At 50.2% G+C, this 68,367-nt stretch overlaps 6 protein-coding genes across 6 annotated transcripts in view; 2 read left to right on the top strand and 4 right to left on the bottom strand.

Moving 5' to 3' along the window:
* The window catches only part of prpf38b (pre-mRNA processing factor 38B), a 4,031-nt gene extending 1,433 nt beyond the window's left edge, over positions 1 to 2,598 (top strand). Inside the window, exons 5-6 of the mRNA XM_068749054.1 lie at positions 967 to 1,202; positions 1,325 to 2,598. Coding sequence (XP_068605155.1) covers positions 967 to 1,202; positions 1,325 to 1,979 — 891 coding nt within the window. The 3' untranslated portion in view covers positions 1,980 to 2,598. The remainder of the gene's footprint in view (positions 1 to 966; positions 1,203 to 1,324) is intronic.
* A 22,042-nt stretch (positions 2,599 to 24,640) lies between these two features.
* Positions 24,641 to 31,358, bottom strand: LOC137904710 (protein AKNAD1-like). The gene is made up of 15 exons (XM_068748914.1): positions 31,144 to 31,358; positions 29,706 to 30,789; positions 29,384 to 29,492; positions 28,808 to 28,956; positions 28,676 to 28,735; positions 28,451 to 28,584; positions 28,147 to 28,339; positions 27,740 to 27,903; positions 27,150 to 27,300; positions 26,968 to 27,062; positions 26,434 to 26,616; positions 26,186 to 26,253; positions 25,567 to 25,672; positions 24,910 to 25,078; positions 24,641 to 24,811 (listed from the first exon to the last, which is right to left on the bottom strand). Exons 1-15 carry the CDS (start codon positions 31,356 to 31,358, stop codon positions 24,641 to 24,643), a joined length of 3,051 nt encoding a protein of 1,016 aa, XP_068605015.1.
* A 3,716-nt stretch (positions 31,359 to 35,074) lies between these two features.
* On the top strand, positions 35,075 to 40,173 carry gpsm2 (G protein signaling modulator 2). The gene is made up of 14 exons (XM_068748382.1): positions 35,075 to 35,139; positions 36,751 to 36,972; positions 37,066 to 37,201; positions 37,285 to 37,424; positions 37,507 to 37,630; positions 37,712 to 37,827; positions 37,952 to 38,107; positions 38,176 to 38,284; positions 38,407 to 38,536; positions 38,615 to 38,691; positions 38,789 to 38,968; positions 39,038 to 39,197; positions 39,280 to 39,470; positions 39,574 to 40,173. The coding sequence occupies exons 1-14, from the start codon at positions 35,075 to 35,077 to the stop codon at positions 39,736 to 39,738; spliced, it is 1,971 nt and encodes a 656-aa protein (XP_068604483.1). The 3' UTR covers positions 39,739 to 40,173.
* Positions 40,174 to 41,281: 1,108 nt separating this feature from the next.
* On the bottom strand, positions 41,282 to 46,073 carry wdr47a (WD repeat domain 47a). Its single transcript, XM_068748911.1, is given in 15 exon segments — positions 41,282 to 41,424; positions 41,543 to 41,761; positions 41,876 to 42,007; positions 42,087 to 42,257; positions 42,353 to 42,522; positions 42,607 to 42,762; positions 42,997 to 43,254; positions 43,637 to 43,818; positions 44,057 to 44,174; positions 44,270 to 44,787; positions 44,877 to 45,053; positions 45,126 to 45,257; positions 45,550 to 45,634; positions 45,740 to 45,823; positions 45,916 to 46,073. Coding segments are annotated over 15 exon segments (2,703 nt in total).
* A 2,924-nt stretch (positions 46,074 to 48,997) lies between these two features.
* On the bottom strand, positions 48,998 to 63,944 carry camsap2b (calmodulin regulated spectrin-associated protein family, member 2b). Its single transcript, XM_068748546.1, has 22 exons — positions 63,800 to 63,944; positions 60,878 to 61,137; positions 57,344 to 57,523; positions 57,116 to 57,202; positions 56,659 to 56,800; positions 55,713 to 55,852; positions 54,624 to 54,714; positions 54,393 to 54,494; positions 53,988 to 54,060; positions 53,604 to 53,888; positions 52,820 to 53,534; positions 52,575 to 52,721; positions 52,274 to 52,505; positions 51,991 to 52,186; positions 51,241 to 51,916; positions 50,735 to 50,877; positions 50,438 to 50,646; positions 50,266 to 50,365; positions 50,033 to 50,098; positions 49,626 to 49,741; positions 49,417 to 49,535; positions 48,998 to 49,297 (listed from the first exon to the last, which is right to left on the bottom strand). The coding sequence occupies exons 1-22, from the start codon at positions 63,942 to 63,944 to the stop codon at positions 48,998 to 49,000; spliced, it is 4,524 nt and encodes a 1,507-aa protein (XP_068604647.1).
* A 1,470-nt stretch (positions 63,945 to 65,414) lies between these two features.
* Positions 65,415 to 67,187, bottom strand: ticam1 (TIR domain containing adaptor molecule 1). Its single transcript, XM_068749031.1, has one exon. The coding sequence runs from the start codon at positions 67,185 to 67,187 to the stop codon at positions 65,415 to 65,417; it is 1,773 nt and encodes a 590-aa protein (XP_068605132.1).
* Between the last annotated feature and the right edge of the window lie 1,180 nt (positions 67,188 to 68,367).

Here is a 68,367-nt window from a genome sequence, read left to right as displayed (position 1 = left end):
GTTAAAAAGCTGTCCACCTTTCCCCCACCCTGTGATGCTCATAGCTGATTTTTCACCTTTGCCTTCATTTGGCTTAATTATCCAGATTTTTTTTTTGTCCTCTAAACCCGATTAGCTCGGTTACTTGTTCACGGCTCTGCTGCTGAATTGTTGAATCGGGGTAAGTACCGTACACGATGCTGGGTAAAACCTTTCGGTCATTGTAGTGTAATGGCATGTTCTTTGTTTTAGAGAGTCTTTTATCAGGACTTGTTGCACAAAACTATATTTGGGATTCGAAAATTTGAGCATTTATGGGGTTAACGCCGACACAGACGCATGCTAAAATACATGTGATCTGATTTCCACATGTATAACTTAAAATATAATTTGATCCCAGGCTGTGCAACCAGGCCTCCTTTTGATTTTCTGTTGCATTATATTTGAATTGACCTTATGAAATCCTTCCCAACTGGTTAATGCCCCTGTTTTTTTCTTTAGATGCCCATTGTGCAGCAGGTGAATTGGATATTGTATCTCACCACTGTTGGGTTGTGTGTGTGAGTGCAAAGCAGCTGTTCTCTACCTTTTTGTTTTTATAAATTTAACATCTGTTCAAACTGTGCTTACACTGTGGGTGGATATTCTTACTCCCACCTCCCTCCGGTGGGGGCGGGGCATTGACGATAACGCTGTCTTTGTTACTCACATTGTAAATACAGACAGATTAGATGAGACCAAACGTATTTTGTAATATTTAAAGTGACGTTTCCTCGACTTGGACAGTCATCGTAAAAGTCAGACACATTTTATTACCATCAGAGATTAAGCTAGATGAACAGAGGTGAATGTTCAGTACTTGGTCATCACATTTTTGCTTTGAAATTTGAGGCAAGACTTAAGAAAATAAAAAAAAAATGTGTGCGGCCTGCCCGTCTGTACTCATTGTTGTTTTTCTACGGCAACTTCTGCATTGTTTGATTCTAGGAGCTCGACGTGAAGGCGGGCGGTGGCTGCGTGATGACCGTCGGAGAGATGCTTCGCTCCTTCCTGACCAAATTGGAATGGTTCTCCACACTGTTCCCTCGTATTCCGGTGCCTGTGCAGAAAAACATTGACCAGCAGATGAAGGCTCGGCCTCGGAAGGTCGCGGTGATGGAGACGCAGGAGGAGGAAGGTTCATGCGGAGAGGCGGGGAGGCAAGGGGACCGACGGTGCTCCAGGTATTTGTTCTCGACTGATCTCTGGTCTTTGGGGACAGATCCGGTTCTAAAAGGAATACCTTTCCTGGGTAAAGTTATTGCTTTAAGTTATTTGCTTGAAGCTAATCGTGACTTCTTCCAAGGACACCCAGACGGACACCGAGCCCCCGGAGGTCACCCAAACGGTCGAGGAGCAGGAGTCACCACGGCGAGAAAGACCGGCATGGCCCCAGCTTTGACCGAGAGCTAGAGAGGGAGCGCGACCGCCAGAGGAAGGAGAGGGATGGCAGGGATCGGGACAGGGATAGGGAGAGACCGGACAGAGGGGACAGGGAAAGACGACGGTCCCGCAGCCCGATTAGGAACCACGACCGGCGAGAGCATAAAAGAAGTCTCAGCGGCAGCCGAGACCGAAAGAGCGAACGTAGGGACAAAGAGAGAGAAGGCGGGGACGACAAGAACAAGAAGAAGGACAGGGAGCACCACAAAGATAGAGGAGCAGAAAGGGAGCGGTCCAGGGATAAAAAGAGCAGGGGAGAGTCTAACGACAGGAGGCATAAAGAGGACAGGGAAAGGCACAGGGAGGAGAGGAAGGCCAAAAGGCCGAGCCGAAGCCAAAGCAGGGAGAGGAGGCGCAAAAGCGGCGGCGAGGAGAAGAGCAGGAAAGGAGAGCGCAGCCACAGCAGAGATGGAGAGAGGAGCTCTCATAAAGAGAGGAGCCATCATCATCATCAGCGGGAGTCTAGCAACGACCACGGTAAACACAGTGAACGCAGGAGGAGTCAGAGCGCTGAGTAAATGTGTTTCCCCCCCGTTCCTCGGCTAGTCCGTCACTTGTGCTGAAGACACCTGAAGTCCGCGCCTTCGGCCAGTGTAACGTTGCTCTGTGTTTGTCTTTTTTTCCACGCCCTGTTATAGACAGATTGTTAGTGTTCGCTTCAAGTTGCAGAAGTGAAAATTGCATTTTAATTTGTTCCGGTTCTTTCTGTTTCCGCCGCAGCGCAGTTGTGTTTGTACATAATGTTTCTTAGGCTGTCTACACACAATCGGTTCAGAACTGCCCGTCTGCTCAGCTCAGAGCGCGTCGTACGTTCTGCTATTCATTCCAAAAATATTTTTATTATGCGTAAAGGCTCAATCATGTATTGTTGTTCTTTTGTTTTTTTCAATTTTGAGCAATATTACTGGGATACACGTGAGATTTTCGTCACATTTCAGCTAATAAATCTGCTGTATTAGATCCGATTTGACGTTCCAATGACTGATCCGCAGTTACGCGAGCTGACACGAAGCATTCTGTCCATGATTGCGTGTAGACGGGCAGAGACCGGTTTAATGTCTGAAGGACAGGCTGAAAAGGGTGACTCCTGTCACACTGCTCTGATGCATTTTGTTTTCTAATAAAAAAAACCTTTTACAGACGATGAATTATTCTTGTTTTGAGAGAGAAGGCTGTTCTAATATCACACAGACGCAGATTCCATTAGAAACGGAGGATGTAGCACATCATGGAAACGAGACGGCGTGAGCAATATCAGTCATAGTTTTATTAGAATCCAAATTTAAATAGAAATGTCAAGACAATTCTCTGGACACACTTCCTGATATATTAACTTTATTCTAACTAATGTAGAATTTACGTTAGCGAATAAAAGTGAAAACACAGGAGAACAGAAGGCCCAGAAAATGAAACGTTACCTCAACCACAAGATGCAGCTTAATGTGAGAGGATATAAAAACAAGGCAGCATCTACCCCAGTGTTAAACCATCAAATATTGTGCAAGTCAAAGTCAGCAGAAATGGAAAGGCTGGACAAACCCACGTCGTTCAGGTCTAAGATTGTGTGTTGTGAGTCATTGAGAAAACCCAGAAAGGGACCTGTTAATTATGGGATTGCTGTGACTACTGTTGCTTCGCATTCAGGTCTAAGATTGTGTGTTATGAGTCATTGAGAAAATCTTTACCAAGGCTGCCCCTTTTTGGACCAAACCCAGAAAGGAACCCCTTAATTATGGGATTCTTGTGAGTGCTGTTGCTTCGCTTTCTCCAGCCGCATTCACGGCTCTGATCTCCAGGGTGGTGAAAGCGATGCCCAACAGCTCGCAGCTCAGAAGGGGAGTGTTGCAGACTTCGGCAGAGCCTTCGTGCACCGTGTATGTGGTGGCGAACGCGGACGACTGCCATGTCACTGTGGCAGAGGAGTTGTTGTACAGCGCTCCCGTTGGTGGGCAAGGAGCTAGGAGAGGAGGAAAGGTGTTACTTCAAACATCTGGAACCGTCTGCAGGAAATGTCTGTTTTGTTCATGCGGTGCAGTAAAATGTGTGACATCAGTTTTTATTAACTATGATGTCATAGTTGGCTTCAAACTTCATCCAGGGAGTGGTCGCACAAACACGCTGGACCAAAGCGTCAGAAAGCCGATACCACACCCACTTGAATTAAGGGGCGTGGTTAGAACTAAGTAATTAGCATTTTAAGCCTCAGACACAAATTGCATGACCGTAGGGCTGAAATGGAGAAGCGAAGGTGTCTCAGGCAAGAATCTTCAAAGACGTAATTTCTGGAACTTCATATTTAAAACCTTTAATGACTTTTTAATATTGGACCTTTAACTTTCCTTCACCGCAACCCCGTAATGGACAAAGTGGTCATGAATGAACTTTCCTTCAAAAACACCTCTGTGACCACGGATTAAGGTTTGATCACTGCAGAGAGACGGCAGATATAATTAACGATTGACGTTTATGTATTAAATCTATTTTATTTACATTACATGCGGATTTACACCATCCTCATTGTGATCTGGATCATCATCAAAAGGTTCTAAATTGTTCTGGCTATCTTTATACACCAACCATGAAGAGTAAAAGTGAATCGGACTTGATGTGTATTTTTAACTGATTTTCGAATCCATAAATGGAGTTTTCAATGTTAAAGTGTAATCGTTTTTTTTCCTGATATCCTGGATCCGATCCAGATGAAATTCGGTGGTAAGATAGAGGCCCCCCACCCTACATGACTGTGTCAAATTCCAAAAACATCGCCCGATAATTAAACGAGATATTGAGAAACAAATATTGAAGCTCCATGTTACCGAAATGTTGCCAAATATTTCAAAGAGGTCCAGGAGCCAGCGCCTCTTCTGGATCATCGCCAAAATGTATGCATCGGTTCCTGATAACATTCCCGACATTTCCTGAAAATCTCATCAGGATCCGTCTGTAACCTTTTGAGTTATCTTGCTAACAATCAAACCAACGGCAGCAATAACCTCCCGTCTCATCGAGGGGGAGTCTACCTGTAGTTCCAGTGCGAGGGTCAGATGGGACACTGATGCCAGCAGCATTTCTGCTGTCCACTGTAGCATTATAGGCTGAGCCACAAGGTAGAGGCATCTCAAAGTACGTCAATCCTGTGCAGTAGGAAGACAGGTCAAAGAGGGCCTGGGGGTCTCCCAGCAGTGATCCTGTCAAACGAAGCCTGTACTCGGTGCTATTACAGATGTTCTCTGTCCATTCGAAGCGCAGAACCTGGACCTCCATCTGCACTGGAAACAGCTGCACCCCAATAATGTCTGGAGGACAGGGAACTAAGAAAGACAGGGGCCACATGTTTTCATGTGTTCTTTCTGTTTTAGTGCAAACGTTTGAGGAATAGCATTCCGCTACGCTACCTGCTCCAATCTGCACCGGCTCGCTGAAGGAGCTGTTGCAGACTCCGTCCGAAGCCTGGACAGAGAAGTTGTACGTCTCCCCGCAATCGAGGCCCTCGATAGTACATGTAGAGTACACGCCGTGACAATACAGCATGTCTCCGTTTCCGTCCTGGGCACAGCCGTAGTATTCTACAGCGGTGTCTCTCGGTGTCCATGTCAGCAGGGCAGACTGGTCACCACAGCTGTGTGCAACTGAGAGACCGTCCGGCTGGCAGGGACCTGGGCAGAAATGATGAGATCACACCCCCCCACACACGTGTATGTTTATCATGTTGAGTTAACATGTACATGGTATACCATGTCTTTTCCACGTAGAAACAAATACCTGTGTTGATTGTGACGTTTTCACTGGCCCTGCTGGAGCAGTTCTCGTAGCTGGCCTTCACGTAGACGCTGTACTGCTTCTCGCAGTAGAGCTCCGATAAGCTGCAGCTACTGTCAGTGCTGTTGCACGTGTGCACGTGTCCGTCGGCACTGACGGCGACAACGTGGTAGGTTTCAGCTACAGGAGAAGGCGACCAGGATGCCAGCACACTGTGGCCCTCGCAGGAAGCGTTCACCATCACGTCTGAGGGCGGACATGGCTCTGAGAGAGGAAGACAGTCAGGATATGTTTTTAGGTACTTCAATTATCGGTCTTATATTTTGTGGTCAAATAGCACAATTTGAGAAATTTAGGATGGAAAAGTTAGAACTGTTAGAACTGCTCAAATGTCCAACAAAGACAAGGCATCATTCAAGGTCCATTCAGTAGGTTATTGTTAGTTATTGGGATCTGCGTGCACGTGGAATACGTACATTTTAAAAGCTATCTTTCAAATGGCCTCTGATATCTTTCAAACGCTGACCTTTTTGTATTTCTATCATGAACAAAGTGTCCAGTTTGGGAGCTAAAAATCTGCTCTTTGCCGATGACATGTTGCTGTTGGGTTTGAAGATGATAGAACTTCCTATGTAGGGTGGCCGGTGTCATCGTAAAAGTAGGGTGGGCAGCTTTGAACACCTCCCTCTGGTTCCAGGCTTTATCCTGATTTGAGTCTTAACAACTGATTCTAAGTGTTAACGTTCGACTCACGCGTGGTGAGGTTGGTGTACGTCGGCATGGTGAGGTTGCACTGGTCGTTGGTGGCGGTGAGGGCCAGGCTGTAGGTCTGTCCGCAGCTTAACCCCGTCACATTACAGCTGTTATGCTGAGTTGTGCAAAGAGTTTGAAGAGTTCCACCGACCATGGCTTCCACGGAAAAGTCTGCTGTGCCATAAGTGCCAGTCCATGAAACAAGGGCAGCACCGCCAGCGCCACAGTCGACGTCCACCCCTAGCGCTCCGGGTAGACACGGAGCTGAGGGGCAAGAACAGGAATTTCTTTATATGCACGAAGACAAAAGATTGCACAAGCAAGGACGGAAATGAGGTTTAAAATCGGTACCAGATGTCAGAGAGACCACCGCACTGTCAGAGCTGTTGTAGTACCGCCCCAAGGCCTTGACCCAGACGCTGTACCCCGCATCACACATCAGACCCGAGACGACGCACTGGGTGTCCATGTATGTGGCACAGGAATCGCCATATCCGTACCCATCGACTACGTAGGCGACATAACCCAAAGCGGAGTCGCTCTGCTGCCAGGAAACTGTTGCGGCGAGCTCCTCGCACGCCATACTGGCCTGAACGTTGGTTGGCGGGCACGGCTCTGAACGAAAACACACACATTTAAACATGAGAAAACAGATATTTTGCGCACTTCTTCCCCTTTTCGAAGACAAACCTGTCAGGAGGTAGTAATAAAGTTCTGAAACGGCGGTGCCGTTGCAGGTCCGGTTTTGTGCCGCGAAAGTCACGTTGTACATCTGACCGCACTGCAGCCCGTGCAGGTAACAACTGGTGGCGCTGCTGTTACAGGTAGCCATCACGCCCTGGTACGTCACAGCCTGGACAGAGTAGGCGCCGGCCCCCATTGCTGCCGCCCACATCACATGGGCAGTGCCGATGGTGTAGTGGACAGACAGATTCATTGGCATGCAGGGCTCTGGAAGGAGAATGAATTCACAATAAACACGCTTGCTGTTGCTTCTGCAGTGACTCATCACTCAGTGACGACATGCTGCACCTGTCTGGAGGTACGTTGCCATTTTAGCGGTGTTGTTGCAAGCGTCTCCCACAGCCGTCACGGAGACATTGTATTCCTCGCTGCACCGCAGGGAGAGGAACTCGCAGTCGGTGTCGGTGGTGGCGCAGCTGGTGTTGTGGCCCCCCGATGCAGCCGCGAGCTCAGCGGCGTAGGACACAGCTCCGGCACTGGGTTGCCAGGATACGGTGGCGGAGTGAGCCTCGCAGTCCATGACGGCTTGGATGCCGCTCGTCTCACACGGTCCTGCAGGGTTCAGGAGCGTAGCGTTAATTGTGTGCTACACGTGGAAGACTCACAAACACAAAGAGAGCAGACATGTAAATGTAAATTCATTGTTATTAGCCTCTTAATGCTAAATGCTAACACTATTTTCCTCTTGAAGCGAGAACGTCTTGGTTTCCTGCTTCCAGAGTTTTGCAAGACTTGAAAATCTCAGCAAGGATTAAAATCAGTTGCTATAAAACAATAAAGATATTTGTAGTCCCCAGTGGATGAACCCCAGCGGCCTGCTTGGCATGTGCATTTTTTGATTGTCTGATTGGTGGATGGTGTTGGCTTGTTGCAGGATCGCACAAAAATCACTTGTTGGATTTTCATGAACATTAATGGCTCAGTTGGGCATGTGACAGGGATGAACCCCTTTAATTTGGGAATGGACTATTCTTGTCAATCACACGTCGATGACCTGATGGATTACCATGAATCTGGAGGGAAGGGTGGGGCATGTATCGCAGAAGGAATGACAAAAGTGTGGAGCAAATTGCGATAAAGGTGCGACCATAAATCTCTGACATTCCCTTTAACATTCTGAGGTTTATAAAAATGACACATGAACTACTCAACGGATTCTTCATGACTCTTGAACAATATGCAATGTGGGGAGCGTCTGTACCTGACATAAGAGTGATCGGAGCGCTGTAAGAGCTGTTGTGCTCGTATCCCAGCGCCTTGACCCGGACGTTGTACACCGCGCCACACATCAGACCCGAGACGACGCACTGGGTGTCCATGTATGTGGCGCAGGAATCGCCATATCCGTTCCCATCGCCTACGTAGGCGACATAACCCACAGCGAAGTCGCTCTGCTGCCAGGAAACTGTTGCGGCAAGCTCCTCGCACGCCATACCGGCCTGAACGTTGGTTGGCGGGCACGGTTCTGAATAAAAACACATTCACGTTTTAATATGGCGCCGTGTTTTTCGCACGTATCTTTTCACTATCGGGCCCCTAACCTGTTTTGAGGTCATGTGTTTCAGAGGTCGCACTGTCACAATCAAGGTTATGTGCAACCACGGTCACGTTGTAGATCTGACCGCACTGCAGCCCGTGCAGGTAGCAACTGGTGGCGCTGCTGTTGCAGGAAGCCGGCAAGCCCTGGTACGTCACGGCCTGGACTGAATATGAGCCGGCACCTCTTGATGGCCCCCACATCACCCGGGCAGTACTGACGTTGTAGTAGACTGACAGATTCATTGGCGTGCAGGGCTCTGGAGTGAGAAAAGCATCCCTTATAATCCACGCCACACATTTAACTAAGGTTAATGTCAGGCTTGTCGTTAACCGCACTTGTAGTGAGGACGGACGGGGCGCCGGCAGGCCCAGGACAGGAAGGATGAATAGCCTCCACAGCAACAGAGTAATCCCGTCCACAGTCCAGGTTGTTGAGGGTGCAGTACGCCGCCGCCATCGCACTGCAGGAGGCGTTACTTCCATCAACGGAGGTCGCCTGGACGCTGTAGCCTGTGCTTGCAGCTGGTTCACTCCAGCTGACCAGAGCTGTACCTGCCGTGCAGTTTACTTCAGCTGACACGTTGCTGGGAGGACAAGGAGCTGGAAAAGATGAGAGGAAAAGTTGAAAGGATCACGCAGAATGAGGAAAACAAAAATACAGGATCATTCATGATTACATAATCCCCCGAGGCGGAGGTTATGTAATCACCGGCGGAACAGATGATTACGTTTTTGTGATGATCCAGAAGAGATGCTGGATTTTGAATCACTGAAATTTTTGTTAACGTTGCAGTAAATGGAGCTTCAGAATTTGTTCCTAAATTTATGGATTAAAAAATCCGTTAAGAACACACGATTCACTTTTACTTTTCAAGGTTGGTGTATAAAGATACCGAGAACAATTTAGAGCCTTTTCGTGATGATCCAGATCACCATGTGGACGGTGTAAATCCAATTAGGAGGGGAATGAGCTGCTTGGCGGAGGTCTGCGCTCTCCGAGCGCTTTTCTATTTACATTTAGATTTTAGGAGTCACATCTTACCAGAGTCAAAAGTAATTTCAGCGTACTGCGTGCTGTTGCAGCTCTCCGTGGAAGCCACCAGTCTAGCGGAGTACGACCGGCCGCAGTGAAGTGTCACACAGCAGGAGGCGTCGCTCGAGGAGCAGGACGCCACGTGGCCGTGATCTCCTGTCGCCATGACGACGTAGAAATCCGCCCCGCCCATCTCAGCCCAGGAGAAGTTCCCCTTGTTGGTCCCACAGTCCACGTGGGCGTTGAAGTCGGTTGGCTGACATGGAGCTGAGTGAGGGAGGAGAACGCTGATTTAGATCGGGACGTATTTTCGTCAGCAGACGTGACGGTTCTTCTGTGGCGCGTCCCACCTGTCCCGATCTCTACGGGCAGACTGTAGCTGCTCAAGCAGCCTCCGTACTCTGCCGCGATGCTGAACGCGTATCTCTGTCCACACGGCAGGCTGGCCATCGTGTACGAGCTATTTGAGGTTGTGTGCATCGAAGGAGGGAGCACGCTGCCCATCCTCTCTGCTCGTAAGGAGTAGGCGGTCCCGGGCTCGGCGCTCTGGTCCCACGAGAGGGTCAGCGTGTTGCTTTCGCAAGAGACTTGACCCGTAAAGTTAGTGGCTGAACACAACGCTGCGGCAGGAAGACGATGCAAAGAAAGGTGAGTTTTCCTATTCGAGTCGATTTAACTGAAGATTTCTTTGTCGCTTCTGTCTCTCTTCACCTGTTCTCAGCTCCACGGCCGAGCTCGGCTCGCTCCAGCAGCCCCGGTCCACAGTCACAACAGTGACGGCGTAGGTTTCACTACAGTGGAGGTCAGTGAAATTGCACGAGTTGGAGTAGTTGGCACTGCAACTGTGAGTGTGGCCATCCGCTGCTGTCGCCATAGCAACAAACATGTCGGCCCCTGTTACGTTGGACCACGACGCGGTGCTGCCCTGGCACGCTGGCGACACGGTGACGTCGCCGGGAGCGCAGAGGCCTTGGAATGTCAAGAGGAGAGGAAAGGGCTCGTATGTCTGGTAGAGATGAAATACACAAGGTGAACGGCGAGCCTTTCTGCACCTGCTTTAAAGACATGGACGGAGCTCCCGTGTCCCGCACACGTCTCAGAGTACGGCGTGACCGTGATGTTGTAGGTGTCACCACAGTGGACCTCAGGGACCTGGCAACTGGTAGTGTTGGTGTGGCAACTGTGTGTGTGTCCATCCGGGGCCAGCAGTGTCACGTTGTACCGAGTCGCGCCGGGGCTTGGTAGCCACGAGACCAGGACTGTGTGATTGAGGCAGAGCAGTGTGGCGGTAACATCCTGCGGGGGACACGGGACTGGGACGAGACAAAAAGACAGGATGACAAGCAAAGTTCTCTCAGACCAATCAAAAATGATTGTTTCATGGAGACGACATTTTGCTTCGCTATTACTGTATTAACCGGATCAACTTTAGGCTGCCAAGAATCAGACATTTTTCCTGGTCCGCCTTTAAAGGTTTATTTCATTTAATCTCAAAAAGGGTCACAAGCCGTCGTAAAATCCTGAATTGACCAATCGGCATTCAGTAGCAGAATGTTAATGGTTCTTTGGCAAAAACAAACTTCCTTGTGCAAATAAATTTGGAACTAAAATAAAATGGTGCCCTTTTTTGACTAAGAGCATGTGAACATAATTATTTTAGCTGTTTATATAACCCTCACCTCGGCGGAGGTTACAAAAGAACCTCCTTAGATATTACTATTATTGATTACACCAATCAAGGAAGTTGTGAGGCGCGTGAAAGCTGAGGCTCGACTTTTCGCTCATCACCTTTGTCTTGTCTGTAGGAGGCGCTGTAGTCGCTGACGCAGGTGCCGTCAGTCGCGTTCACGAGAATGTGGTACGGCTGACCGCAGACCAGCTCGGTGAGAGTGCAGCTGGTGCTGCTGCTGTTGCAGGTGAGCGTCTGTCCGGCGCCGCTCGCTGTCAGAGCGTAGCTCGCCGCGTTTGCACTGGGAGCCCAGAACACCTGAGCGGAGAGGTTGCTGCACATCAGCTGGCTGGACACGTTGGAGGGAGGACACGGTTCTGGAGAGGCAAGGGAGATATTAGCCATCGTTGGTGGATGAATTTGCTGCTGGCATTAGATGGAGGCGTTGCTACCTGTGTACAAAGAGGTGGTGTCACTCAGTCGACCCGCACAGCTGTCGTCGGCGCCCGAAACGCCGACGGCGTAAGTCTCCCCGCACCGGAGTCCTGGGAGACTGCAGGAAGTCCCACTGGTCATACAGTCTGATCTGTGTCCTCCATCGCTCACAGCGACGGCGGTGTAGTATGTGGCGCTGTCGCTCGGCAACCACGTCACAGGAACAGGATCTGGGGCACATGTGTGCGTGACTGTGACGCTGGTAGGGGGACACGGCACTGAAGGGAGATTTAAAAAAAAAGAAAAAGAGGAATTCATCCCCCGGCGCTCCGTCTACATCCCGGACGATGATAAATCTGCGGCGCTTACAAGTTTGCACCGTGACCTCCGCGCTCGGCAGACTGAAGCACGCCTCGGTGACGGAGGAGACGGTCACCGCGTAGGAGCTCCCACACACCAACCCCCCCGTGGTGCAGTTCGTCTCCGTGGAGTTGCAGAAGAGACGCGGATCCATTCCTTTGTCGATGAAGGCGACGTATTTCTCTGCGGGGACGGGGATGTCCCAGGCGAGCGTCAGCTCCCCGGTAACGCAGGTCACGTTGGCGCTTACGTTTTCAGGGCCGCACGGCACTGAGTTAAAGAGGCAACAGTTATTACCACCGACCGGTGTCCCGTCCGGACAGGAACCGTTTCACCCCATCGTCGTTCGGTACCTGAGTCCATGCTGACCGGAGACGAGACGGACACACACTCGCCGTCGTCGTAGCTGACGGTGACAGAGTATGTCGTCCCACAGGGCAGAGAGGAGGTTGCACAGCTGCTGACCGTGGTGCTGTTGCAGCGGAACTGTGCCCCCATCGGAGCCGCCACGGTTGCTGTGTAGAGCCCCGCGGGCTGATGGTCCTGCCAGGCTACCCGAGCATTGTTGTCAACGCAATTTCTGAGCGCCATCACGTTGGCCGGCGGACAGGGGGCTGATGGATAGGCAGAGGGTTAATCGATTGGAAGCGGTTTCGTGCCGCAGGGCGATGCTTCTAGAGGAGGTACCCCCCCCCTCTGTCCTACCTGTCATAAAGGGGGCGTCCGTGCTGACAGAGCTGTTGCACTTCAGATTCGTGCCGACGATGGTGGCGTTGTAATACTGTCCACACGCCAGGCCTTCGATCAAGCAACTGGTGGACCGCGAACTACAGCTGTGCGAGTTTCCATTTGCATCCCGAGCGCTGACCACGTAGGACACGACACCGATGCTCGCAGTCCAGTTGACCATCGCAGAGTCTTGTCTGCAGCCGATCGATGCCGCCAGATTTGAAGGAGGGCAGGGAACTGGAGGGACGGGAGGTCGTGTTCAGGACCAGAGACATTAAATCCGTCAGAATTAGTCCAACGATTCCCGTGACAAACTACACAACGGTCTCTTAGAACTCCAACTATACATACTAGTCTGAGCAGCTTCTCCGAGCACCCTGCTGGTGTTGCAGTGGTCGTTGGAGGCGATAACCCACACACTGAGGTGATCGCCACATGGGACCCCACTCATGGTACAGTTGTTGTTGGGGGAGCTGCAGTTGTAGCGCACCCCAGTGTTGCCCTGCGCTTCCACGGTGTAGGAAAGAGCTCCGGCAGCAGAGTCCCAGGTCGTGGTTAACGTATCGGAGTTGCACTCGCTTCCTGTCCGTATGTTTGTCGGCAAACAAGGAGCTAAAGGGAAGAAGAATTAGAGAATTAAAAAGACTTCCTTGGTACAACTTTTGTTTAGCAGTCTGGCTAAGGTGCTTTTTAATGCCCCGACGCCTTTGGTCATTTCACGTGACTGATGATGATGTCACCTTGTTGATCCTCTCCGTGGCAGTGGCCAGGTTGGATAGGATCAGAAATGAGTCAAGGTGAATGAGACAGCGAAGGTGAATAAAGAAAGCAAATCAAATCCACCTCACCGGTCTGGACGGGATCGGATTGGCTGACTTCACTGTTACAGCTGCTGACGGCGAACACGGTGTAACGGTAGGACCGGCCGCAGCCCGCGTTGCTGAAGAAACACGAGGTGCTCGCCGTCATGCACACGGTCTCATGGCCGGCGTTGTCCACGGCCTTCGCCATGTAGAATAAGGTGTTGTTGGTGGGCTCCCATGTGAAGATGATCACGTTGCTTGAGCATTCGTGAATGGTGCGAAGAATGGCCGGCGCGCAGGGGACTGTGGGAACGAGGCAAGGAATTAGGCACCGGAGCACAACCAATGGCTTAAGGGATTAAAAGTGTAGGGGCAGCACAGGGTATATTAGATCATTTCCACACGTCACCTTTGCGGGGAGGGAATGTGTTAATGGCACAGTGAGAGGTATCAGCGAATCCCGCATAAGATAAGTGGCGGGGGCCGCGTTTCGCATTCACCTGTCTCAAACAGGGACGACGTGTTGGCAGTGTTCTCGCAGTCGTCGGAGATGGTGGCGACACGGACCTGGTACTTCTCACCACACTTGAGCATGCTGATCTGGCAGCTTGTGGAGTTTGACGTACAGTTGAGGGACTCGCCGGCGCTGTCGACAGCCATCGCCCGGTACGTGTTCGCCCCAAACACCAAATCCCACGTTACCTCCACCATCCTGGTGGAGCAGCTGTAGTCCACAGAGATGGCTGTCACCGGGTTTATGGCTGGAAAACAAATGAGAGACCGGTTCATCCTGTCTTCATCTAGTCAGTTCCATATTGTTTTATCAACTTGACCAAATTAACTAAGAACTTTAGTTCATTTATGGGATGTCCAACAGATCTCAAGTTAAGTTACACCGCGCTAAATCGAACTAGTACACTTATTTATAGTGAAATATGCTACTCACTGGATGTAATGTGCGAAACATTAGCGGCCTCCCCAGCTTTCGACTTGTCGTTGAGGGACGACACTCCCACCATGTAGGTGGAGCAGGGCTCCAGATTGCTGACATCCATGGACGTGTCCGAAGTGTCTCGGATCACCGGGGGGTTGCTGAGATCGCCGTCGATCACAGTGACTCGATAGCGCAGCACGTTGCTTACGGAATCCCACGAAACGTGGGCTGTGCTCTTTCCAGTCCTTACGAGAGTCACACCAGTGGGTGGCTGCACCACTTCAAAGAGACAATTCAGGCGTTAAGTTAATCCACTTTCTTCTACTGCATTGCTTGAATGAAGTGTTTGGTTGGGATGGGGGGGGGGGGGGGGGGTGCATCACTTACATGTCGTGATAATCTTTGTAAGACCTCTGGCACCGTTTCCAGCCGCGTTGGAGGAGTGAAGGTAACAGGCGTAGGTCGTGGAGGGAGTCAGGCCGTCCACTTGTCCACCCAGGGTTGGGAAAGTATGGTTAGATATTCTTGGGGGGACACTGAGCAACTCCTCTATAAACAAGATGTAGCTGTCCGCCCCCGTCACGCCGGACCACTCAAACCTTATAGATGTACTGGAAATAGCGCTGGTAAAGGTGAACTGAGATGTGGCAGGCACTGTCGGGACAACAAGTATTCAGCAAAGTATTCGCATGTTTCTTTGAGTGGTTTGTGTTAAAAATGTCTCCTTACCAGTCATGGCTTCTACAACGTCTGTGCACTCGGGGCTTAAGCCCACAAACACCTTCAACGTGACTGCGTAGAGGTGTCCGGGTCTCAAGCCCTGAATCAAGCGCGCTGTGCTGGGTGGCAACACCATCACCATCAGCGGAGCGACACTGGTCAAGTTCACGGGTCTCAAGTCCAGCACGTAAGACCCTGCCCCGGCGTAGCTGCTCCAAGTCACACTCAGTGTCGAGGCCGAAGGAGACACCACTGACACAATATTGCATACTGAAAAAAAAAGGAAAGATGAGAGATTTAGTTTAGTTTCTACATGCTAAAAAGAAGAGCATCGGCTGTAAGCAAGGAATGTGAGACATCCTGTGTGGAACGTCTCATCATAATTGAGGTATTCAAGCTGTGTAAACCCTCTCATGTCATCAACGTATAATAGTATTCCTCAGTATATATCATATATCATATATCCGATATAAATTACTAAGTTTAAGTTCATAGCTTAGCTGAATCTAACCTCATTTGGGGTGAAACGTTAGTCTAATGTAGACTTAAGTCTGTGCCTCAACAATATTCATAATACCGGTAATATCAATATGCATCAATTAAAAATGGTTTTTTGTTTGTTTCCAATGCAAATATTAATATTGTCAACAAAATATATGTGCTTAAAACGAATGTTTTTTCCACTCAATTGCTTAAAATCAGGGCACAAATAAAAATAAATGACATTAAATGATCACATCTGCTGATGGAATTGTCTGCAGCTATTATAATTTATCAGGCTTATCAATGAATATAATATAATATACAGAAAGGTAAAGCTGAACAAAGAAAACTCACCACCTGTAGCCACAACATATTGCATCTACAAAAAGACAAAGTAAACAAATTAAAACGGTTTCATAATCCAAACTCTGTAACAACACAAAGAAAGTGAATTTAAAAAGCCATAAATACCTGCAGGACAGACAAGAGGATAACTGCAGAATAACTCATCTTCTCCATTGTTAGAATCAGCATGTCAGTTCGTCACATCCACAGGTGGGTCCGGCAACTCGTCTGAAATCTTTGCAGGCTGAGCTCCAAAGATCAACTTTATGGGGACCAATCAGGATGTTCTAAATGAGGACAGGTAGAGATGCCTGTGGGCTCGCCGTCATGATGAGAAGACCTGGCACGTGGAGGCGGAGGTGGGGGGGGGGGGGGGGGATGTGCTCCCGGCACATTCATTACTGTATAATGTGGGACTAAACTGAATAAATAATCACTGTGTGCATACTGTTAATATCGTAATTCTGACTTTGTTGAGTGGCGCAATGTTGCTGATATGATTTCCCTCTGGGATTATTAAAGTATTCCGATTCATCGGTAGAAGGAATGCTGAGGATGGAGCTGCCAGGGAACGGGGCTAGAGGTCGACCCAGGAGAAGATACATGGATGTCGTGAGGGAGGACGATGCAAAGGACAGGGTGAAGTGGAGAATGTTGATTTGCCGTGGCGACCCCTTACAGGACAAGCTGAAAGTACAGTAGTAGTAGTAGTTTTACAGTTATTTTTAAAGTTTCCCAATAATCCCGGCAGTGAATCATATGAGAAAGAGTATTCATTTTAAACCAATGAAAACCAATCCGAAGACTGAAATGGACGCCGCCCAGCAAGCGTTGCTTCTCTGATTGGCTCTAATGCCCACTGAACTGCCAACGGTCATAATATTGAGTACACGGATGTATGTGACAAAATCCGACACTTGGCTGTATATGAAAGCGGAGCTCAAAGATGTGTAACAAAGATATTTTATATCTATTACATCCCATGTGTAAGATACTTCATATCTGCGTCGATATCGAAGCTTCCAACCCCAAGGGGGGGGGGGTTAATACCAGTTAATATGTGCAGTCACGGGGAATTTCCTGTTCATAACAAACACAGTATCTTGTTCTGAGCTTGTGCAGATTCTGCTGCGGGTGTTTTGTAAATGAATATCACAATAGATCAACGCCTCCGGCTCCTTCCTCAGCTCCTCTCGTGTCTTCAGTTGTGAGACGAATCCGCCTGGTTTCCCAGCAGCTCGTGTCCGACCGCATGCGGGAAGGAAGGCTTTGGCCGTGTGTTCTTCTGCGTAGGATGGTTAGAATTACTTTCTTCTGTGTTGGTCTGTAACAGCAGGTGGAGGCGTTGGAAAATACAACGTCCTCGCCAGGGAGGACTAACGTTATGAAAGACCTAAAGCGGCCTACAGTGATCTGAGCAGGTCGAATATTACAAATCAAGCCATTCAGTGGTATTTCAAGCAGTTTCTGTCACGTATTTTATACGGGAGCTATTTCTGGACGTTTCTCCGTTTCTGGATTTTGAAACGAAGCCTCTCTAAACCTCACTAAAGAAACCCAGACCAGACGACGAGGTGAAATCGATGCGTTTTATTGACGTCGCCCATCGGCTGACAGAAGTCCAACGACAGCAGAGGGAACATTGAATCTCCCTGCAGCCACCTGAGCAGACATTTCATCCACAGGACTTCCTATTTGTGTCTCCAGGCCAACAAGATGGAATCAGCTGCTGCTGCTGAACCTCTTCTGGGTCACCAGCCGGCTTCGCACCCCGGAGACAAGTCAAAAGCCGCGTGGAGGTCCTCTATTTGGAGAAGTCCTATATGATCATTCTTTAAATCCATTTGGTTTTTTTTAATATGTTTATGTTTCACCGATCAGTTTCAATTTCAGCTCTTTATCATTTTCACGAGATGCAATTGGAGGAATTCCAGAGCAGGCAGTAAAAAAGAAACATGCAGCCTGCAATAAAATGAATATTTGATGGGAAAAATCTAAGAATAGACAAACGCAAAGTTAAAACTCTTCTTGCAAACATTGTTTTATCTAAATTCGTATATTTAGTGCAAACAGCTCGCATTTCTAAAACAGTGATGTTCCTATTCATGTGCATTTGGTTCTCGATTCGGGTGGAGGGTAGCGATGAGGGCCGTTCCCTGGAGGGTGGGAGAACAAGAGAGAGAAGCGTTATCAACCAGTGTCTCGTCGTCATCATCATCATCATCATTGTCATTTCAGCACTGATTCTTTTGTGCTCAATATGTGGTTGTTTGGAGACAAGTTTGCGAAACTTGAAGAATGCAGCTTCAGCCGCGCCGAGTTCGGGCCTACTAAACATCCATTATCTGTATTCTTCCTTTCACGCGCACTGCAGACACAGCCCGATGCGCCTAAAGAAAGCGCCTTTCATCAGTTTCACAGATGCGCTAATGTAAAGGACAGCCGAGTTCTTCTTCTCGGCTCTCCACCGGTCTGAAGGTGAGCAAGGAACTTACTGCAGTTAATAGTGGCATCGTCTCCCGCGCATCACTGGAGAGAGAAAGGAGATTTCATTCAGAAAAGCACTGGAAACTATTGGCCTGCTAATAAAACGCTTAGCTGGACCCCCCCCAAGGTTTCCAGGTTAGAGGATACTCACCCATCAAATGATCTTCTTTGCAGAAAACTGAGAAGGCGACAGGAATTATTGCATTAGTTCGGAAAAAAGCAGACGCAAAGGACGAGCAGTCGGGAAAGGGATGCGAATGGTTTCCGCCTCTTTATGACTCACTTGAGTAGCTCCTGCATAGACAGAAGTCGACCTCGTCCCCATTGCGTTCCACCGGCGCCACCACGACTTGGACGATATCTCCGCATTGCGGCTTCTGGATGTCACAGTACCGGTAGCCAGCAGAGGCGGTGCAGGAGAGGTTGGACGTGTTCCCGTACAGGTGGACTGTGTGGTTGTGGATCTGAGGGCTCAGAGGACGCCAAAGGGCCCTGATGGTGCCGTTGGCAAGCGGTAAGAGCTTGACGCCTGTTGGACAGCAGGGACCTGAAAAGAAGGAGGTTGGGTTTGTCTGTCTGTCTGCAAGAATACAGTTTTACATCGGATTCAATAATGTTTTAAATGACATGATTTAAAAAAAAACAAAAAACAAAGACAGCATGTATGTCTGAAGAATTTTAGAGTTACGTGTTTGAAATGATAGATATACAAAATGACTTCCTGTAGGACTTTTTGTTTTGTTTTTTGGTAGATGTTTGTGCTCGTCCTCACTGGTGGAGTAGCCCTCGTAGTGGCACTCTGACTTGTGTCCCGTGCTGCTGATGGCTTCCATGCTGATGTTGTAGTTGGTGCCGCAGGTCATGCATCCCATCAGGCAGTGGTTGTCCACGGTGTGGCACTTCGCGTGTCCGTGGGGAGACGTCAGGCTGGTGATGAAGGAGCTGGCGGTGTTGCCAGGCGACCAGGTGACATTAGTCACGGCCTGGGTGATTTGGGACACGGTCACATTTTCGGGGCAGCAAGGAGCTGGGGTGAGAGGTCAGAGGTCAGTGCTGCGTGTGCATATAGTTGGGTTGTTTTACTGATGTAATTAAATGTCGTGATGCATCACAAAGGACGGATGTTTCCAAGGTCAAATTATGCATATGATCTAGATTAATCTAGATTACACTCTCTATTTATACTTTTATATGATAATCAGATTATCGCAACATGAGGACAAAGCGGTTAAACTTTATTTTTTGCAAGAGGCCCAAGAGATTTAAAAACCTATTTATCCTTTTTTTTTTTGTCCCACATTATAAGAAATCTTGAGTCTGAAAAAAACTTTGAGCGAAATCTTGTAAAGATTAGCGAGAAAATGACGTGTCGTTTTATGTAATGTGAGAGAACATGACCAGGATTGTGTCCATGGGAGACAATCAAACTGCCGAAACAAACGTACACGTCAACAATCATTCACCGGCCTAAACCAATCCTACCTGTCTCCAAAGTTTTACTGAATCCGGGCAGGCTCCGCCCCGCGGCCGTGCTGGCCGCGGCGATGACCTCATAGGTTGAGCCGCAGAGCAGGTGAGTGAGCTCACAGGAGCCGCCCGTTGTGTGACACGTGTGTGGGGCGTAGCGTCCGGTGGCGGTGACGGTGTAATTTGTGTCGTTGGTGTTGGGGTTGCTGAAGTCGACTCTGTAGGTGGAGGCGTCGGCCTGCTTAATGTCCAGGATCTCTGGGGCACACGGCGCTGCGGGCGGGACGGAGAGGAACTGTGTTTTACACCAAATAAGGCACCTTTTTACTCAGGCGGTGGTACACTTCCCACCCATATTTTGGGAACTCTGATGCCATCCTGCCGTCTGAAGTCACCTCACCTGTCTCGAGCACGCTTGACCCGCAGGTGAGGTTGCAGCCGCTGTATTCGCTGCAAGGTGTGACGGTGACCGAATACACCGTGTTGCAGTCCAGATCGGAGAGGGCACACTCTGACGCCGTGTTGTTGCAGCGGATGTCGTCGCCGGTCTGCGCCGCTGCGGTTGTCTGGTAGAAATCTGCGCCTTTGACCGTCAGCCACCTGACCTCCAGGGTCTCCGTAGCCACCAGGTGGGCGGCCACACGCTGCGGGCAACAAGGAACTGCGCGGGAGTAGAAATGCAAATGAGGCGAGAAAGATGGAACCAGCTTGGCGGCAAAGCGTGCGCTGGCGGCTGCACTGAACCGGTGGTGTAGGTGTATCCGTTGTGCGAATAGTTGGAGCCGGCGTGGTTGTAGGGGAAGACCAGGACGTAGTAGGTGCAGCTGCACTCGCAGACGAACTGGCACGTGGCTTTGGTGGTGTTACAAGACACCTCCGTTCCGTCGTCCATCTTAATGTAAGCCTCGTAGTAATCCACCAGAGCCACCGGGCTCCACTCCAGGGTGCAGTTGCCCGCTACGGGCTCCTTCACCTGGACGACCTCCGGCAGACACGGGTCTGTCAGAGAAGGGAAAGCGTTAGCTTAGCATAGCTTGGAACAGCCTGGATGTGTTCTAAATAAATATGTTAATCTGTGGGCTTTAGATTTATGCTTTCTATATGTACATACACACGCGGCTTTCTGTGCGAGTGCTTACGTGTGATGTAATACGTTGGGTCCGACGCGGCGCTGGCGCCAGCTTCGTTGTAGGCTGTGACCGTGATGGCGTGGTTCTGACTGCACTCCACAGGTGTAATGGAACAGCTTCGACCCACTGCGATGCAACTTTCCCCATTAGTTGACTCAACCCGATATTGATCAGCTCCCGGCACCAATGTCCAGGTCACTTGGATCTGCTGAGACCGACCCTGACCGAACTTGACTTCGATCGCGTCCGGGATGGAAGGACCTGCAAATGAAACCAGACGGGGAAATGGGACACAAAAATCTGCTGCCGGTTGTTTTGTCCATCGGCCTAACGTTTATTCTGCCTACGTGTGATCTGGCACACGGTGATGTCGTCCCCGGTTCGACCCTCGGGATCCAAGGCTGTGGCCTTGATGCAGTAGGTGACCCCTGCCTCGAGGTCATCGAAGGTCACCGCGGTGTCCGTGGTGTTCAGCTTGTGGCGGTTGCTGGAGCCCTCGCGGATGATGCAGAACGAGTAGAGGACGGCGTGCTCCACCGGGGTCCATGTGGCGCGGATGGTGCCGTTAGTTGGGGAGTCGGTGTTCAACCCGGGCGCCGGCACCACTGCAGACACGTTTTTACGCAGACATTATAAAGGCTATTAATGTGAACACGCACAATCTGCACGGGCTTCTCCCCCTGCGTGTGAAATGGAATCGGTTTTCTGTGTTATCGTATTACGTTCTGTTGTCCCACGGGTCGGGGCGCAGCTCGGTTCTCATGGTTTTGTTTTTCATGTTTTTGAGATTGAAACGGTAAAAGAGACACGGATCCTGTTCCCGTCTTATGAGTATGAGAATCGGAGACAACTGGGTGCGACATGACACGGCGTTGTGGCCGGCGGTGTGAGACGGCGTTCAGGGCTCTGGTATACCTGTCTTGACCTCGGCGTGGAGCGATGGCTGGCTCCTCCCCCCAGAGTTGACGGCCATGACGCTCAGCCTGTAGTCTGTGTAGGGCTGGAGCCCCACCACGTTGCCCGGGGAGCCGCTCACCACACTCTCAGAAAAGAAGTCGCCAGCCTCCGTCTCCGCCCTCAGGATGTAGCCGGTTGCCCCGGAAACCTCTGCGAACTCCACGATGACGCCGTCGCTGAGTTTGGAGTACGCCTTTTCAATGCTGGGGATTTCAGGAGCTGCAGAAGGCCCGATAGAAGATGGGGGATGCTTTCTTATTTAAGAAAATATAATAGTTGAAGACCCCCTAGTTGTCTTTTACCTGTCGTCTCCTCTGTCTCTGCACTGCTGAGGACATTGAAGGCATTGTCCATGGCCTCCAGCTGCACGGTGTACACTGTGTTGGGGGACAGGGAGTTGACCGAGCCCATCACCACCCACCCACCAAACTGGGCGAATACCGACGGTTCCGGGGAGTTCTTGGGGGTCGCTGTGATCTTGTAGGAGCTGGCGCCGGCGTGGACGCTCCACTGGACCGTCACGCTCTTAGACGTGACCGCAGACACTGTCAAAGTGATGCCTATAGAGGAGAGAAACAGCGATGGGACGCATGCAGCACACGCTGGAATAAAATGCTTTATGGGAGTAAAATGTTTCTTTATGGAAAAAGTATTTCAGGTAGAAGGAAAACTGTCCACGACAAAAAGTATAATTTACCATTTTGAGCAGCGCAAATCTGAAAATGACAAAACACAGTTGCGTTACAGAGTTAATGAGTGAGACAAAGGAACAGCCTGATGGTAAATGACAGGAAGTCCATGCCAAGGGCAGCGAGCTGGTGGTATTTCACGTTACATCCTGAAGCAAATTATGGCCTGTATCAGATTCTCAGAGCACGCGAGGCAGCAGGCTGCACATTTACCTTCACTCAACGCAGCGTTCAGGGCTGGTCGGTGCAGGTATGTCTTTCAGGAGGGGAATGAATTTGTCTATTGAGCTCAGGTTGGGCACCGCCGCACGCTCCCGTTGAAAGCAGAGCCTGTGTTCAAAGTATTTCCTACTTTACGTGAGTATTTATCCAGATATTCCAAATCTGCATTAGATGGAGCCCCTACTGTGTAGTGCACGATGCCAAAATGCCTGTTCCTGTGCAGCTTTCGTTGAACTATCAAGACGGTCGGTGCGAAACGAGACCATGATCGCTCACCTCGGTGAAGGCCAGGAAAATCAAAAGGCTCAGCATCCTCGGCGGCGGCGTTCCCCTCAGCGACTGCCTGGAGGCGAGATGCATGATGCTGTTTCTCTAAATGACTTCAGGGAAGCTGCTCAGGCTTAAATTTGACTCCCCCCCCCCCACTCCCCCCCTCTCTCTCTCTCTCCCTCCCTCATGACAGGTGCTTTATTGTTTCAGCAAATACCAAAGAGCTCAAAGGCCGTAACTCCTCCCCTCAGGGGTGTCCGGGCAGCCTGTCGGACGGGAAGGGAAGCTCACCTTTGATGTTTAACTTTACATTTCTTACAGTCACATCTTTAAAATGAGCAGAATGTGTCTTGTCTTTGTTGTTTGAAATAATTTTTCACATTTAAAGACATGTCCAACCTCACCGGCTCGTACAAAGGATCACTTGATAACCAGGCGTTGACCCACTTCCGTTGTCTCTGGAAGGATGTTTTACAGCCTGCTTAACAATGTAACAATGGCAGGTGAGACCTCGCCTTTAATCGGGTTATCTTTTGGTGGAAAGATTCCAGGACACTTTAAGACACATTCGCTGTTAATACTGACATAATGAGTGTTTGAGTTGGACATTTTGTAATAAATAAATAAACTTCAGATTAAATCTCATTATGTTTTGCGTAGATTAAGGAGTACAGAATATCTCCTTCGTCCATGATCTTTACATTACGAGTAATTTCCTGCTGTTCAAAATCAAATCAAAGAGGCCCACTGTGAAATTAAAATGTGATAAAACCTTAACGACAGACCATAAACCCTAAATACTACACACACACTAATGAGTTTTATTGTTTCTAATCATAGCGAACGTTCATTTTCACAATCAGAAGGAACAGCGCAGGAATGCCGTTTGGACTCATCTTCCTTCCTGATACCCCCCTTAAGTTAAAAACTCCCACAATAAAACCCGAACACAGCCCGGCACCAAGAGGCGACAAAGCTACAGATGCTGGGTAAGGAGACACTTTTGAGTTAGCGTGTTAGCAAATAGGGCAAAAAGATGATACCTTTTCAAATGAAAGGTGCAGAGCTAATATTACTAATCTGACCCGGTTTAATCAGATTCGATTCATCTCCTCACCCTGTGGCGCCCGGTGTGCATTGGATCGCTGCTAGTCGTAGTCAGGCAGGTCAGAAAACAAAGCAAAAACACAAGGATTGGGTGACACCGGTGTAGCGACGTGGGAACAGAAGATGTTTATTGATTTTTGCGTGTTGATTCGTTACTAATTGATAGGACTGTGAGAATGATGCTGCCCCTGCATTACAATAACACACATCTGAACTGTGCACTGATCTGATGTTGGCCTCGAATAAAAACGTTTGCATTTATGCGTGCTTTTGAGACGCTGGCTTCTATGAATAACATCTTGTCCTTTCCTAAAATCATCTGTTCGTTTGGAACAATCTGATGACGTACAAATGACAATGCAGTTTTTACACTTTTGCTGTGACTGCAGGCTTTTCCGTGTCTTGTAAATATGCAGCCTTTGTAAGATAACACTAACAGGAACCTGAGCAGCTCCCTTATCATCCAACAAAGATATACAGTATGTACGCAGGCATCAGGTGACACCAGGCCTGATTTCGGAGTGACCTGATCCGGCCTCCGGGGTTACAATCCGCGGTGTTTCCTGCCCCCCAGTGGCTGCATGCTGAGCTCGTTGCTCTGGAGCTGAGCCTTGACCAGGTCGGCTGCGAGCGTCTCCGCCATGCGGGCCGTGATCCTCTTCACGCTGCGGGCCGCTTCGATAGCCTGGTCGAGGGCTCTGCTCACGTCTTCCTCCTAGATAACAGTGGTGAAGCGGTGGCGTTGTCATGGCAACAACAAACTGAATGCAAAATGCACACATCCTAGTCAGCAGAGACGCTTGTGGACATCACCTTGGTCCCTCTGTGTCTTCCCGTCCTGGTGTAAGCCCTCGGGGTTGCCGATATTGGGGACGCTGTCCTCTGGAAGAACACGTTGTTGGGCAGGAGCGCCGTGTCGGACTGGGTGGAACGCCTTCTGCGATGGGACGTGGACTGCAGCAGCGGCTCCCTCACTTTATAGCTTCAGACAGAGAGAAGAATTAGTCCTCTTTGTCCACATGCTTAAATTCAATGCCTATCTTTGGGGAATCAGCTGATAATTATCTGCTTAATTTAAGGGTGTAATTAAGTAAAATGTTATTTTTGATAGCGGCGTTTCAAATCCAGTATTTTACTTCCTGACTGCAGCTGAGTATTCATCTTCACGGCAAAACTGAGGAGCAAAAATACAATAAATGAACACTGAACTCGAGGAGAAAAGATCTTTATGTTCGTGAAGTCATCAAGTAAAAAAATCTCTTTTAAAATTTTTGTTCGAGCTCAGAAGCTGAAACCGATGGTCTGGCTATTTCTATATTAAAGGCTCGATCCACTTTATTGGACGTCAGCCTGAGGGTTGAAGATCGCAAGCATCTGATCCGACAGCGGGCGCAGGCGGACCGGCGCAGCAGCAGAGAACGTCTTTAGTGTTGCTGTGTTTGAGCGAGTGATCCAGAGCCGTCGGTTTACCTGGCAGGGAGGCTGCTGGAGGAGGCGAAGTCGACCTGCAGGAGAGGCCTCTGAGGGGAGAAAAGAGACCACTTCTCCCTGGAGTGAAAACTGTCCACGAAGGCTGCTGATCACAGAAACACGAGAAACACGACAGTGTTTGGACGAATCAAACAAGTCAAGTTCAAATCTGTTGAATGTAAATTAGAGACATTAATGTCAACGATATCAAAATGTTGAGCTTGTTGATCCCCATGTACTTAATAAAAATACAAATAAATACAAACACAAGAGCTTTAACAAACCTCTCTTGGACCAGTGAGGTTCATGTTGGAAATCAGCTGATGTTCTTCCCTCGAGAGGCGACTTGTGGAACTGCAACCTATCAGCACCAACGGAGACATCGTTGTTTGTACCTATATAGACAGAAAAAAACCCATAAGTAGTTAAAGTAGAGGCACACTTTCTTCAACTGTGGCTTCACTGACTTTTGGGGTCCCACAAGGCTCCATTTTGGGCCCAGTCCTCTTTTCATCTTGCTTATGTGGCAACTGCAGTTTACTATTCTACGCTTGTTCATGATTTTAGTGCGCTGCTATATAAATAAAGCTCCACTGTGCTGTGGTGGTGGGGTACCTACCTTTGCTGTTGCTGGGTTCCAGGTCTGAAGAGATCCAATCCTCTATCCTCAACTGACCGGAACTGAGACTGCTCACATTCTGTTTGTTATTCCACAGCTTCCCCAAACTAGATTTGAAATTAAAAAGGTCCCAATAATATATTTCCATTATGTATTTCCAATGCAATGCTATATATAACATATATTTTTGATATTATGTTTGGTAAATAGGTCCATTTCACATCCATACACTCCAAACAGCACCCCACCTGCTGCCGGCGGATCTTTGGTGGCTCTGCGCTCTGGTTTTAGACCTGCGCTCCAGACGATCTTGCCTATATTTGGAGGTCAGATGGTCCATCTTCTGTGTGAGGTGAGGCAGCTGGACCAGACCCTCCGCCAGGTCTGACTTCAGCTTGGACACCTCAGACTGTAAGGCCAGGACAGCCTCGCTGAATGCACAGACGCAGCCATTGTTGGTGAGACTTTTCAGCAGTGCATCATGTCCGCTGGCTGCTCCTCAGCACTCACCTATTACAAGAGCAGGAGTACAGTGGGCTTCCCTCTGTGTGCATGGCAACCGCTGCACCACTGGATTGTCCTTGGACAGAAGGGTGGGCGCTGGTCCACCGTCGGTTGGACGGGTTGGCAGGATGGACGGCTGTCTGCAGATGGGGGTCCTCGCTGTCTGAGATACTTAAAGGATCATTCTGGTACTGCAGGCTGCAAATGGTAGTCATTCTCTATTTAGTCTAGCTCATTTTATACTCTTATTTGACGGCAGATTTTCATACATTTTTTACCTTTCTGTGAGCTGATCCGGTCGAAATTGTTCAGAAACGGATTGATTCAAGTAGGAACTCCCAAATCCGCTGTCTGTCTCCGGACTCACGATCCTCTGCAACCCGGGACACCCGACATCAATCCAAAACACCAGTTGTGGCATTGAGAGCATCAACTGTTATCTGTGACTGACCTGTAATACAGATGAGGTGTTGACAGGAGGCTCTGAGAGGCTGTGGGTGTCTGGGTCTCTGGGTACATCAGAACAAGAGGAGACATCCGCAGCCAGACTGACAACGCCTCCCAGGTAGCATTCACCCAGCGGGTTCAGGACGCTCTCCAGGGTGCTACAACTGCAGCAGCAACAGAGAGCGAGATAATTAAATAGATGGAGAAACAACAACAGAGAGTCGTTCCATTAGTACCTGTCAGGTTTCCAATGCCCCCGTCTTGAGGACGACCGAGTTCCACTCAAGAAATCTAAAATGCTATCTCCGCGATCTCCGGCCTCCGACGAGCTCCTCTCCTCTTCAGCCTCAGCCGCGTGGATGTTCAGTTCCTCCAGAGGACCCCGTGTTCTCCTGCAACGAGTCAGAATGAGACAACCTGCACTCAGGGACCCAAACACTCGCCGGAATCCAACACCAGCACCTGGAACCCGATCGGCTCCGTGAGGTGGTTCGAGGATGTGAGCACAAACACAAAGGAGCGCCGCTCAGAGCATCGCCGCCCCAATTCTTCTGAATATAAACGATGTTGTTCCACCTTATTGATGATACAGAGTTATTCTACCTTGGATGGTGTGCAGCAGTATTCAGTAAAGAATCCGATGCCACGAGTTCATTGCTTTCCTGTAATAATCCATTGTCTCTGCTCGTCTCGCTGTCTTTCACCGCTTCCTGGTCTCTCCACGTCTCTGTCTTAAAACCCACCGTGGAAAAACCTGCACTCGGACCCTGAAACAGGAGACCTGGTCAGACCATACGTAGTGAGGCTACGTGGAGGTGCAGGCAGGGCGTAAATGCTACACATTAGCCTCTGATGTTTACGGAAGATACAGCCTACGCAGTGGATCATGTGACAAGATGCTAACGCTTTAGCCACACACAGCCACATTTTGCCATAGAGGAAACACTTTGACGTGCACATGCTGTAGATCCCAACCAGCGACGGCTCGGATCATTGTCATTTTTGATTACCTCATGCAGGGACGGTGGAGGCGAGGGCGGCGACAGGCGCAGAGGAGCAGGCTTCACACCCTGCATCGCTTTCATGGGCGTGGGGGTGGAGGATGAGTGAGGCGGGGAGAGCTGCTCACACACGTTTTTGTCTATCGTCTCCTTTATGTCTTCAATGTGCATCCCTGTTCTGAATATATAACCCTCCACAAGCCTACGCAGGTTTTAACACACACACACACACACACACACACACACACACGTGAATGGATGCATTTAGCATGCCACTAGCATGACACAGGTGCTACAGCAGCGTCTAGTCAACCTGTTTGGGTCAAATGCTCCGGTGTTCCTGCAGAGGCCCATGTAGTTTTGCATCTCCAGAGCTCGGTGCTCCTCCTTCTTGCTGATGTATTTTCTTTCCATCTGGTCCTGAGCCTCCATGATGCCCCTCAACACCTAATGATGGATAGATCTTTTTTCTTTTTAAAGAGGGAAACTACTTTCTCTAAAAAAAAGGTATAACTCCTGCAGGCAAAACAAAACTTACCAGCTGCTGTTCTGCTGCACTCAATGACTTGCTGCTTACGCATAATCTGAAGTCTTCCACCTGAACAGAAAAAGGCTTCGTTAAACGACCTTAGATGTGATTTAATGTTAGCGCGTCTTCAAACATCCTCACCTTCTGCATGAACTGGACGATGATGCCTCCCAGCTCAGCAGTCATTCGTTCGCCGTCGCTGGAACCCTCCTCGGGTTCTTTGGAGGAGCCCACGTTCACCTCTTTAACGCTACTGCGGGGGGTGATCGCTCCTTCTTCAGCAGAGTGTTCTGCAAAACAAGAAGTACGGCACAAATACACACACATGAACGCAGTACAATTACTTGTGAATGCGTCTCGGCTTCCACAACACGGCGTATTTTACGTTTACCTCATCAGTGCACGGGATGAAGAAAATATCCAATCTTTTATACTTTCATTATACCTACAAAGAACTTGTTATTGTGAACAGGATGTATACATTTATATTTAAAAAAAAAACCTGACACTCAAAAGGAAAAAAAATACGTTGAGATGAGAGATATCATTTTTCACTTGATTAAAATGCTCTAAAAGCAAATAAAGGATGATTGTTTGTGTATAATAGAGTCATCTGACACCTTTTGTTTCTATGGAGACCAGAGTTCACTGTATTTGCAGGTAGCGAGGCGAAGCGCTGACCGGCCGTCGTATCCGATGTCAGACACAGAAACCTACCTGCTCGGGGAAGATGAGGACCAAGATGGCTCCCCTCAGCTGCAGGAAGGTTTTGCTGACCATCTTCATTACATTTTAAAGACACAGTCAGGTCTGAGCCGGGCTGAGCCTGTGGAGGGGAAATCCAAACGTCCACCGTTTATATGTAGAATAAGATTTGAACGAAAAGCAACAATCCTTCACTTAGATCAGTTCTGGGTCTCGTTTGATCTGACAGAATTTATCATATTCAGCCTGAAGAAATATGGAATGAGACCAATGTTATTTAAACAACATATGACATTACAAGTAAAGTCCAAAGAGCAAAGCGAACGGTCCCTACCAGTGCTGCAGGAGTCTTGACCTTGCCGTTGAAGACGTAGGGCTCTTCTGATGGCTGCATCGAATCCTCCAGGACTTTGCTGATTAGGTCCAACATCCCCGGAGAAGACTGGGCTCGGTGCACGGAGCTGGGACCGCGAGGAGCAGGTCTAGCTGGTCCACTTGGAGCTTTGGGGATTTTGACCTTGGGGGCAACTTTGGTGAAGTCAGGGAGTGGGTAATGGACTTGGCCTTGGCCGTACTTCGCCTCACTGTAGGACCTGGTGCGCACAAGCTGGGCTCTCTGAAGCGGATCGTCCTCTGAGGTCTTTCCCCGCATCGCTGAATCTCCAGCGCCTTCAGAGCTGGATGCGATGCTGCCAGTAGCAGCAGAGGTGACACGATCAACGGCCTCTTCCTCCTCGCTCTCTAAAGGCACGTTTTGGGATGCGGTATTCATCGTTTCATCGGTCCTGACAGACTCACTCTGAGTTTCTTCGCTTCTGTGCATAGAAGCCCGGCTGGTAACGGTTTCATCCACGCTCTCCAGCAGGGACACGTCTGGAAGGGTTTCTGCCTCGATCAGCCGGCCCGATCGCAGCAACTCCTCCTGGGAGAAGTGCCGCAGCAACGGCTGGTTGATGTCTGCGGGACACGAAGAGGCAGAGTCACGAGGCTTTGAAGCATCAAATCCGTTTTCCTGTTTCGCATCACTGCTAGCGGCTGGTGTCTGAGGGTCACGCTCAAGAGAAGCGGCGCTTTCATCCGAAACATTTCCATCTCTTGCACTGCAATCAGGTAAACCAGGAGCGTCCGGACTTGAGTGGATGGTTTCTCTTCCATCAGAACTCGAGCTGCCCTCCGAGCTCGGTGTGCGATCGGAGAAGGGGGTGCCGAGGTGGACATCGTAAGGAAGGTCATCCTGGTCTTCATCGCTGGTGTTCTGCTCTGAGTCCTCACGGTTTAAGGGAAACTCGTCCGGTGTGCTGTTCGGTTTGGGAGCGGACTCGTGCGGCGGGCCGCTCTTGGATTCTACCTCCTTTTCACGCTGACTGCTGGAGATACTTCCCTCTGAGGAGGTGACATCTAAGGCTGACAGCTCAGCGCTTCCTACAATCACAGAACACGACAAATAACAAATGAGGTTGCATAGATCTTACCTCGTCTATATTCCATCAGAGCGTAAGTCTTTGCATTATTTCTTTTCATTTATAATTTACAGATATTTCCTTTACACAGTGGGTTATTGTTTCTTTTCATGTATATATCTCACCTACTTATATGTAATAACTGGTTAGCTTCATAACGCTAGTTTTCACCTGACTATTCCTGTTAGCAATGAGGTCAATTAAGAAACAAATTCCTTGTGTGTGCATTCCTATTAGCTGTATAACACCACATAAAATAATTCTGACAAAATGGCGCAAAAGCAGCAATCACTGAAGACGGGAAGAGCAAACGACTCGCCGCTGAGATGGATGCTGGCCTCGGAGACGACGGACTCGTCCTGGGACAGATGCAAGGCGGAAGAATTCTCCAAATCACTCAAGTGGAGACTTTCATCCTCACTCAGGTCAACAAAGATTGTCTGCTGAATGCACTTTTCCCAGAGCACGGTGGGCTTGTCCTCCTCCTGAACATCATCACCGTCTGAGTCCTCCACTTCTCCCTCCATGGACGGCTCGGAGAATTCCGCCTCGCCCCAAGCCTCGTGTTAAGGCAAGGGGTGAGAGAGGAGCACGGAGCACCTGTTCGTCTCTTAGCGACGCAACTTGTGAGAGAAGACAACATCGGATCAAAATGTGCAGAGCGGTCCATTATTTAACATTCATTGCACTGTGTGGGCAGGTGTGTGTGTGTGTGTGTGTGTGTGTGTGTGTGTGTGTGTGTGTGTGACACAAGGTTATGATTATAAGACACATCCTGAATTTGACATTTTGCTTTCAGTCTTCTGCATCTGCAAAAAAAGTAAAAGTACTTTTGCAGTGGATTCATTTTGAGTTGCAGAATATGATGCTTGTTTGTTTTAAATCCACAATGCCAGATCAGCTTGGTTTATATACCACTGGGTAATAATCTCTTTACTTTTTGGAATATATGCTTGTGTTTATTATTATTATGCAGAGTATACCCATCAAACATGTGTTAATGTCCATAATATATGCAGAAATAAATATTTCAATATTTCAAACTTAAACAATCACCTCCAAAATGATTTCAACCTGGACTTCAATTCTACATTTTGATGCTGAAGGGCAGCCAAACAAACATGGGCCAGATGATAAAACACATTTGACAATTCATAAAGTACTCACATTGTTAACTTACTCGGATAATGAACTGGGCCTTCAGCAGGCCCGACATCAGTTCTAGACGCTCCGACCCGCAGCTATGCTCTTGATCCGGACATCAGGTCGTGTCAGTTCCGTTCTGTCTCTTTCTTTCTCGGCATGTGCCTCACATTCGGACGGGGTTCGATCCCGTGGTCTCGTCAATAATGTAAGCCCACACGGCAGCTGCGCTGGCGTCTTGTTGCTAGGAAACAACGTCGAAATCTCCGCCAAAGAATGCTACGTTATCCAGTAGTGGCAGTTTCGAACACACCAATACATTACGTATGATACGTAAATTTAAAAAAAATATATTATCAGCGGCCATGCGCGATATTCTTTTTAAAAACGCAGTTCGAAAGAAAAGAAAATTAAATTCTTCACGAAATCTGACGGCTGAAAGATGACGTACGTCATTTATTTTATATTCAAATCTATTGGTCCAATGACTGTTGTGTTGGGCGTGGCCATCTTTGAAAGTCGTCCTCTGACTGGTTGCCGGGCGAAAACACAGTCTCGCGCAGCCCGAGGGTCTTTCTTCTTTTCACGAAGTTAAGTCGAACTTAACTTAAGTTAAGTCGAAGTAAGATGATACTATATAATTCGGTGAGACGTTTAACAGTTTAAATTATAAACGCCTGTGTTATTTTGTTTTTTTTAAAACGTTTTTACACTCGTGAGAACGTAAAGAAGCAGAGCGCTCACCATTGTTCGAACTGGATCGTCTAACGTAAGTGTACTACCTGGCATGCTAGTATGCTAATCTTTAGCTGCCTGTGATAACTAGTACTGTGTAATCAGGGACGAGTGAATTCAACGCTTGTACCTTCTCGCATGTGTTTAATAATCGTGAGGCGTTCGCATTCCTTTCTTTCATGCGTACTCGTGAAAGAAATTCTCTCTGATTGGAGCTCATGCTGACAGAAGTGCCTCTGATCAATAACAGACATTGATCTGGTGCTGTTCAGCAGAATTTTGAATGACTAGTGTTTTTGAATTGTCACAAACATGCGATATTTGCATTCAGATACTTAATGCATAAATATTGATTAGAGTTTTTTCTTTACATGCAACTGATGCTCCAGAACCATGTGCTGTTGGGTCCAGATCACAATCTGAAATATACAATCTGAATTGTCAGATTGTATATTTGAGGGTGTATTCTTGTGCCGCAGCATGATGATATAAAATAATACAGAAACATGGCACTGCCGTCAATATCAACTATGATCACCCCGAATCGGAATCATTCAAACTGATTTATTTTATCTGTCTCAGATAATCTGGTGGAAAACTACATCCAAATCCTAATTTTGTCAATAACTCATATGATTAACACATGATTCATGATGTGCGTACGAAGAATGATGCGTTATTTAATTTGGCTTGAGGCAGATTCGGGCAAAGTGACCTTATCGTTTATTGCAACATCACATAATCTGAGTTACGCCTCTCGGTGTAATTTGATGGAACTTTACCTTCTATTTGCTGAAGTGTAATTTCTGTTTCCTGCAGTGTTGGCTTTGATTGTTTGATTGCTGTTTAGTCTTCCCTATTATTGTATATTATATATATTTGCTTTATATTATATAAACATGTGTGTTAAACAGAGCACTAAATCAAAAAGTATTTAATGTACATTTAATGGTATATCAATGATTATAAAGTGCAAATGATAGTTTTCTTCATCTTTTATGACAACATAAAGACCTCATTCATGATCACACCTTTCTCTGCAGGCTTTCCAGATATCCTGTTCCTGTGAGGAAGCGCTACCGGTCAGTAAGCCTGCACTTATGCGCTTGTTTCTTTTGTTTTGGTGCAGCTTTTTGCTGACGCACGGTGCCCTCCTTAGTGCCGTTTCCATATTTAGGTTTTTCTCTCAGTGGCTGTATCCATTTTAGTGCATCAATAAGATATAAAAACAAAATTGTTATTGCAAGTCATGGCTTCTTCTTTCTGACTCATTCTCGCTGTAGCTACGTGAGCAGAGCAGGCCTCTTGTCGATCATGCCCTGTTGGCATAAAGTCAAGTAAAAAGGCTGCACAAACTCACAAAATGAGAATAATGTGCAGAAACATGCATTGGGAAGACTCTGAAAGTCCTCTGATGTTCACATAGGAGCAAATCAGCCTCCAGGAGTGTGTTTCTTAAACTGTGTCCCTTCATTCTAAGTTTAGTATTGATCTTTTTGCTCCCTTTCATTATGTGTTGTCTTTCTGAAGAGGTTTAAACAGCATTAACCTTATTTAAATGACATATTCCTAAATCGACAGGAATGTTTTGCCATGTTTTGGTTTTGTTCGCTGTTATTTAGCCAAAGGCTAAAGCTAAAGCCAAACTGCCCTATTTCTAATTGTGGGTGTCTGATGGGTTAAACTTGGGGGGGGGGGGGGGGGGGGGGGACAAATGGGTGCGGCTGGTGTGACCTCATGGAGCAATGAGGTAACGCTTGACTCTCCTCTCTTTCCTATTCATGCAGCTTGCCTATCGCTGTCCTTTCCTGTGGTGGAAGATGCATTCAGGTTCATCTGTTCGTTTGGGTTGTTGGAAGCTTCGCTTTTGATTTAGGGACACTCCCCCCCCCCCCCCCCCCCAACAGGTTGCTGGTCGCTTTTTCTTCTTCAGTGACGCCCTCTAGTTTCTAGATAATTCTCCTTCCACCTCCTGCTTGCATCGTTTTCGTTCTCCCAGCCCGGGTGAGACGATCAGCCCTCGGAAGACCCCATCCATTCGCTCCCTCCCTGCTCCCCCCCCCCTCCCCGCTGTTTGGTCGGTGTTGCCATGGCACCGTGTGGCCAGAATGAGGCTTCACACACGGCATATCTTGTGTTCTCTTCGCAGAGGGCAGCTGAGGCGATTGAGGTGCGCACACTAAACGAAAGCCACCTTGTGGACGGCCGCTCGGGACTCTGCAGCCCTGTCTGACCCTCATGGGGTTGCCGTCCTCTGTCGACGCCCAAATCCCATCGGACCGACCATTTTTTCTTACTTGTTGACTCCAGTTTTCAAACGTAACCATTTTTTTGGGGGGGATCGTCACTCATATTATGCACATCAATGGATCCCGGTGGCTCTATGATTAGCACGCGAGCAGAGGAGCACTCCCTGCATGTCCGCTACAGGTAGGACTCTCTCAACGGAGGAATGGGCTCAGGGTTAACGGTTGTACTTCCTCTGGTTAGATTCAGAGAGGCATTTCTGAGGCAATTCAAATCATTTGCAGTCGGCTGAGAGGTCAAAAAACCTTTTGTGTCATGTTGTGGAGAAAAGTAACGTATGTCCAGAACTAAGTGGGGGGGGGGGGGGGGGGCTTTAAACCTTCAGGTGAGTTCTCTGTGCAGAGCCCTGGCACCAGCTGTGACCTGCCAAACAGCTCAATATTTAACTAGCCCTGAAAAATTCATCACCGCTTGTGTTGTCTTTGTTTCGTTTCGTTTTTTTTTTTTGTGTTTTTTTTGCCGCGTGTTTGTCCAGCCTGTTTGCATGGAGTCTGCTGTCGGGTTGGACGCCGTCAATGACTTGATTCCGTTGGACCACGCCACAGAGTCGGCTCGTGTCTGGCGGGTCTCACAAAGCCTCTTAGCCCCCACCCGAGGGCGTAATCTGTTGGGCGCTGTAATCTCGGGCGCTTGAAAGAAAGGAAAGCAGATTAGCTTTGAAAACGCTGAATGTGCACTTTCCTTGCTGTCCTGCATTGCGAGCTTATACTCGCGACAGCGTCGATGCGCAGCGCGAGGATACCTCGATGACGTCGGATCAGTGGCGGCGTCGCCGTCACAGGAAGAGGAAGGGCATCTTTTAACCTTTGTTCAGACTCCGGGGTTAGGGTCGCTGTCTTCATGCCTCGGCCGCAGCCCGGAGGCGTTTCTAAGGGAAACCTCGGTAGATGCTTCTCGGATGTTCCACGTGCTGCTGTTGTAAAATGCCAAAATCAAGAAGGTAGGGCTAGTGTGTGTCACCGCGCCGCTGCTCAAGAGTGTGTTTTCTCATTTCAGGCTTAAGACCACCGATTACACGAGCTTTATCGACGACTCGGGGGAAATGGATTCCGTTTGCAAATTATAGCCTGCCGGGTGAAGAAACAAACGGCTTTGTTTCAGTGTTTTTGTGCTATTTAAGTAGCCCGCCGCAGATCCAGAGCAGATTGCGTCTAAATGGGGTGTCTGTGGGTCAGCTCCAGACAGTTTGGGTGGGTGCAGGAGGAAAGCTCGAAGACAAACAAACTGAATGACCTTCGCGTGGAGCCGATCTGCTTTCCCGAAGTCGGCCGATATCTATTTCTGTAACGAAACATTAAGAAGCCGCTCGTACACCTCGATCACGGGAGCGTTTATGAAGCAGTCCGTGCACGAAAGCTTCAAATTTCTGCCGTTTAATTCTCATGTCGGTGCGAAACCCAGTGGAAACCAGCGCCTGCTTCAAAGGAACTAATCTAAACACCAGTGGCATGATCAAACATGATATCGTAACCCCCCCCCTCAGCTAACAAACAGAGGAAGCCACACAGTTAAAGGGAGCCGCTGAAGTCTCTGAGGCCCGTCCGAGGGACGCGAGGTAGCCGATAACAAGCGGAGCCCGGCCTGAGCCATTGTTCCCGCTGGAGGTGGAAGGAAGTCGCCGATTGACGTCTCCTGTGCTTGGAAAGACATTTCTGTCCCTGGTTGCGTTCAGTCCGGTCAGTCGGCGACCTCTCTCTGCCAGACGCGCTGATCCTGCTCGTCCGTCTGCCGCAGGATGGAGGTGTCGTGCCTGGAGTTGGCGTTGGAGGGCGAGCGTCTCTGTAAAGTGGCCGATTACAGAGCGGGCGTCTCCTTCTTCGAAGCTGCCATCCAGGTGGGCACAGAGGACCTGCAGGTCCTCAGCGCCATCTACAGTCAGCTGGGGAATGCCTATTTCCACCTCCACGACTACGCCAGGGCTCTGGAGTTCCACCGCCACGACCTCACCCTGACCAGGTTGGCCTCGCACGCGAAGCGCGTTGCTTTATTTGTCGTCACTAACGCGGCGTGTGCGTGTGTGTGTGTGTGTGTGTTTGTGTGTGTGTGCAGGACAGTTGGTGACCTGCTGGGAGAAGCCAAAGCCAGCGGTAACCTCGGAAACACCTTGAAAGTGCTCGGGCGCTTTGAGGAGGCCGTGGTTTGTTGTCAGAGACACTTGGACTTGGCGAGAGACATCGACGACAAGGTGAGAGATGTTTCGTCTCGCGCGGCGAGATTCCGAAGGCGTCGGCGCTCGATACCGACGCAGCTTCCCTGCGTTGACACCAGGTGGGTCAGGCACGCGCTCTCTATAACTTCGGGAACGTACACCACGCCAAAGGCAAGAGTATCTGCTGGAGCGGCGCGGAGCCGGGAGACTTCCCGGAGGAGGTGATGGCGGCGCTGAGGAAGGCGGCGGAGTTCTACGAGTGAGTGAGCTGCGTGCGCGGCTGCCGTCTGTCGCCGCGGCGTCCTTCTGATCAAACATTTGAGCGTTTGCGTCTGTCTCAGGGAAAATCTGGCGATAGTGAAGGAGCTCGGCGACCGCGCCGCTCAGGGGCGGACCTACGGCAACCTGGGCAACACGCACTACCTGCTGGGAAACTTTCGCAACGCCGTGGCGTCACACGAGCAGGTGCCGCTTCGCGGAGGCTGCACGCTCCTCAGATATACGCCGCAGAAATGGTCTCATCGCCGCATCTCTGTCTCTGCGCAGCGTTTGCTCATAGCCAAGGAATTTGGCGACCGTGCAGCGGAGAGGCGGGCTTACTGCAACCTGGGGAACGCCTACATCTTCCTGGGGGAATTTGAAGTGGCAGCCGAGCATTACAAGTACGTCCCAGACAGATTTCATATTTGTTATAAGGCACGCTCGCGAGACACGTCGGAAAAGCAGAAGCTCTGTGGAATCCAGAGGGCGGTGCTTCTGATCCTGCGTGCGCCGGCGTTTCCCCAGGAGGACGCTGCAGCTGGCGAGACAGTTGAAGGATCGGGCGGTGGAAGCGCAGGCCTGCTACAGCCTGGGGAACACCTACACGCTGCTGCAGGATTACGAGCGAGCCATCGACTACCACCTCAAACACCTCATCATCGCCCAGGACCTCAACGACAGGTACGCGTACGCTCCGCCGTGCCCCCCCCGGCCTACGGGCGTTTAATTAAACGCGAGTTTGGATGCAGGATTGGGGAGGGCCGTGCATGCTGGAGTCTCGGAAATGCCCACACGGCGCTGGGGAACCACGACCAGGCGGTGCACTTTGCTGAGAAACACCTGGAGATCTGCAAAGAGGTCAGTAAAATAAAAAGGTTCTCCTTCACTGCAAATGTTTGTCCTCATCCTCTCGTTTGAGACATCCTCCCAAGCAGTTTGATGTTAAGCGGGGAAGGAATTCCTTTTTTTTGTCGCCTCAGACCGGAGACCGGAGCGGGGAGCTTACGGCTCGCATGAACGTCTCCGATCTCCAGATGGTTCTGGGTCTGAGTTATAGCACAAACAGCTCCACGCTGTCAGAGAGTCAGGAAATAGACTACAACCTCCACGGTACGTCCGTCTGGCCACTGGCTACAGGCTACCGTCGTCTTCGGACAGCGTAGTCCAGCGTTTGTCTCTGCGTTTCAGGGGCGAGGCCCAGGATGAGTCGAAGACAAAGCATGGAGAACCTGGAGCTGATGAAACTCACGCCGGACAAGGTGAATGTAAGAACCCCCCCCCCCCAGCCGTTACCATGGAGATCCACTTTATATCCCAGAGCAATGAAAACCATGTGACCGAAGCTCCTCTGTCCTCTTGAAGGGACAGAAGAGGAACATGGACACCCTGACCAAACAGTCCAAACCGTCCCTGGCTAAGAGCTCCTCCAAGCTCTTCTTCGTCAGCCGTCTGCGCGGCAAGAAGTACAAGACTGGCGGCGGCAGTAAGGTCCTCCAGGACGCCAGCAACACCCTGGACCCCAGTCAGGCGTCCACTCAGAAGGTAGTGACTGCCGCACGCCGTCTAATCGCCCCGCTCTGTCGTCATTTGACGGCTGCTGTCGTCGATTAGCGCTTCAGCCCGGACGCGCTCGGGGACGAGGGCTTCTTCGACCTCCTGAGCCGCTTCCAGAGCAACCGCATGGACGACCAGCGCTGTTCAATACAGGACAAAGGCGGCAGGATATCGCTGAGCGGCGGTCCGGAGTTGCCTCCCAGAGCCGTCAGGAAATGTGAGACCAACGTCCCGCGGTGGACTTCCTGTTCACGCTGAAATGTGACTTCTGTTTCGTCTGTCGCCGCTTCTCCCTGCAGCTGTGTCGGAGTCCGCCAACATGTCCGGCCCACAAGCCCGGCGGTTAGAGGAGTCTTCAGTGCCGGGGGGGAGCCTGCCCGGCCTCAGGCTCAATCAGAACAGCAACCGGGCCGTCCTCAGCCACCTGATGGCCAACGCCGACGGCGCCGAACCCGACGACGACTTCTTCGACATGCTCGTCAAGTGCCAGGTGGCTAACGGAAGCGAATGCAGCACCTCGGAAGAGGAATGGAACGAGTCCTCTTTTCTGATTTGTGAACCGACAGAGCTCACGGATGTCTCTTCTCTGGCAGGGGTCCCGTTTGGATGACCAGCGCTGCGCCCCGCCCCCTCCTCCGGCCCGAGGACCCACCGTACCGGATGAGGACTTCTTCAGCCTCATCATGCGCTCTCAGGCCAAACGAATGGACGAGCAACGCGTCACCCTGCCGGGCCCGGCTCCAGCTGAGCTAAACTAAGCTAAGCTAAGCTAGGCGCTAAAGGAACGCAGGCTGATCTCTTTACATTTGTCCTCTGGGGCGAAACCAAGCACCGTCAGCATTAAATGTAGTCTGGAAAACACCTCAAACACGGACTCGTTTCACACAAGTAGCACGACGCTAACAAACCGTCATCAGGGATTGATTGTTTTCATGAATTTCATTTCACCGTCTGTGTATTTTTTAATACACAAAACAGTTCTGTGTGTATTTATTGTACTTTGATTTTTTTGTTGTTGACTGCCATCCCGTTACAGCGGTGTCTTTGAGTCACTGCAGACTTTTAGCACTTGTGTTTATAGCAGAAGGGTTTTTATTACCAGCTAACTGGTAAATGAATGATTTTAACCCGTGTACAGCCCTTTATTCTCTTTTGTACTAAACGTTTTAATGAGGTTAGCGGAATAAAGCCTCGCTCGTCTGTACTCCCGGCTCAGACTTTTGTTTTCAACAAAACACAAACAAATTGTGTAAAAGACAATTTTATTGAACATACCAGCAGTCAGACTTGTATTAGCTTGAATTAAATTAAGTCACTTTTAAAAAAAGAGAGGCTTCATAGAGTAGCGCTAGCGTTTCAAAAGCATACCAATGAGATTACAAACAAACAGCAGAAATAAATACATCTATGTACGTATTAGCGTGGCCTTTGTTTCAACAACGCGCTATATATTAACAAAAACCTAAATATGCATTTCTGTAAGTCAATTAATATTAGACAATGTAAAAAGTGCATTCTTAAAATAATAAAAATACAATGCTCAGTCCTCAAATACTGGTCCTAAATGAAAGTCAGTCCCTTTCGTCCAATCAGATTTCATTGTGCGTAAGTTCCACCCTTCTGGTCAAAGACTGCCACCTGCTGTTCTGTCAACGCAACAGCAGATAAACCAAAGTAACCCACAATGGATGACCTTTCCCTTTAACATCGTGGGACATGTAGCAGCTCCAGAGCAGAAACACTGACGTTCGGATTTAAAACTAATGCACGACTGCCTGTGATGCAATGGATGCAGTAACTGTACAGACGTCACAGGGGGGGGGGGGGGAAGCAGCGCCGGGGCCGATTGGCCAAATCCTCCTCCGGGATGCTGACGATATATTCTACACTCTAAAATGAGAACTTCCCTGCACAAAAGCAGCCACGACACCTGCTGTAAGAAAGCAAGATGCAAGAGAGAGATGGAACGCAGGATTTTAAAAAGTGAGTCAAAAAGAATTGGGTCTGGAAATGCCTTTTTTTCCTTCCTACATTTTTGTTATGGAATCTTTGAACACAAGGAAGAAAGCTCCAGCAGCTCCTCTGAATGGGACATGCAGTTTTACCCCCCCCCCCCCCCGCCTCCAGAGATCAATAATCTATAAACACGTGGTTGAAAGAAAAAGGAGCGCTTGTTTTTGATGCGTCACAGGTTTGTATCCATTTGGTTTCCTACAGGCGGGAGAGAGCGGCTCGCTATCCAGTGTTTGGGACGTGTGTGTGTGTGTGTGCGTGTGCGCTGTGTGTGTGCGTGTGCGTGCGCTAGGGGTTGTGTGTCCAGAGTGTGACGGTGCGGTCGGCAGAGGACGACAGGAAGGACAGGTCGCTGGTGTGCCACCGACACTGGATCACCTTGTCTCCGTGTTCGCCCACCACCGTCTGAGGCAGCGGCTTCGTCAGGTCGCCTAGAAACACAGGAGGCGGCGCGGCGCTCATTAACAATCGATGCCGGCGAACGGCTACGTCATGCAGCTAACCGGCACGCTAACTAGCAGGAAAAAAAAAAGGCACTTGGACCCGCACCTTGGAGGTTGGTCACCGTGACCTTGGCGTCGTAGGAGCCCGTGAGCAGGTAGTGCGCTCCGGGGGAGAACCGGACGGATCGGACGTCGCTGCTGTGCGGCCGGTAGACCTGGACGATCCGCCCCCCCCTGATGTCGTACAGCATGCACGCGCTGTCTTCCTGCCCCGTCGCCAAGAGGCGGGCGCTGGGGTCCACTGCTACCGACGCCACGGGACTGCCTGCAGGGCAAGTAAAAAAAAAGAAATGAAATACAATGAAACAATGCTTGATGTTGAAAAGAATCGATATGTTGCCATGGAGACGAGGCGACACCCGGGACAGGAAGTAAATACCCGAGCCGTGGAAAACGGTTCCCACCACCCGGACACAGCTGGGAACCCGGAGGTCCCAGAATCGCACCGTCTTGTCCTGAGAGCCGGAGGCGATCATCCAGCCCCCCCACGTGTACAGGGACAGGATGTGACCTGGACCAATGAGACGGCGGCTGCATTAAACACGCCGCTCAGAAAGGGGCGGGCGTGTGGAAACAGTCGCCGCGTGCACCTGTGTGTCCGCTGAGCGCGTGCAGACCCTGCCCCCTCTGGCAGTCGGTGGTGTAGATGTTACAGTCCCCGGCGCCGGCGCTGATCAAGATGGCGCCGCCGCTCTCGGGCCCCTCCATGAAGGCCAGGTCTCTGATGGTGCCGTCGTGCATGCTGAACTCCAGGTCCGGCCCTGAAGCGGAAAGAGAAACCCCACCCCCCCCAGAATGACTGCGAGATGCTGATAACAATGGCGCCGACAACACGAAGCAGGACCGGCGTGGTCACCCGTGGCGTTGCACGTCTCGGCGCTGAACGGCAGGACTTTGACGTATTTGTCGTTGGAGCCGGTCGCCAGCAGGTTCCCGCAGTGGCTCCACGCCACGCAGTAGATGGAGCCTTTGTGGTGCTTGTTCCTCTTGAAGCGGATGGTCGGTGGCTTGAGGGGAGTCGAACCGCTGAGGGACGGGAAGAGACGAACGATAAGACGGGAGGGGCGGAGCCAGGTAAACTCGCAGGGGACGCGCGTCCAGCGAGTTAACCTTAGGTCCAGCGTCTCCGGGTAGGCGCAGACCCGTAGCGTTTTGGAGTTGGAGCCCACGGCGTAGAGCGCCCCGGACGGGTGGAACGCCACGGCGCGTACGGCCTGCGTGTCTTCCAGAGTCTGCAGCGGGACAAAGAGCTTCTTCTGCTGGTCGCTCTGCGAAACGGGCCACAGACGACATCGTTAGGCGGCCAATCGAGCGCGACCTCGACACCGTGGCATCCCGACGGCACGGTGAGAGCGCGGGTCCCGCACCTCGTCCCCTCTGGACAGGGACGCCGGAGAGTCACTTTGTCCTCCTTTCAGTTTCTGCTCACTGCCAGAAAAAACATAAAAAATAAAACGAAACGTTTATTGTTGAATTCAATCGTCCGGTAAAAAAAAACACAAAAAGATCTGTCAGTGCCTCTGGAGGACGACGGGGGATTCATCTGGGGGCGGGACCGTGTGACCCCCCGCGGGGCGTTGCGGGGTGCTGCTGAGCACCCCTCCCCCCCGGGTCCTGGTCTGCTCCGGAGTCACAGATGGAGGGTCGTCATTGTCCTCGGGGGCGGCGGCGTTCCCGTTACACTGCTCGGTCAGAGTCTTCACCTCCTCCCCTAAACTCTCCATTCCTACGTTGAGCTCCTCCAGCTTCTGGATCGACCTGAGGAGCGCGCACACACACGCACACGCACACGCACACGCACACGCACACGCACACGCACACACAAACACCATCAAAAACGGTTTGTCCCGCCACAGCAAAGCAGCGTTCTCCCCTGAATTATGCAGAGAATAGAGACGAGGAGGGGGGGGGGGTAAAAATAAATAAATCATTGTCCCGTGCGACATTACGTAGCAGATGGTCACATGGGGGTCATGCGATAGGAAAAGCCGCCTGGGCCTCATAGCTGTTACCGTCTGCTCGTCTCCCTCCCTCTACTTTACCAGGAAATGGAAAAACTGCTCAATAATTAGTGACAGTCTGCAAACAGGAAATGAAATCTGAAGCGCGAGCGGGGTTTTCTTTCCCCAGCATCGGCTACCTGTTGAGGAACTTCTCTGTGAGGCTGTGCTGCATGTCGCCGGGCGGGGGCTCCTGCTGGACCCCTCCCTCCAGCAGCATCTGCTGGTACAGCTGCCTCTGCTGCTGCTTCTGCTCCAGGTGCTGCTGCACGCGGAGACGGTGGCGGTAGAACTCCTCGTACTTCTCTGTGGAGTCGCGGAGCTGAGGACCCATAAAGCACGGCATCAGAATACAGCAGCAGCAGCAGGACCCAAAAGAGCCGCCTGCCTCGTTGCCTGTACAAAATCCCTTCAGTGAGAAAACTCAAAAACTAGATTGTTTTCCGAACAATCCGAATCAAGGTTAACTTCCTCTTTTTTTTATATCCCATTCCAGCTGAAGCGAGGAGGAGGAGGGTGATGCCGAAAACGACTCATCAGAGCTGTACGAACAGGCCTACCTCATTCCTGTCGGCGGCGTCTCCCGACGGCGCCTCCCCCCCCGGGGCGGAGGCGGGGCGGAGGCTCTGCGCTCCGGGGGAACTCAGCATCTTATCCACCGGTGTGTCTGTCCTGGATCTTTACGGAAGAGAACAGAGGCGGCGTCAGGACGAGTGGAAAACGTCCCCGGGGGGCGGGGGGCGGGGCATCCGCCTCCGGACCGAAGCGCTTACGTCTCCGGGGATTCCTCGAAGATGCTGTGGCAGTCGGCGCTCTCCGTCATGAGGCTCCGGCTCAGGCTCTGCCCTCCTGCTCCGGGGTAGTGGAAGTTGGCAAAGGAGTGGGACATGGGGGCGGCGGTGGCGCCTTTACCCGGCGCCGCCTCGCCGACGCCCGCTCTCTTATCCTGCCCGGACAGCCCGTGGGACAACCCGTCCAACGCCGGGTTCAAGGAGCGCGACATGTAGGTGTCGGCCGACTGCGGGCGGCGCAGCGGGGAGGACGGGTACGGAGACAGCCTGCTGATGAGCGGCGTGAGGAGGTCGGCGTAGCCCGTCTTGGCGGGCTTGACCAGGCGGTCCACGTGGATGTTGAGCTGCTTCTGCTCGAAGGCGCAGGAGAAAACGCCGTGGGAGAGATTCTGCATCCAGGAGAGCAGAGACAGGTCCAGGTCATCGCAGCCGTTCCCGCAGAGCATGTCCACGCCCAGGAGGACCTCGCCCTCCGTGATCTCCTCGCCCGTCGCCTTGCTCTGCAACAAACAGATAACAACGATCACGGCGTGCGTCGCCGGCGGAGACAGGAAACGGCGATCGGGGTTTGACGCTCGGCCCGTCGGACCTGGCAGAACTCCACGCAGCACTCGTAGAGGACGCCCTTCAGGAGCAGCTGGAAGAGCCGCTCGCCGCTGGCCTTGAACCCGGCCTCGCTCAGCTTCCTGTCGGCCGGGATGAACTCCGCCACCATGGCGCAGGCCTCCTCGAAGCAATGCACCCTGGCCGTGCTGGGGTTCCAATCCTGAAAAAGGACAGCGGCGGGCGAAATCAGAGAGCGGACAGGAACGCCACGCCGAATCGGAACACGCCTTGCCTTGAACTCGGCGTGGTTGGTGAGGCGAGGCAGCGTGAGGAGCAGACACAGTTTGCTGTAGTCGTCCTTAGAGGGACAGAACTCCTCGAGGACGTGGAGACATCTGACCGCTTCCTGCATCGTGTACTCCAGCTGGAGAGACAAACGGAAAACGCGTCGAAACGGGAAAGGTCCCGGTTCAGGGTCACTGACGGCGTCCCGTGAGGGACATTCGCAGATTCTACCATAAGAGTGAATGAAAATGTTATTAAAATGAAGATACTTCAAGTTTATGAAATAAAAACATGATTTAAAACCCCCCAAAAAAATCCTTCCTTGAAGGTACATTAAAACAGATATCGTGTCCTTGAAGCGGAGGCATAAAAGGAGTTTGCCTCCCTTTGAGATTCACCCTTCATGTTTATCGCCATGGCAACTAACTCACGTGCCGCGGCTCGTCCTCCGTGGACATGGCGTTGTTCACGCACAGCGCCTCCAGGAACTTCTGCTTGAGGATGATGTAACGAAACCTGAGGAGGCAACGGTCGAAGCGAAGGCGTGAGAAAGCGCCCGGCGAAAGACGCTGGGGGGGGGGGCGGAGTCGGAGGCGGAGTCGGAGGCGGAGCCGCGCGTACCTTTTCCTGTCAAATTTATCCATGCACTCCAGAGGCTGGATGAACTGCAAGACCTCGTCCCACTGGCCGTCGAGCACCAGTTGTCTTCATTTAATAATAATAAAAAAACAAAAAACGAGTTCCTGTTTAACACGCGTGTAAACATGGAACCACGCCCGGGCGTGACCTTCGTCTACCTGAGGAACAGCATGTCATCCGAGTAGAGCCCGTTGATCACGCCGCTCTCCTTCTCCAGCGCCAGCATGCTGATGTGCAGCTTCCTGGAGTTCAGGAAGTCCAGGATCACCTTGATGATCTCCACCTCCTTCACATTTATCGTTTCTTCCACTGTCATGGCGACGGCGGCCTGCCAACGAAAAGGGGCAAAAAGGCCTGTGCGTGCCCCCCCCCTGTAGGACTTTAGATCTATCTCCGGCCCTGGATGGGAGGCAGATTTTGATTATCAGATGAGGAGAGCAAAAAAAGAATATTAGTAATTCATTAAATGCTGCTAAAGGACAGAATATGTTTAATGGCAGTGAGTTAGCAGGACAGGAATCACCCCCCCCCCCCCCCCCCCACAGAGGAGGGGTTAAATACCCCACGCCGTGGCAGTTAACAGCCACTAATACCCCCACGGAGGAACTAGCCTGCGACTCACTTCACTAGCCCGTAAATGAGCAAAGAGAAGCGGGCATGCTAAGCTAGCATAACACGGTTAAATTAGCTAATGACGCGCCGCCGAGCCACCAGCCAGTCCGGCGGCGTCAGGAGCTTATGCTGCCCGCTAGCTTCACATGGACGGCCACCGGATTTACCGGATTTACCGGATTACAGCACGCGCAGGGCGTCGTTACCGCAAATCAGGCTAATTTACCCAGCGGCTGGAGAGGAAGGAGAGGGGGGGGCTGAGTAGCTAGTCAGGCCGACGGGAGAGAGGCATCCTCCGCTAGTTAGCTGGGGCGGGTGGGGTGCGCTAAATGACGGATACCCCCCCTCACCCCCGACTGTCTGCGACCCGGCGCTCACCGGTCTACTCCCGCATGAACACGGACGGACGCTGTCACGACGGAGCGGCTCGGTGTCGTAAGGACCGGGTTTCGTATCGGCTCCTTCTCCCGTCCTCAGCCCGGCCGGATGCTTCTCCGCTGCGGTGACGGTCTGCCTCGCCTCGCCTCGCCTCAACCCGCCGCCGATGCGCTGCCTGCGGGAGCACCGCCTCAACGCCCCCCCCTCCAGCAAAACAATGCAACGTTAAGTAAAGTATTTCATGAATAAACAAATAATAATTAATACATTCAATTCTGCGGCATATTTTTAATCAGGTTTAAATGAAATTGTTTGTACGGGTGTTGAAAAATGATCAGAATACTGTATATGCACCTGCTTTATTAACTAATGAGATGCTTATCTCAGAATACAGAAAAATATTTGAATGAATTAATGAGGTAATTATTTCCGTCATTTGAAAAGTGTTTTTCCAAAGGGATCTCGATATGGTTTGAGTTTTATGAATGAAAAGGGATTTTATGATTTTATGATTTTATTTTTATACTATTTTTTGTTTGGAGAGAAATTCTTGGTCTCAAAATAACCCAAGTTGAACATCCAACATATATTTGACGGATTAGTCAATTATTCAAAAATATATTGAATTTGTTTTTACTTTTGCCCGAGTTTAAAATGTGTTTTTTTACAGACAGGTGGATGACAGACAGTGAGTTATATTCTCCTGTAAAATTATATACAGTAATGCATTGCTTGTAGAAAACTATTGAATGAAGTTAAAAACAGTGAAATTAGAACACTAGATATGCGTCTTTCGATGACATTTGTTTTAGCCTGCATGCCAACAACGATACTTACCTCTTATTTATTCCGCTCCTTGCAATAAAAGCCAAACTGCATTAAAATCAGTTCAAAAAAGGACATTTTCATTTTTGCCCTCGACTCAATCAAGACCAGGATGTGACACTAGACGCTGTTGATGGCTGGGATTTTAATAAGATCAAGGGAATAGAAAAAAACAACAAACAGTTGAACGGATTTAGTGAATTCAACATAAAATGAATTCTGAGTTTCTCATTACGCTTAATACCACAATAAAACCTCATCTGATTGGCCGCACTTTGCTTCTTTCCTTCGGCTGCACTCCTTCATTAGTGCACGCCTCCCAACAGCTGGATGTTGTTACAAAAAAATAGTTCTATATGCCAAAATATATCTGTACAGTGTCAACACATGGTAAAAATGCAAAGATAACATACATGACGGTCCCGGCGTGGAAAACCAATCTGTGTGGGAATCCAAGATGTAAAAGTTAAGACAAACGTCCAGATTAATGTGGAATGGTTAAATCCAACAAGATTATTTCAATGACTCTTAAATTGCACAGGCTGATGTGTGCTTTCCATCTAGTCCTTTTTAGCGATCACACTTTTCTTTTTTCATCAGTAACACGATGAAAGGACCCAAAAAAGCGACAAAAGTTAGAAAAGCTACGACACACAGATGGATCTGCCATCATATACAAAATTAAATCCACGTACGGTGTGTCTCTCCGGACAAAATATAAGATGCCTTTCAAAAGCGCTTCAAAGTATTATCAAATGAAATAAATTAAGAGTCTCTTGCAGGGTGCTTCCCAGTATAGTCTCCATTTGCACAGTCATTTCATCACTAGCACACCTTTGGAAAGGAACCTGCAGAGATATGTTCCTCACTCGTCTTGGCACTTCACTCTAACATGCATGAGTCTGTCAGTCATATGTAAAATAAGAAAAGGCTGTATAGCAGCACAACTGTCATTTAAAAACTGCTGCTTTGAACTGATCACGGATCAGACAGGCCGTCCTTTTAACAAACCTTGTCTTTAAGGGTTGCGAGTACAAACAAATTCTCCTGCGTCACAGCAGGCGGCGACAAAACGACGCCGACGCTCACCGGCGGCTCCATTTGACACAAAACAAGCATAAGGCCACACATGATCAACTTATAGGGACCAAACGGCCTCTGTCAGAGGCGAGACATTCACGGTTTCAGTGGTGCAACGAGGTAAGGCATGGGTTCGCCTCTTCTTTCGGCACGCGAGAACATTGATACACATGCTGCACGCTTGCACCCCCCATTAAAGCAGTCCGGAGTGTAGCAACACCGTCTGTGAGGCCGTTGTGTGTTCTACATTCCAGCTGTGAGTCCAAACAGCGGGACAAGCGTGTCCCTTTAATGGATACAGTGGCGTTCTTATGAACTGTCCCGATGCACGCTCGCCATCTGGCACTACTTTAGGTGTAGTTTTTTGGGCGTCCCCTGCTTCTTTGCCTGCCACAGATGACTGGCGATGGTGACGGCGTCCACGCTTGCGGACATGGTTTTGGCGGGGATCTGGCTGAACTGCTTCCTGTCCGAGTTGTACTTGTAGAGGCCCTCGATCATTTTGGCGGTGATGCTCTTCGGGCCGATGCCGGCCAGTCTGGCGATGTCCTCTGTCTCCGGGCAGTGCGTGTACACGGACCTGAACTGGCATCCAGAGTCACGGAACAACACCAGGAAGCTACTGGCTTCAGATTTCTCCATTTCCTGCGCAAAGAAAACGTAATATTTATTGCTGAATCTGATTTAATGTGGAACTAGAAAAGCGCAGACCTCCGCCAAGCAGCTCATTCCCCATAAATATCGAAGCACATGGCGAAACATACATCAATTATCTTGTTCTTCTGCCCTTCGTTGACCTTCCCAGCCAGGCAGCAGTGAGCCAGGGCATTCTGGATGATGTGCTTGTTGGACTTGGCACTCGGCTCCTTGTATAGTTTTGGTCCTGTGTGGAGAAAACGCATGCATGAGACTGCGAAAGCGTCTCTAATGCTATCTTAGGAGGGTGTAGCAGGCGTGGCGACGTGTCATCTACCTGTGTACTCGGCGTTGGAGGGAGTGGACGAGGTGGTGGAATCGTTTTCCCAATCCTTCTCTCCGTTTCGGCTCCCGGTCGACGGACAAGAGGAAAAACCTTCTGCAGAGTCCGGCCTGGAGACGATCGCATGACAAAAACGATGGATGAAAACCAACGCAACGAAAACCAACCAACGAAATGAGCTCAGGCAGTTGCAGACGGCGAAGACGGCGGGCGACGTTCAGAGAGAAGCCAACGCAGAGGAGAGAGCGGCGAGCGCGACGAAGCGGGGAGATCTCGGCGCCATGGATGGAATAAACTCAGGCAGTGGAATGTGCTTCTCTGCTGGAAGAAGATTGAATGAATGGAGACTAAAGGTTTATGAGGAGGCGCACGTGTAGGAGTTACGGAGATCCGTTACACACCTTCCCTTTCTTTCTTTGGGAGAGCTCAGAAAGAACGGGGCACGGGCAGAAGCTACTTTACTGCCTCTGAAGGTTTTCGCAGAACAAAATAAGCAAAGAGAAGAGCATTTATGAGTCAAAAGGAAGGGCGCCATCCTCGTTCTCAGTCAGGCCGCCCTGCCTGGACGCCAGGGAGGAGGGGCTACCACTAGAGGACGGCCTTAAAACGTTAGCGCTAACTCGACCTCGCTTACCTGCTGTCCTTCCTGCTGCCTGCCTGGTCTTTGTCACGGTCGGCCAGATTGAGTGACGCCAACGAAGCGCTGGACACCGAGAAGCCTCGAGGACGCACCCCTGGAAGCGGCAACGGGGACACGTCAGCGCGGGGCTCCGGCGGCGTGGGCGTGTCATTTGTAGCTCGCTCACCTCTCACAGGGGGGGTGCACGACTCCAACACGTCCCTGTGGATGGATTTGGGGCGTGGCTTCTTCTTGAGACTTCCAGATCGGGGCTTGATGACCTCATCCATGTCCACCATCAGCTTCAGCTGCTTCTTCCTCACATACTCATTCCTGATGTATTCCCTCCTCGCCTTCTCCTCGTCCCGTTTCAGCTGCTCCTCCTCAGCTTTCAACCTGGAGGAGAGGAGATCCGCGGTGAGATTTTAACGCAGCACCGCGACACAGGCAGCGATGTCTGATGGGAAGAAACAGCCAGCCAGACCGTGCGGCCTCCTTCTTCTGCTCCTGGTCCTGGTCCTGCTGCTGCTGCTGCTTCCTCTCCTGCGCCTCCTTCTCTCTCCTCAGCCTCTTCTCCAGCAGAGCAGCTTTCTTCACTGCCATGTCCGCTTCGCCTTTCACATCGTCCTGATGTTTATTGGGGGGGGAAACAGAAAAGAGAAAAGTCCGATTAAGGCGGCCCCCGACTCTCAAAGAACCAGAACCCAGAACTAGCTAAGAACTGATCGTGAATAGCACGACCAGAACTGGACTTGGATTCCTTTAGTCCAAAATTAATCCCAATTCCAGGTGAGCAAATGTTGAGAAGCACAATATTAAAGAAAGAGGATAGAAATGAATGTAACAAAATCAAATGGACTCTATCCTGGCCCATGCACCATTCTGCAGCCAACCAACCAACCAGCCAACCAACCAGCCAACCAACCAGCCAACCAGCAATGGGCCGATGACAGTAAAATGTTTCATCGTATTTATAATTCTGGAGTTCACCTTGAAGAAGAATCCACAGCACATCTTTGGGTCGTCTCCTGCTGCGTCTCCTTCCACCTCCTCCTCCCCCTCCCCGGCTGTCGCGTGACCGCCAGGCGGCCCTGCTGGAGGCTCCAGCTGAGACGGAGGCGCCTCCACCGGGTCTCTTCTGTCTGGCGAGTCCGTCTTGACCCAGCTGGCTTGGATCTCAGTCGCCGGTTGACACGGCACCTCTGATGACCTCACTCGCCCGATGTCACCCGTCGACTGGGTCGCCGGCGCCGTCTGGTTTGTTTCCTCCCCCTTCTCTGCGGCCGCTTCTTTAGAAGGCTGAGGAGAGCCAGCCGCCGTCTCCTCTTTCGGGGTTTCTACGCCGTCCCCGCTCGCCCCCGAGCCCTTGTCATGTCCCAGGTAGGCGAACGAGCTGAGCTGCGTTTGGCTCGAGGTGAACCGCCTCAACCTGGGCAGGCTGTCCACCGAGGTGGGCGTGTCGAGCATCCGACTGAAGGGCGTCACTTTTAGATCTGCCGGCCTCGGAGTCCGAGGAGTCCTGGCGTGGAAAGAGGCCGGCCGCCGCTTGATGCCGGCCGGGGAATGTTTAGGAGCGCGGGAGGAGCCGGAAGAAGAGAGGATAGGGGACAAAGATCCGACCGACCCCCGGCCCGTCACGCTGCTGCTACGCAACTCACGGAGCTGCCTGTAGCGGGGGAAAGTCACCGCGTAAGTGTTTTCAGGATGATGATGTTGCTTCCGTATATCGTGAAGTGATACCTGTGTGGAGACGGCGCGGGGGGAGGAATGACCCAGGCTTGCTGCTGCTGCTGCTGCTGCTCTTCTCTCATGGCCATGATCTTCTCCTGTTGCTGCGACAAACGCTGCATCTCCGTCTGCAGGAAGCCCAACGACGTGTTCAGTCTCTCGATGGAGCGGGTGTAGTCTGCGAGGTAGACCTCTCCCGGGGTCACACCTGGAAATCAAACACATCATCGTCATCGTCATCGTCATCCCGCCGGTTTTCCGGGACAGCGCTTGTGTCTGGACCGTCTTCGCTTGCCTCCACCGTCCTCGCAAGGGGATTTGGGCGCCGCTCCATCTGGTTTGCACCGCTCTGCCCTCTCCTTGCTGCCCTGGTTTGTTTCCTCGGAGGGCGCGAGCGGTTCCGGGGAAGGCGTTTCTCCTGCCCCTGACGTGGGGTCGACGGGGGCGGCGACTCCTTTTCTTCTCACTACATTCAGAAAGGCCGTTCTGCCCATCTTCTGACGATGGCGGGTGAAAGCCGCTTCCACCTGGCACGTGAAGAGAACAGCGTGGCGTAGAGAGCAACACTATGCGACGTTTCGCTTGCGTCCGTTTACCTTCTTCTTCTGGGCTTCAATGGCGCGCCGTTTCTCCTCCAGCTTCATCCTCAGTTGAATCATCTCTGAGGCTATCAGGCTGGCGGGGTCTCTGGGAGGAGGCGTGACCGGAGAGCGAGACGTGATTGGCAGAGGAGGTGTGGAGATCTAGAAGCAAAGTGCAAAGACCAGTCGCGTTGATCCTCATTGCCAGCTGGTATTCCTGCATAAACGTTGAGGAAGGAGGAACATAAAAGACGTCCAACCTGAGAGCGGATGCTTTTCGTCGGATGCGCATAAGGAGCGTTGAGATCGGAGCTGTCCGGTGTGGTTCCTCCACTGCTCCGTCCCTCCAGCTTCCTGAACTTCTGCTCTGCGAAGCTCGTCATCCGGACCACGCCGCCCCCGGAGCCCGCGGAGGAGGAGGCGGGGCTGGCTGAGTGGGACCTGGGGATTGTGGGTGCTGAGCTGGGGCAGGGGCTACTCCTTCCACCACCATCTTGGTTGGCATTAGCAACCCCTGCGGGCCCATCATCTCTACTTCGCTCCCTCACCTGCCGGTCAGACAGAGGGCGGGGCCGGGTCATAGCCTCGCAATCTGGGTCAATATCTGAATCGTCTCTCAGAGAGGACGAGTCCTCGTCCAAGCTCTGGATGTCCTCTGTCCTCACATGGATGCCGGTGTCAAATTCATCAGTGGACACAGAGTTTGGATCGTGGTCATTGAGCCGAGCCTTGGCCGAAGCCGGGTCGTCTCCTTGGCCCCGGGCCCCGGGGGGGTCTGAAGGCGCCGCTCCATGGAGGAAGAAGCTGCTGTCTCCGTCTCCCAAGCCCAGGCTAGCATGGGGCCTTTCAGTGTCGTGGATAATCTTCAGGGCCTCCTCAATGCTCGGAGGAGTCGAAGGACTGATGGGGCCGCTGTGGTTGCCGTGGCGATTTTTTGGGTTGCGGTTGCCATCTGTGAGGAATCCATTGGAGTACCTATAGGATATTTATAGGTTCATTTATAACCGTTTAAAGGTTATAACACGAGGCGGCCCCGGGCCTCACCTGCTTTGGCTCTCCACGGAGAACGTGTTGCTCCTCCCCAGGGGTCTGCGGGTAGCGACGTCCTCCTCCTCCTCCTCCGGTATGTGTCTGCTCTGGCCGTTTACACTGAGAGGCAGGAGGCAGAGGGGGCGTTTGCTGTCCCCTCGAGGAGCAAAGTGAACTTTGAACCCGAGGTCGTCACTGCTGGCGGAACGGGCCATCCCTGAGAGGGAGGGAGCTTCACGGGGGGGCACAATGGGGTCTCCCTCCAGAGGAATCTCAAAGGAGATTCCCTGAGAGGACGAACTGAGGAAAAGGAGTTCAAGTTAGAAGAGAAGCAAAAGTCTGCGGGTCAGCAAAAAGCCGTCTCCTCGAGTAGGGCGCCTGTAGGGTTTAGGTACCAACCGCCTTTCTTTGAGCCACGTCCCAGTGCAGCCATCGTCATAGGACATGGAGTTGGACGTCTTCATTTGTCCTTCTGCAGACACAAGACAGGACAGTTTCTGAATGTCTCCAGTCAGCAACAGATGCTGCATGAAAACGCTTTACTTTCAAGAACACAGACGCTTTTACTGAGACAGTCTGGATATCTGGACTACACCTGTCCCACTTGTCCTTCTGCATTAGGTGTATCCTACATACATTTATAATAAGGAATGGCTGCATGGCTGTAATTCAGCCACTAGGGGGCCTCTGCTTTCAAGCAGAGTTAAAGTTAAACAGCTAACTTTAATGTTTATTATTCAAGCACCCAAAAAAACACAAAGTATGAGAACATTAAAGAATCTAAATCCCACAGCAGATATTTACCCCCTGCAGGGACGCTCTCTGGGCTCTCCGGGCTCTCAGGGCCGGCTGCGTCTCTCTGTTTCACCGGACTGGACACGGAAGCCACTTTTCTACAGGATGATGCTGCGGCGGGAAACGTGTGAGAAAATGCTCAATATTCAACCGCAACCTCTCTCTAATAATATAGTGAGCGTGTCTGACAATCCAGATGTGGATAACAAGCATGCTGGCGTCATCGTGAGGTTCGCGTACCGTTTGGATCGAAGACTCTGGGCTGCACAAATGAAGGCTTCACCACTTCAAACCACCAGAAAAGCTCCGCCATAAACACCAGGTAATTACTCTGTAAAACAACACACACACACGGTAATTAATATATTGGGTATTACTATAATTAGCACATTTGTCCCTTTGCAGACAGGACGCTCGATGATCGACAATATTATTCACCATTTTGACAGATCACTGAGGTCATGGGCTGTTGCTAAGTAACAGCATCAGAGATGTGTGTGCGTGTGACTAACAGGTTAGGTTTTACTGTCTGAAAGCTTCAATCTCAAAGCATGGAAAGTTTCTAGGTTTAGTTACCTCTGCCGAGGGGGGGGGGGGGGGGTTATGTTTTTGCAGGTGTTTGTCTGTCTGTCTGGTAGCAACTCAAAATGCAAAATGTTCGACGGATCTTGATGAAATTTCCAGGAAATGTTGGGAATGTTACCAGGAAGAGATGATTACATTTTGGTGATGATCCAGAAGAGATCCTGGATTGGGGAACGAGCTGCTTGGCGGAGGTCTGCGCTCTCTGAGTGCTTTTGTAGTTCCACATTTTTATTTAGCAGCGAGCGTGTGTGGCTAATATCAAAGCTAAAATGTATTCCCGTTATAAACGGGGACTGACATTTCAGGCATATCTAACGCATGCATGCGTCTCGTGTGTATATTTCACACTATATGCTGCAGAAAGTGAAGATCTGTTTTTATGCAGCCTACACACACAACACATGGTTAACATTCCCTCGGCCGGCGGCTCTGTGGTGAACTGGCAGTGCTCCAGTCTCTTCTAACGGCTCCTCGTGACTATTTTTTCTCTCCCTTCTCCTCCCTTCCTTTGCCTTTTTTTTTGTCCAACTGCAGAACAATTCAGTCAACACACACACAGTCTCTGTAAACAATGAAGTGACAGAGGGAGGACAACAAAAGCGAGTGAGTTTTCCTCACATGACTCCACCCCTAGCCCTATTTGTAATTCCCAGCACAGACTTTTTTTACTCATCCCCCGGAACAAAAAACCCCCCCCCCGGCACCATCCACCCAATCCTCCGTGCATTTAAATGCTTCCCCTACCTTTATGGATGCATGCGCGTAGAGCATGTCCTCCAGGCTGAAGTGGCAGCAGCGGTTCAGGTTGCTCCTGCAGAACTCCTGCACCAGCTGGAGGTTGTAGAGACTGTCAGCCAAAGACATGGTCTCCTTGAGGCAGATATCTGCTCCGACATGGGGTGGGGTCCGGCCACATGAGGGGGAAGGCGCGATAGCAAAGGCCAGGCAAGAAGGCAGGGGAAAAGATAAGAGAGTTTACATTTTAAAAAAGGAAGAAAAATAACACGTGAGAGGGGGGGGGGGGGGGACACACACCACCTTCCCCCTCTAGTGTGTGAGCCACAATGTTAACCACCAAAAACCTCCACATTGATTCCTTCAGGACGAATCATCGGGATTTTTACACCCATGCCGTTAATGCCGGGACGTCCCACGTACGTGAACATGTCACCAGAGTAAACAACCAAACACGGTGTCATTCATTTTCCTCAACTATGTTTAGAGTAAATCAATCTGCCAGCAAGCAGACCTGAAAGAGGTCAAACATCTGGCCCGCATGTGTGTGTGAGCTCTCTCTGTGAACTACATTCAATCCCATGAGCCTCAGCGCTGTTGATCTTTGAAGCAGCAGCCCCTCTCTAACGGTTCTCTGTGACACGCCCCTCGTGACCAATCACAGCCCAGCCGAGGGAATGTTTTTTAGAAATGAGAGGGAACAAGTCTCTCTTTCTCTTTGTCTCTCACTCATTCTCCACGTCCACCATGAACCCACTCGAGTCTAGAACCCACGTTCTACTGCGTTTTGTCACCACATGAAGTCCAGACAGGACCTCTTGTCTTTGCTTAGAGTTAAGAATTTAAGATCTGATTTAAACGACAAGACATTTCCTACCATGTTAGCATTCATTGCTACTTGGGAAGAATTACATATAAAAGTGGGCGTGGCCAGTGCGCTCAGGCGGGTCATCACCTTCCAGTCTGATGGCCCGTGAACAGTAGAAGTGCAGCAGGACGGTCAGGGCGCAGCCGTCTGTGTTGTCCTTCAGCAAGTTCTCCACCTGGGGGAGCGACGGGGCGCTTCTCTGCTGAGAAAGCTCTTTCCTGTGGCGAGCCTGAAACCATGGCAACGGCACAAAGACGTCACCAATACCGCATGTGGCTATTTTGTGCAGTTGCCGCATGCACCAAAGTCGAACGGCGATCGCACCAACCTTCTTCAGACATTCTGGTAAACATATTGCGCCTAAATAATTTCATTAGCAGCTTTAAAATGGGTCAAATATTTCCGGTGTCTAATCAAGGCCAAGTTTGGAAGGATCCGTGTTCTTCATGTTGCATGTAAGGGAACCCTTTAAATATGTGGGGATTGGTACAAGTGTGTTTCCAAGGATACAGATGCACAGCTTAATCATTGAGTGCGGTTTTACTTTCTGAGCTGCTGCATTTCCCTCCTGGGTCGAAGCCTCTCTCAGCTTTTGCTCTCGGACAAGGATGTTCCTCAGGTGTTCCTTTACCTGGAGAGAGGGAGAGAGAGGGGGGGGAGGAATGAAGGCCAAATTTCACTATTTGCCCACACTGAAGACTGAATGGTGGGTCTGTGCTGCAGAAAGGAGAGACTTTAATGAGAGGACAGAAGAAGACAACCCTGTGTGCACCTTGTTGATCCAGGTGATGACTGCATCCTCCGTGTCGTAGGGAAGGTCCTGGATGTGCCCGTCACTGTACGGGGGCTCGGCAGAGGACCACCTGTCGATGCAGGACGCCACCCTCTCCACGCTCACCATCTCCACAGTGTACGCCATCATCAGCGTATCGATTAGCGCCAGGTGCGAACTCTGCGGAGACACAACGGAGACACGGGAACAGGGTCCAACAAAAAGGTCAGAGACTTTTTTTCCTTATTGACCTTTCTGTCCAGCCTCTCCTCGCCACTCCTACGGCCTAAATCCTGGCGTTTAGCAGCCATCAGCTCCGACACAAAGCAGCCATTCTCCTGACCTTTCTAGTATCAGAGCAGAAAGGCCAGACTTGCCCTTCCCTTTCCTGTCACACCACAGGTCCGCTCAAAAACATCGGTGCTCATACACGTCATGGAGCTAACGCTACGCTACATGACGCCTATGTGAGTCCAACCTAACCGAACACACAAAGCCAGGCCCTCTGTAATGCTGGAACAGGCACAGACATGCATTCAGGCCTCAGGGGAGCGCCTGCTGTCAGGCACAGGCCTCTATTCATAACCACAGGGCCTGATGTAACAGCCAGCGTGGCCAAGCCATCCCCAAGGGAACCCACAGCCGACCCAGAAACCCCCCCGTTACCGGAACGCCGCGATGCCCTACTGCCGGCCTCAACGCAAAACCTGGCTGACATGGAAATAATAGAGACACTCAGCCGTCATCAGCAAATGTACCTGCTGATGCTCTGAGTCGGATAGAAACCGTGTGCTGACTGTTGAGAACACAAAGACAAAGCTGCTGATGCACGAGCCGGATACCGATCTGTCTGCGAAACAGTCTGGAGTCCTGCCTCTCCAGGATATTGTCAGATATTTGCCATTTCATGCATTCTCCTCTGGGGGGGCGTGATTTTGTGTGTGTGTGTGGGGGGGGGGGTTAGAGCAGCAAGTCCGGTTGACAGCTGGACCGACGGCGTCCCGTGTTGTTGCGTCAGCAGCTGCTATGTAACTTCAGCCACATTCACACGACGTTGAGTAGATAAGTTATGTTATGCTTAAGATCATTGATGTGACTGTCATGATAAATCTGACCTCATTAGTATGGCAGAATAAAACACTCATTAAAAATAACACAATGCATACGAAGACTTGCATGTTTATTACCCCAAGCATGCATGTTTACCTGCAAACAGCAGGTAAACACATGTAAATAGTGATTTTCTTAAAGTGTGCATTAAAGCAACCCAATCATATATTCTAGAGCATCTTCATTCATCAGATTCCCACTAATGTTTGCGTAGTTATTTGTGGAGAAACGTAACAGTCAGCCTTCGTGTGCTCCGCAGACCGAGGCGAGCTACGTGATTTAGCTGCCATGACATTATTGCGTCTTTTGCTTGTCCAACAAACGAAGGTCAGGTTCCAATTCTAAGCTAAACATCTGGATATTTTAATTATAATAATAATAATAATAATAATAAGCTTTATTTATATAGCACTTTTTTAGAAATAAAATTCCCAAAGTGCTTTAACAGATAATAACAAATCAACATGAATCATATAAACAAAAAATACATATTAAACAAACATTAATCAATGTAAAATGGGTGTATAAAAGCAACAGTGGCGTCAGGGCACAAGCGATGAGACTAGGTACCCAGCAATAATCATAAAATAATAAAACAATGTTCAAAATATAAAAATAAATACATTTAAAAAAAATTAATTAAAGTAAATGAAAATACTCAAGGTTTCAAGTTTTTTTTTAACTGGTTGGTTGTTGTTTCCAGTAGGACATTCTAACATTATCTATGTGTGTGTGTGTGTGTGTGTGTTTGTGTGACTCTGTGCACCAGACAGAGAAGAGGAAGCTCTGCTTATATATCTACAGACTGTTCTCACATCTACTGTTGATACTACAACATGGAATTAAATGCCCTGTCCAGAACCTCCTGACAAAGACCTTCAGGTGTGTGCGTGTGCGTGTGTCTGTGTGTGTGTGCGTGTGAGTGTGTGCGTGAGTGCACAGACAAGCCTAACGCACTCACACGGTGGCAGACGCGCCTTATACGGTGGTGGAAATAGTGCAGACTGGTAAATTTGAGTGAACAGGTAATAAAAGTCGCAAGTGTGTGTGTGTGTGTGTGTGTGTGTGTGTGTGTGTGCGGCACTAGTGTTTTTAGTGTACATCTTCGCACATGTACGTCTGGCCCGAGGGTTTACAACCCATTACACAAATTGATTGTAAAATCTCTCCGTCTCTTTCTCACTCGCCTCCAGAAATCCCGACCGCAGTATTTAGCACAAAGCTTTCCCACCGAAGGACACGCCCCTCTGCAGGAAGATTCGATTACCGCCACGGCGCCATGTGAGCATGTGCCAGACCGGAAAAAAAAAAGTTCATGAGCAGCATGGGGCTGCATGGGGAATGGGAGGGGGTGGGGCTTGTGTTGGCGCACCAGACAGGCTTTCATTCGGAGACCCCCCCCCCCCCACTCTACAGTGCAGCAGTATGAAAATTCCCAGCTTCCCACCTCCTCCCCTCCCTCCCGATTAACGTCGGGCCTTTTCCCGTCCCGTCTCCTCTCCTCTAATTTTCCGTATCTTCTCTCCACGCTCACCCTTTCCTGTCTTGCTCTACTTTCCTGCTTCCCTCTGGATGACATCCATATGGCAGCCCGTGACCACAACCCCCACCCTCCACCTTCCCTCCCTCCCTCTCTCTCTCTCTCTCTCCATTCAGACTCGCACTCGCTCCACCCTCACGCGAGTTATTCCTCTGATGCACAGACTTTGGAAAACCCATGAGGTCATCATTTTCTCCGCAGATACATCATAACCCAAAACAGAGCATGACTGAAGCTAACCTGCTGAGCCCCCCCCCCCCCACACACACACACTGTTTGCCTGAACCAATTAATTAACTTCAGAAGGGCGCAGAGCATCGTTATGGATGGGCAGGTTAACGGGCAGATGTGTGTAACACTGATGGGTTGAGAGATGGAGACCGGGCCGAATAAAGAAACGGTAGGACATAGGGTGAGACAAAGCGAGAGTCGTGGAGGAAGGGAGGGAGGGAGGGAGGGAGGAGCATGCACTGCAATGCAGACACCTTTTGGCGTTAGCAGCAGCAGCCGGTCTCCATCCACGCATGTGCTAGCCGTGTGTGCGTGACGAAGACGTGCACGTCGTCTGCTTCACGCTCCTCCATCACACTGAGCGAACGAAACCGATTCGTCAGGCGAGAAATGATTTATTGATGGTGAAATGAGAAAAATATTTTTTTGAAAATGAGCTTGTGTGCTTTTTGGCCGTGCTTCATCTTTAGACACATTATTCTTCTTTATCTGCGATGGGTTTTTGCAATAATCCCCTAAATATGACGTTTGGTCACACTGGACTGATGTTTCTACATAATAAAGAATATTTTTTAAATCCACATCCAAATGATGATGGAGATCAGCACCTAAATAGAACAGATTGTTGCTTTGGGCTGCACGCCCACACTCACCATTTGTATGGGCGTGCTGGTCAGGTCTCTCTCGGTGACCAGTCGGTCCTGGTCGGTGACATACAGGCCTTTCTGCGCCAGGGCCTGGATGACGGCGTTGTGTCCCAGCAAAGGCTTGACGGCATCGCTGCGGAGGATCAGGCTCCCCGCCCGGCAGTAGAGCTCTGCGGACTGGAGCAGGCAGGCAACCGGAGGCTTCAGGTGCTCCTGGTTGTACTGGTCCCGGTACAGAGGCTCGGCAAGCTCCTCCGGTACGGCATCTGAGGACCAGGAGAGAGGACATACGGTTCTGAAACACCTAACATCAATAGAGCAGCAGCGGAACAATCTGCACTACTACCTCTTTCTATATTCCACTGCTTGTTATTGTTGTTGCTATGGTTTCACCAGACAGGCATCCCACCAGAAACGGTTCTGGTGGGATGCCTGTGCAGATGCAACTTTGTCCTGCCAAGTTCCCGCCATGAAACTAGTGAAAATGAATCTAAACATTAAACTTTATAAGAATGAATATTTCATTATTTTATCCAAAATAAAACTCTCCATGAATTCTAAGAAAGACAGATTTTTCAGTATAATTGCTGCAGTAGCACAAAAAGTATAGTTTCTGTGCAGGATTTTCAGTTTTGCACTTTGCAGACGGTCCCTGAGCAGCTCGTCTGAGAATCGCCTGCACATGGAGGCCAACGCTATCGTCGTTGTGCCATGAAATGAAGCTCGGATTGTTAAAGGCTCTTACAGCAGCGTGAAACGGAGATCATCAAGGTGACTGACAAGCAGAGATGCGAGTGAAGACAGATGTCTCACTCTGCTTTAAATCAAAATGCCGTAAACTGACAAAAACACAGAAATGTAAACCGAAACGTTTTTCTCCATTTGAATTTCATTTCACTCCTCCCCCGTCTTGCGTGAATTCTGCCAGCAGGTCCAAATCAAATTGATGTATTTATTGACTGGAGGCGTTCAGCAGATCGCGCTGCCTGCCCCCGCTCGAACCCGTGCACAAATCTGATCTGACTCAAACATCTGGACCCACAGCGACGTCGTGAAGGTCCTTCACTCCGTCTTCGGCCTTTTCTTTTTCCACCACTCTGCTGTTGTGACTCATCGATCTGTAGGAACGTGTGCTTTATTCCACGCCATGTGAGTGTGTGTGTGTGTGTGTGTGTGTTCCTGGTGTGTGGGGTCATTTCCTGGCTGAGTCACATGGATGAAACAAAAAAAGGTAAAACTTTCAGCCGCCTGTTCTTCAATCCCGAGTACCGGCAGCAGAGGAGGAGGATAAAATGAAACTTCAGATGCAGGAAAAACCCACTAAGCTTGTGATCAAACGTCACAAGTTTTCCAGTGGCTGTGGTAAACACCCCCCCCCCCCCACCCCGCCCCTGTAATGGGTGATGAAAAGAGATATTTCAAGCAACAGGCAGATGTTGAACTAGCTGAGGCGTGCGTAAGCGATTCAGCCGCTGAGACGACGAGATACTTTTCATTTACACGTGAAAAGTGTCGTTGACCGTTTGAGCTTTGATTTTCATAAACTAGCGAAGAGGAGGAGGCTACAAAAGCACGAGTTCATGAAAATCTGCCCCGTCGACTAAAAGCCCTCTCTCCTTTGTGCTCGGCATCAAAGAGGAAACGGACAGGAAGTAGCTTGCAGCAGGAAGTCCAGGCATGGAAAAGACCGCTTCCCCCCGGAGACCCTCAGGGATCAGAGCTCGGCGTGCACAATATCACGGACAGCATGGCCCATCTTGTTTGAGTTATCCTGGTAATCCAGGTTTGATTTCTAGAATTTCGTGGCCAAAAAAATGACAGAGAATCAGCCAAAACAGTGAAGCTGTGGGATGGGGGGCATTTTTTGCTGCATGCAGTTTGGTCTACATGCCTGAAGGGGCCTGATCGGGTTCTAAACAGTCGGGGGGTCAAAGATGGAGCCGCTTAGAGCTTCACAGACCACTCTGAAGGCGAGTGCGTATTGAACTGGGAGCCGGTGGAGTGATTAGATTAGTCTAACCAGAGTCAATAACAAATACTTTTACTTTGGAGTCTCACATGTGATCGACCTTCCACACAAACTTCCAGCCGATGGGAAAGCCGTTCCACCTCGCCTGAACTGGGCCAAGCAGGGCTCAGAGGACTGCTTAAGAATCGGGGCCACAGGTCTCTAGCTGGAATCGTGTCGGGGGGGGGGGGGGGGGGCAGCAGCAACCGAAGTGTCTTCCTCACATGTTACTGGTCTCCAACTTGTACTTCATGCTCTGTCTCTATCAAAACCTCTCAGGGAAGCGCTTCCAGATGCACACGTTAGCATGTTCAAACCTTCCCGATGAGGAATCGATTCCCCGATAACGCCTGGGGGGGGGGGTTCCATATCTGTGCTGATCGGCCGGTTCAGGCGCTCGGCCGGCGTGACATCATGGGTTTACTGCTGCGAGGAGTAGTTAGCATTAGCGACGCAACACTGTGACAAGAGGTTGACCTTTGAACTCCGGACCTACAGAGAGAGAGAGAGATAAGAACTCCAAGTCCCTACAAGCTGAGAGTTGCTCTCTTGACCTGTGGGACGGTCCAGTCGGGTCTTTTCTTGAGCATCTATGTTGTGGCCGGACTTTTTTTTTTTTTTTTTTATCATGTCACTTGGATAAAATCAGAATAACTCAAAGTCGTGGAAGTTGAAGAGCTACAACTTTGTCTTGGCCGTTGTTTTGGGCGACTCCGGATATTCTGACAGTTCCAAATGTTCTGGAGTCCAGTTTCTGTTTCTGATGAGAGGGCGGGGACAACCAGAACCGCTTTATGGGCCGCCCAACTCAACATCACCTTGCACCGTTCCACGCTTATTTTTTTATAATACCCCCCCCTCTAATCTAATCTAATCCAGAGATTGACGATGAGGAGGAGGAGGAGGAGGAGGCCACCTACCCGAGCCGGACGCCTTGGCCACCAGCCACGTCAGGCTGCAGGAGATCTTGGCCCTGGTGAAGTCGTACTGGTCGAAGCTCTTGATTGCCGGGACGATGAAGGTCCGTCTCCTGCTTCTTCTGTCATCCTCCTCCGCATCTTCCATCTTGAGCCGTCTACGCGCCGCAGCCGGAGGATCCGTCAGGCTCGGGAACTCCTCCTGAGTGCGGATGACATCCCATCCAGAGGAATTCACCGCAGCAACGGCCTTGATGACTGGAGAGCACGATACCCCCCCCCCCCCCCAAAAAAAAAAAAACAGGGACGCTCCGTTTAGACGAGCGCCATCCTCCAGTGCGCGTAAAGATCCCTGGCTGCGCCGTTTAGGAACCGGATTTAAAGAGAGTCCCGGACATGTTTTATCCTCAGGCGGGCCGGCGGAAGACGGTCCGACACCGGCGGACGGTTTCACACGTCAACTCGAGGCGGGATTCGGTCCATGTTCTCCCCCTCCCTCTCTCTCTCCGCCGCGGCTTCGCTCTGCGCTTTTCCTGCCGCACTGGTCGGAGGACGCAGCGTAATGCGCATGCGCGCTCCTCCCTCCTCAAGTCTGCTGAAGAACTACAAACCGAAGGTGGAGTTCTCGTGTTCTCATCGAGAACTGGAAAAAGCTTCTTTCTTTTTCTTTTTCTGCAACGCTGCATCATGACGTCATAGCAAAACAGATGTGTCCAACACGTTTGTGACACAAAAGTGCGTCAGTGTGGCAGATAAGAACTCGTTTTATTTCCCTTAATATTCTGCTTGAACCACCGGATTAATCAGAACTGGAACTGAATGGGACAGTGTTCCAAAGAAGAATAAGATCATTTTATTCAGCTTATTCAGCTTCTTTATAATTGTTAGAATCCCAATGGTGTAAATATTTTTGGACGCGTGCCTTGATTGTTTGGCTTTGGTAGAAATATGTGCTTTCTCTCACGACATTCTGGAGAGACTTAAAACTATTTTTAAAGAATATTCAGTAATGCAGTTAGAAATGGAAACAGAAAACGGGGCAAGAAGGAAGAAAATACATAAAACATAAATATATATTTATAATTTAAGTGTTTTACCTGGTTCTCGGGTAGTTAATGTTCCTGCTTGCCCTTATTTCCGGTCCGAATTGTTAATCGACCCGTCTGGGTGCAGTTAGGTTCACAAAACATCAGAAACTTGTGCCTATATCAAAAATATATCTTAAAATCAGTTTAATAATAATAAAACCAGCATTATCTCCAACTCTCTGCTTGCTCCTGCTATACTCTGAGGAGTAATGAGGAGCCATGTAAGGAGCGTTGCTTCCTTGCTCCTAAAGAGAGTTCAGGTTAATGAGATCCGGGAGCGCGTACCACACATCGGTCATTAGATGGCAGTCTTCTGCTAAATATTCTTCCCAGCGCTTCTCAGCAGACTCATTATGGCATCACAACAACATTTCCTTTGTGAGGATCTGAAGTCCCCCCCCCCCCCCCCCCCCCCAAACCAACAGGTTTGAAAACAATTTGCAATATTGTGCATGTAGATTTTAGTGTTCAGGCCTCGACATCATTTTGCATTTGTCTCTATCCCGGAGATGTCAGATTTCTCTCCTCCATCATTTCTCCTCCTCTGTACAGACCGAATCGTCTTTGTTTCCCCCTCCACCCAAATCCACCGTCATCTGAGAGTCATTGCCGATCATAATGTACTTGGCGTTCTCGATGTGAATGTTTGGGTGCTGCTGCCACAAAGACCTGCCGTCTCCGCCTTCCTGTTCCGGGGGCACGGCCGGACCCAGGAGAAGTTTGTGTGTCATTAAAAGCCTCAGGTTCTCTTTCTCCAGCGGTTGGACTGCTTCAGACTCTTTAATCTGCTGCTTTTTATGCTCCAGCCTTTCCTGCCTCCGTATCTGAACTTTCACCCTCTGCTCCTCGGCCCAGATTTTCCTTTGACTTTTAATCTTTGCCAGAGACAAACACTTCAGTATTTTCCCCTCAAAGTTCCTGTTCTCCACCAGAGGAACTAAAGTGTTCAAAACGGGAGGGATGCTGCTCTTCGGCATGCAGTTCTCCCGTGGCAGCAGCGGGATGACGGTGTTGTATTTGTGCGTCTTGTTCAGGGAGTTGATGAGGGCCGAGTCCGTCTCCATGTTCAGCATGGGGGTGTCGAAGTTGCGGCTGAGCAGCAGCAGAGTGAAGGCTGTGTTGTTGATGGCATCCTCCACGCACCTCAGGGTGCTCTTCCCGGGGATGGCGAAGTCATCAGAGAAAGTCGCACCGGCGCTACCGATGACCGCTTCCAGTCTTCCCCTCATCGTCTCAGCCATGTCAGCGTCTTCTGGTGCATGCAGGATAACAAATGGATAAAATGTTTCCTCTTCTTCTTCTTCTTCTTCTGCACTTTCATCTATTTCATTAGCAGCATGCGTCTTGGGTGCCGTGTTTGTTGCAAAATGTGACGCGGTTGTTGTTCGTGAGGCTTGGGTTGGAGCGATAAGACCGCCTAACTTAATGCTCTCTGCGGCAAATGCTTCCCCCGTCCTCGAGTGTTTCTTTTCATTGAGCAAAGGAGGGTGATTGGATTTAAACTGATGCGCCTCACACGCCTGTGGATGCGGAGGTGTAATTCTGGCTCCGGATCTGACAGCGGAAGAGTTTGGGTGGGATTCATCCGATGCTTCTGGACTTCTTTTGGTGTCTTGAATCGATGTTGCCGGGGGCGTGCTTATCTCTAAATGAGTCGGGTATGAGAGCGTGGAGGAGCTGGCCTGCAGGGAGCTGGGCAGGCCGCACGCTCTCGCTGACGAGTCCTGGGACGGAGTCACTTTCAAAGTCGGGCTTCCTTCGTAAAGGTTGCCTTGAAGATCAAGGCACGATCCCGACTTGAGCTCCATGGAGGAGTGCAGCACCCACTCTGCAAACTCGGCCCCACAGACGGCCTGAGCTTCCTCTCTGAGTCGAAAATACGCCACGTTCTCATCGCCGCTCCTGGAAAGGGCTCTCCTATAGGCCAGATCTCTCAGCAGGGGATTACACAACCTCTGTTCCGACAAGACTCTGAAAATGCGAGCCAACGCCGCTGAATCTTCCAACGTAAAATCTTGGAAACGGCCACACTGAACGGCAAAATCCTCCAAGTTGCCGTCACTCATCTGCCACTTTTCGGCCAGATGCTTTGCCACACAGCTCTCCGTCATGGCGAGGAGCTTGCCGAGACCCTGCGCCTGCCTCTGCAGGACTATCAGACACAAGGCATGGATGATATTATCCTCAGGTGACTCCCTCAGCTGGAATGTCAGGCTCAACAGTCGCTCGGGAGGCGTCTCAACCAGTATTTCGAAGACGCCTTTGAGTCCCAGGCGCTCCTCTTCTTGCGCCGTCTGACTCATGTTTGGTTTTTGCTTGCTATGCTCAACCTTCAGCCGGTGACAGACGGACAGGATCGCGTGCGACTTTCCAACGCTTCAATCGTCATTTCTTCAAAGAGCGACCCCGGCGAGGGCTGCGCAAGTTTCACGGGCATTCTTGTGCCTGTGGAGATTAAAATCAGTAAGCGTCAGAAGTTAAAAAGTCTTGCATGTATGTTCGCGACGCAACACGCCAAGCATTTAAACAGCCCAGAGGGCATTTAAGATATTAACTGTCCCACCACTCGACTACACATATTTTCTCAATGAAAGGATTACTCACTTGTCGGGAGTCATGTGTACCATTGCATTCAAGTGAATCAGCGTGCTTCTAAGTGAAAATAAGGAAGTAGCCAAAAGTTCATTTCCACATTAGCTTGAAGGTCAGAAAACACGCAGGAAGTCCTCATCAGCCTATCAGATCGATCGCAGGACTCCGCTGGACGTTGGTGAGTCTTATCAAACTGGTGGTACAAAGTCCACCGGTTACTATGGATGTTACATGCAGGCGCCTGCCTGACTGAAACATGTGATGAAACAGTTAACAAAGAGAAAGAAAGAGAGCCCACGAGGGACAAAAGAGAGAAGAAGGCAGAACGCAAAAAAAAAAAAAAAAACCCAGACCAATCAGATGATAGACGTCTTTGTAAAAGCAAATGTTCTCCAGAATGACTGCTCAGCTCCTTCGGGTTACTTTGTGACGCTTTTTGTCTTCTGAAATCTCTCGCGACAGATCTGCGAAAGAGGAAATAAATAGATTGAACATCATGGGGGGGGGGGGCGAGTGAGAGAGAGCCTTTAGCTCCTCTTGCACAATAGGTCGGGTGGAGAGAAGAATTCTGGCTTTTGCTCCCTTTCTGCTGAGAGGCAAGTGTATTTTTAGTCCCCGGGAGCAAACCTCTAGCCCTGTAGTAAACCTCTAGCCCTGTATTTACCAGGGGCGGGGTCACTATACAGCAGGCAAGAGTGCAAGCCTCCGTGCAGCGCAGACAGAGAGCCTCTCTGTTCTTGGCGCCGGGCGATATGTTTGCTGCGTGACGACTTCTGAGGGAGGACGGTGAGTCTATAGGACGTGTGGTATAGCGTCGGTATGCATGTGTGCCTCCACGCTGTATAGCACATATGCCACATGACCGCAGGCCTGTTGGTTCAAGCATAACCG

The sequence above is a fragment of the Brachionichthys hirsutus genome, chromosome 15, assembly GCF_040956055.1.
Source record: "Brachionichthys hirsutus isolate HB-005 chromosome 15, CSIRO-AGI_Bhir_v1, whole genome shotgun sequence".
Taxonomy (NCBI): Eukaryota; Metazoa; Chordata; class Actinopteri; order Lophiiformes; family Brachionichthyidae; genus Brachionichthys; species Brachionichthys hirsutus.
Note: the sequence above shows the minus strand (reverse complement) of the source record. Positions and strands in the feature narration are given on the sequence as shown.

What these genes read in the sequence shown, in the direction of transcription:
- gpsm2 (XM_068748382.1), top strand. Translation starts at nt 35,075, where the DNA reads ATGGATCCCGGTGGCTCTATGATTAGCACGCGAGCAGAGGAGCACTCC. An exon ending in AAGGCGGCGGAGTTCTACGA is followed by an intron (nt 37,425 to 37,506) that starts GTGAGTGAGCTG and finishes CGTCTGTCTCAG; the next exon opens with GGAAAATCTGGCGATAGTGA. An exon ending in AATAGACTACAACCTCCACG is followed by an intron (nt 38,537 to 38,614) that starts GTACGTCCGTCT and finishes TCTGCGTTTCAG; the next exon opens with GGGCGAGGCCCAGGATGAGT.
- ticam1 (XM_068749031.1), bottom strand. Translation starts at nt 67,187, where the DNA reads ATGAGTCAGACGGCGCAAGAAGAGGAGCGCCTGGGACTCAAAGGCGTC.
- camsap2b (XM_068748546.1), bottom strand. Translation starts at nt 63,944, where the DNA reads ATGGAAGATGCGGAGGAGGATGACAGAAGAAGCAGGAGACGGACCTTC. An exon ending in GGCCAAGGCGTCCGGCTCGG is followed by an intron (nt 61,138 to 63,799) that starts GTAGGTGGCCTC and finishes CCTGGTCCTCAG; the next exon opens with ATGCCGTACCGGAGGAGCTT. An exon ending in CCCAAAGAAAGAAAGGGAAG is followed by an intron (nt 49,742 to 50,032) that starts GTGTGTAACGGA and finishes GATCGTCTCCAG; the next exon opens with GCCGGACTCTGCAGAAGGTT.
- LOC137904710 (XM_068748914.1), bottom strand. Translation starts at nt 31,358, where the DNA reads ATGGAGGGAGAAGTGGAGGACTCAGACGGTGATGATGTTCAGGAGGAG. An exon ending in TCGTCCAGTTCATGCAGAAG is followed by an intron (nt 28,736 to 28,807) that starts GTGAGGATGTTT and finishes TTTTCTGTTCAG; the next exon opens with GTGGAAGACTTCAGATTATG. An exon ending in CCGGATCAGCTCACAGAAAG is followed by an intron (nt 26,617 to 26,967) that starts GTAAAAAATGTA and finishes CTGTGCATTCAG; the next exon opens with CGAGGCTGTCCTGGCCTTAC.